The sequence below is a fragment of the Coregonus lavaretus genome, assembly GCF_964263955.1.
Source record: "Coregonus lavaretus genome assembly, chromosome: 12".
Taxonomy (NCBI): domain Eukaryota; kingdom Metazoa; phylum Chordata; class Actinopteri; order Salmoniformes; family Salmonidae; genus Coregonus; species Coregonus lavaretus.
Genome location: NC_139999.1, coordinates 877,637 through 949,725, shown reverse-complemented (window position 1 = coordinate 949,725; position 72,089 = coordinate 877,637). Strand labels below are relative to the sequence as shown.

The window sequence follows — 72,089 nt, the reverse complement described above, 5'->3', positions numbered from 1 at the left end:
TTTAATATAAAGGGACGTCCTATCCCCACTATGTGAGGGTCTTTAATATAAAGGGTAGTCCTATCCCCACTATGTGAGGGTCTTTAATATAAAGGGAAGTCCTATCCCCACTATGTGAGGGTCTTTAATATAAAGGGTTGTCCTATCCCCACTATGTGAGGGTCTTTAATATAAAGGGTAGTCCTATCCCCACTATGTGAGGGTCTTTAATATAAAGGGTTGTCCTATCCCCACTATGTGAGGGTCTTTAATATAAAGGGTAGTCCTATCCCCACTATGTGAGGGGTCTTTAATATAAAGGGTTGTCCTATCCCCACTATGTGAGGGTCTTTAATATAAAGGGTAGTCCTATCCCCACTATACCTACTACCCTCCTGACCTACAGTATTTAGTAACTGTCTCGTTAAATAATTCATTGACTTGAAGTTAGTTTTATACAGTCTATGGTTACAACAGCCCCCCGTGTAGCTCAGTTGGTAGAGCATGGCGCTTGCAACGCCAGGGTTGTGGGTTCGATTCCCACGGAGGGCCAGTACGAAAATGTATGCACTCACTAACTGTAAGTCACTCTGGATAAGAGCGTCTGCTAAATGACTAAAAATGTAAAAACAGCCATTAGTTTTATAGAGGGTGTGGTACATTTTAATGAAGAGAGAGACAGAGCTCCAACATCCCAACACGTTAATAAAGAGAGAGACAGAGCTCCAACATCCTAACACTTTAATAAAGAGAGACAGAGCTCCAACATCCTAACACTTTAATAAAGAGAGACAGAGCTCCAACATCCTAATACTTTAATAAAGAGAGACAGAGCTCCAACATCCTAACACTTTAATAAAGAGAGACAGAGCTCCAACATCCTAACACTTTAATAAAGAGAGAGACAGAGCTCCAACATCCTAACACTTTAATAAAGAGAGAGACAGAGCTCCAACATCCTAACACTTTAATAAAGAGAGACAGAGCTCCAACATCCTAACACTTTAATAAAGAGAGAGACAGAGCTCCAACATCCTAACACTTTAATAAAGAGAGACAGAGCTCCAACATCCTAACACTTTAATAAAGAGAGAGACAGAGCTCCAACATCCTAACACTTTAATAAAGAGAGACAGAACTCCAACATCCTAACACTTTAATAAAGAGAGACAGAGCTCCAACATCTTAACACTTTAATAAAGAGAGACAGAACTCCAACATCCTAACACTTTAATAAAGAGAGAGACAGAGCTCCAACATCCTAACACTTTAATAAAGAGAGACAGAGCTCCAACATCCTAACACTTTAATAAAGAGAGACAGAACTCCAACATCCTAACACTTTAATAAAGAGAGACAGAACTCCAACATCCCAACACTTTAATAAAGAGAGACAGAGCTCCAACACCTAAGGTGAGCCTCCTGAACCTGTAGTGTTGTAATGCTAGTCTTCTTCTTCAGCACTCTAATCAACAAGTCATTTAACTAGTTAATGAAAACCAGAAACACTTCTCTTTTGGTTCCACTGTTTCACAACTGATGGATTTTATTGTTTTTAATATATAGCAATTACAATGAAGTAGCTTCTAACAATAACAATCAAGTTCTGTTCTTACCTTACCCCAAAAGTCTTCTAACTTTTAATGCATCAATCAGATCCTGATCTGTCTTCTCCAGAATCTCCTCTCCTTTCACTATATTTTACATTGGGTTTTATACTACTTAATTTCCCAGCCCATGCCTCCTTTGACTACAGCCACACAAGACATCCTCCCCCTTACACGTGACATCTAAGTTCAATAACACATTGTCTCATTTACACGTGATGTCTACACAGTCAGGTAACACATTGGTTTCTTCATAGGTGACAGCAATCCTGTCACGGTTCAGACAGACGACCAGAGGACCACAATTGCGTCACACCAGAAAGTTTATTAAAACTTAAGGGAAAAGGGAAGTAGGGAGTGAGTGAAGGCTCCAGGGGTAACAGGGATCCCGTCCAATGTGCTGGGTCTGTGCCCCCCCCCAGTGGCAGCGATGCGTCCTATGAAGCCGGTGGTGGGTGGTCCAGAAGTCCGGGATCGAAGAGTAGTCAGGAGTCGTTATGGCAAAAAGCAGGTCTGGATCTCCTGGGGCAGAAGAGTATCCAAACATCAGGCAGGTCCGGGAACACAAAACCAGGGTGAGCCAGAAGCGCGAGCAAACAGGTTCCGGGTGTGAGCTTTGCAGACGATCTGACAAAGGAGAGCTGAAAGACAGGGCTTTAAATACTGGGAGAGGTAGTGGGTAATGCAGCGCAGCTGGCAGAGTAATTAGAGCAGAGCAGAGCAGGGACAGGTGGAGCTAGTTAGGCTGAGTAGAGAGAGTGGTGAGCAGAGTGGAAGAAAATTAAGGTGGTAACCCGGTGGAGTGAGAGGCTCATGACAGAACCCCCCCCCCAAGGGACGGCCCCAGAAGTCCCAAGAGCAACACCACGCCGGGCGGGAGGAGGGGAGCCGGAGGAGGGCTAGAACTCCTCCGAACGGTCCGAGTGAACGTCCTCATCCTCGGAGGAAGCCGGAGGGCCGTGGTCGGGAGATGGGACAGGTCCCGAGACAGGATCAGGCACAGGACAGGAAGCCGAGCGGGCAGGACGGTTAGGGACCCCTCTGGGGCGGCCCCTACGGATTGCAGGTTGATCAGGATGCCGTTGGTGGAAGGCGGTGATGAGAGTCCTATCCACAATCCGACTAGCTGGCACCCAGGTCCTTTCCTCAGGTCCATAGCCCTCCCAGTCAATGAGGTACTGGAGACCCCTACCCCTCCGTCTGGACCGAAGCAGGCGGCGGACGGTGTAAACCAGACCACCATCGACGAGCCGTGGAGGAGGAGGACAAGGCGCAGCAGGGACCAGCGGACTCTCATGAATGGGCTTAATCTTAGACACATGGAAAGTGGGGTGCACCCTCAGGGAATTAGGCAGTTGGAGCCGGACAGCAGTTGGGCTAATCACTCTTATGATAGGGAATGGGCCAATGAACCGAGGTGCCAGCTTCTGCGACTCCACCCTGAGTGGCAGGTTCTTCGATGACAACCACACCCTTTGACCAACATGGTAGGTGGGAGCAGGAATTCTCCGACGGTTGGCCCCGGTAGTGTAGCTGGCAACGGATCTGAGGAGTGTGGCTCGGGCTTGTGACCAGGTGCGGCGACATCGACGGGCAAAAGCAAGTGCAGATGGGCAAGTAACCTCCTCTTCCTGGCTGGCAAATAGAGGAGGCTGGTATCCATAAACACATTGGAAAGGGGACATACCGATGGCAGAGCAGGTCAGAGAATTGTGTGCGTACTCCACCCATGTCAATTGCTGCGACCAGGAGTGGGGGTTGCGTGAAGTCATGCATCGCAGTGCCTTCTCGAGCTCCTGATTTGCCCGCTCTGACTGCCCATTGGATTGGGGATGGAATCCGGAAGTCAGACTGACTGTGGCTCCCAGCAGGTGACAGAACTCCTTCCAAAAAGCGGAGGAGAATTGTGGACCACGGTCAGAAACTACATCCTTTGGCAGTCCGTGGATCCGGAAGACGTGTTCCAGGACCACCTGGGCGGTCTCCTTGGCGGTTGGGAGCTTGGGGAGGGGAATGAAGTGTGCCATCTTGCTGAATCGGTCAACTATGGTGAGAATGACGGTCATGCCACTTGAAGGGGGCAGCCCCGTGACAAAGTCAAGGGCGATGTGAGACCAGGGACGTCTGGGCACAGGCAGGGGCTGCAGCAATCCGGCTGGGGGCTGGCAGGACGACTTGTGTTGGTTGCAGATGGGGCAGGCTTGGACGAATTCCCGTACATCCTTTCTCAGAGAGGGCCACCAGAACCTCTGGGCGAGCAGGTTGTAAGTGCGGGTGGAGCCAGGGTGACAAGCTAGGCGGGAGTCATGTCCCCACTGAACGACCTGGGACCTCAGGTTTTCGGGGACAAAAAGGCGGTCAGCTGGGCAAGTGCTGGGACCTGGCTGGTTACGGAGAGCTTCCAGCACCTGTTCCTCAACAGCCCAGGTCAGAGCTGCTACGATGCAGGGACTTGGCAGAATCGACACAGGGTCCTTGGAGGGGGTGTCATCCTTCTGGAATTGACGGGAGAGGGCGTCTGGCTTGGTGTTGCGTGATCCAGGCCGGTATGACAGAGTGAAATTAAACCTGGTGAAGAACAGGGCCCAGCGGGACTGCCTGGGGTTCAACCGTTTGGCCGTGCGGATGTACTCCAAGTTCTTATGATCGGTCCAAACGAGAAATGGAATGGTGGACCCCTCCAGCCAGTGACGCCACTCCTCCAAGGCAAGCTTCACAGCCAACAGCTCACGGTTCCCTATGTCGTAATTGCACTCAGAGGGGGACAACCGACGTGAGAAAAAGGCACAGGGATGGAGCTTCCTATCCTCCGCAGCCCACTGAGAAATCACAGCACCAACTCCCACATCCGAGGCGTCCACCTCCACAATGAATTGCCGGTCCACATCAGGCATCTGGAGGATGGGAGCGGAGGTGAACCTCACCTTGAGGGTACTGAAGGCCTTGTCGGCTGCTGGGGTCCAGGTGAAGGGTTGCTTGGTGCTGGTTAGAGCAGTGAGAGGGGCAGCAACGGTACTGTAGTTCCGGATAAACTTTCTATAGAAGTTAGCAAACCCCAGAAACTGTTGCAGCTTCTTTCTGTTCTCCGGAACTGGCCATGAAGTGACTGCTGATACTTTGGCAGGATCCATTTGGATACTTCCCTCTGCCACTATGTACCCCAGGAAGGCCACTGTCTTGACGTGAAACTCACATTTCTCTGCCTTGGCGTAGAGGGAATTCTCCAGAAGACGGTGAAGGACTTGCTGGACATGGCGGGTGTGTTCAGACAGGTTTCTGGAGTAGATTAAGATGTCATCCAGGTAAACGAAGACAAACTTGTTTAACATGTCCCGCAGTACATCATTCACTAGAGCCTGGAACACAGCAGGAGCATTGGTGAGTCCAAAAGGCATAACCAGATACTCGTAGTGGCCTGTTGGTGTATTGAATGCGGTTTTCCATTCATCTCCCTCCCGGATCCGCACTAGGTGGTAAGCGTTTCTGAGATCCAACTTGGTAAAAACAGTGGCTCCCTGGAGCAACTCAAAAGCAGAGGTGAGCAGAGGCAGAGGGTAACGGTTTTTCACTGTGATGTCGTTGAGTCCCCTGTAGTCGATGCAGGGGCGAAGAGATCCGTCCCTCTTCCCCACAAAGAAGAAGCCAGCACCAGCAGGAGATGAAGATGAACGGATTAATCCTGCGGACAGAGAGCCATTGATGTAGTCCTCCATGGACTTTCTTTCAGGAGCAGACAACGAATAAAGACGGCCCTTTGGAGGGGCTGTTCCAGGGAGGAGGTCGATGGCACAGTCGTACGGTCGGTGAGGGGGCAGAGATGTGGCTCTTGCTTTGTTAAACACTTCTCTGAGACCATGGTAGCATTCTGGGACATTGGAGAGGTCAGGAGCGGAGTTAGTAGGTACTGGCCGAGGGGGTAGTGCGGCAGCAAGCAGGCAGGTTCGGTGGCAGTCCTCTCCCCACTCCCTGATCACCCCGGTCACCCAGTCGAGCTGAGGGTTGTGCCGGCGGAGCCATGGGTAACCCAGGATGAGGGGTTGGCCTGGAGAGGGGAGCAGGTGAAACTGGATAGTTTCTTGATGGTTTCCGGACAGACCCATCGAGACCGGGGCCGTGACATGAGTGACCGATCCGAGTAAGTGTCCGTCCAGTGCCCGGGCAGGAATAGGAGGTGTCAAACGGAGGTTCTCCAGTCCCAGTTGGCGTGCCAGCTTGACGTCCATTATGTTGGCTTCGGCGCCAGAATCCACCAGAGCAGCCAGGGTGTGAGTTGAGTCAGAGAGGCGGAGGTGAACTTGCAGCAGGGGTTTGCGGTCGGAGGACTGGATGGTCATTGAACTCAACCGGACTCCCCCTATGCCCGGTGAGCTTCGGCCCTTTAAAGGGCAGGTTACCACACGATGTCCATCACCTCCACAATAGAGGCAGAGGTTTGAGGTGAAGCGGCGCTGGCGCTCTGCAGGAGTGAGAGAGGCTCGCCCAATCTCCATAGGCTCAGACTGATCAAGCTGACCTGGGTGAGTGGCAGTAGATGACAGGAGCCCAGTCGGATCTCTCCGAATGCCGGTAGTAGGTGGACCTTGGCGCCCCCTCTCACGACGACGGGTCTGTATCCTTCTGTCGATCCTGACAGTCAGTGCGATGGCTTCATCAAGAGTGGAAGGCAGTTCATGGGAGACCAACTCGTCCTTGATATAGTCAGCCAAACTATGGAAGAACGCGTCCACCAACGATGGTGTGTTCCAAGAACTTCGTCTAGCCAGGGTTCGGAAGTCGATGGAATGGTCTGCGACTGTACGTCTGCCTTGTCGAATACTGAACAGTTCACGAGACGCCTCTGCGGTTGGTGAATCCAGGTCAAACACCTTCAGCATCTCCTCAGCAAACAGGTCGAAGGTTGCACATGCGGGGGTTTGACGTTCGAACTCTGCTGTTCCCCAGAGTCGAGCTCGGCCCGTCAGGTGAGTGATGGCATACCCAACTTTAGCCCCCTCCGTGGCGAAGGTCCTTGGCTGCAAGGAGAACTGAAGTCGGCAGCTAGTCAGGAATGGCCGGACCTGGGTTGAATCGCCGTTGAACCGCTCGGGGTTTCCAATCTTGGGTTCCGGAGCAGCGGCTGCAATGACCGGGGCAGGTAACTCGGGGGCAGGGCAGGTGGGCAGACTGGCTGGGGTAAGGTTGGTGAGGAGTTGAATGATCATGGCGAGTTGTTGTTGCTGCTGCTGGAACTGCTGCTCATGCTCGTCGGTTTCCATGTCGGGGGAAGTGTGCGCTGAGTCCATAATGGTCAGATCGTACTGTCACGGTTCAGACAGACGACCAGAGGACCACAATTGCGTCACACCAGAAAGTTTATTAAAACTTAAGGGAAAAGGGAAGTAGGGAGTGAGTGAAGGCTCCAGGGGTAACAGGGATCCCGTCCAATGTGCTGGGTCTGTGCCCCCCCCCAGTGGCAGCGATGCGTCCTATGAAGCCGGTGGTGGGTGGTCCAGAAGTCCGGGATCGAAGAGTAGTCAGGAGTCGTTATGGCAAAAAGCAGGTCTGGATCTCCTGGGGCAGAAGAGTATCCAAACATCAGGCAGGTCCGGGAACACAAAACCAGGGTGAGCCAGAAGCGCGAGCAAACAGGTTCCGGGTGTGAGCTTTGCAGACGATCTGACAAAGGAGAGCTGAAAGACAGGGCTTTAAATACTGGGAGAGGTAGTGGGTAATGCAGCGCAGCTGGCAGAGTAATTAGAGCAGAGCAGAGCAGGGACAGGTGGAGCTAGTTAGGCTGAGTAGAGAGAGTGGTGAGCAGAGTGGAAGAAAATTAAGGTGGTAACCCGGTGGAGTGAGAGGCTCATGACAAATCCGTGGTGTCATCTGCTTCATGGCCAACATGCTATTAGGCAACTCTACCAACTCCATCCCAGGGCCGAGATCTGACGGGGGTGTCGCCATATAAGATGAACGTCTGCCCTCCAACAGAGGATCATCTACATACAGTCTACCTTCACCCTCCATCAGAGGATCATCTGCATACAGTCTACCTTCACCCTCCAGAGGATCATCTACATACAGTCTACCTTCACCCTCCATCAGAGGATCATCTACATACAGTCTACCTTCACCCTCCAGAGGATCATCTGCATATAGTCTACCTTCACCCTCCAGAGGATCATCTGCATACAGTTCACCTTCACCCTCCAGAGGATCATCTACATACAGTCTACCTTCACCCTCCAGAGGCTCATCTGCATACAGTCTACCTCCACCCTCCATCAGAGGATCATCTGCATGCAGTCTACCTTCACCCTCCATCAGATGATCATCTGCATACAGTCTACCTTCACCCTCCAGAGGATCATCTGCATACAGTCTATCTTCACCCTCCATCAGAGGATCATCTGCATACAGTCTACCTTCACCCTCCATCAGAGGATCATCTGCATACAGTCTACCTTCACCCTCCAGAGGATCATCTGCATACAGTCTATCTTCACCCTCCATCAGAGGATCATCTGCATACAGTCTACCTTCACCCTCCATCAGAGGATCATCTACATACAGTCTATCTTCAACCTCCATCAGAGGATCATCTGCATATAGTCTACCTTCACAATCCATCAGAGGATTATCTGCATACAGTCCACCTTCACCCTCCAAAGGCTCATCTGCATACAGTCTATCTTCACCCTCCAGAGGATCATCTGCATACAGTCCACCTTCACCCTCCATCAGAGGTTCATCTGCATACAGTCTACCTTCACCCTCCATCAGAGGATAATCTGCATAGTCTACCTTCACCCTCCATCAGAGGATCATCTGCATACAGTCTACCTTCACCCTCCATCAGAGGATCATTTGCATACAGTCTACCTTCACCCTCCATCAGAGGATCATCTGCATACAGTCCACCTTCACCCTCCATCAGAGGATAATCTACATACAGTCTACCTTCACCCTCCATCAGAGGACCATCTGCATACAGTCTACCTTCACCCTCCATCAAAGGATCACCTGCATACAGTCTACCTTCACCCTCCATCAGAGGATCATTTGCATACAGTCTACCTTCACCCTCCATCAGAGGATCATCTGCATACAGTCTAACTTCACCCTCCATCAGAGGATCATCTACATACAGTCTACCTTCACCCTCCATCAGAGGATCACCTGCATACAGTCTATCTTCACCCTCCATCAGAGGATCATTTGCATACAGTCTACCTTCACCCTCCATCAGAGGATCATCTGCATACAGTCTAACTTCACCCCCCATCAGAGGATCATCTACATACAGTCTACCTTCAACCTCCATCAGAGGATCATCTGCATACAGTCTACCTTCACCCTCCATCAGAGGATCACCTGCATACAGTCTACCTTCACCCTCCATCAGAGGATCATTTGCATACAGTCTACCTTCACCCTCCATCAGAGGATCATCTACATACAGTCTATCTTCAACCTCCATCAGAGGATCATCTGCATACAGTCTACCTTCACCCTCCATCAGAGGATCATTTGCATACAGTCTATCTTCACCCTCCAGAGGATCATCTGCATACAGTCTATCTTCACCCTCCATCAGAGGATCATCTGCATACAGTCTACCTTCACCCTCCATCAGAGGATCATCTACATACAGTCTATTTTCAACCTCCATCAGAGGATCATCTGCATATAGTCTACCTTCACCCTCCATCAGAGGATTATCTGCATACAGTCTACCTTCACCCTCCAGAGGCTCATCTGCATACAGTCTACCTTCACCCTCCAGAGGATCATCTGCATAAGGTCCACCTTCACCCTCCATCAGAGGTTCATCTGCATACAGTCTACCTTCACCCTCCAGAGGATCATCTGCATACAGTCTACCTTCACCCTACATCAAAGGATCATCTGCATACAGTCTACCTTCACCCTCCATCAGAGGATCATCTACATACAGTCTACCTTCACCCTCCATCAGAGGATCATCTACATACAGTCTACTTTCACCCTCCAGAGGATCATCTGCATACAGTCTACCTTCACCCTCCATCAGAGGATCATCTGCTTAGTCTACCTTCACCCTCCATCAGAGGATCATCTGCATACAGTCTACCTTCACCCTCCATCAGAGGATCATTTGCATACAGTCTACCTTCACCCTCCATCAGAGGATCATCTGCATACAGTCTACCTTCACCCTCCATCAGAGGATCATCTACATACAGTCTACCTTCACCCTCCATCAGAGGATCATCTGCATACAGTCTACCTTCACCCTCCATCAGAGGATCACCTGCATAGTCTACCTTCACCCTCCATCAGAGGATCATTTGCATACAGTCTACCTTCACCCTCCATCAGAGGATCATCTGCATACAGTCTACCTTCAACCTCCATCAGAGGATCATCTGCATAGTCTACCTTCACCCTCCATCAGAGGATCACCTGCATACAGTCTACCTTCACCCTCCATCAGAGGATCATTTGAAAACAGTCTACCTTCACCCTCCATCAGAGGATCATCTACATACAGTCTATCTTCACCCTCCATCAGAGGATCATCTGCATACAGTCTACCTTCACCCTCCATCAGAGGATCATTTGCATACAGTCTATCTTCACCCTCCATCAGAGGATCATTTGCATACAGTCTACTTTCACCCTCCAGAGGATCATCTGCATACAGTCTACCTTCACCCTCCATCAGAGGATCATCTGCATAGTCTACCTTCACCCTCCATCAGAGGATCATCTACATACAGTCTACTTTCACCCTCCAGAGGATCATCTGCATACAGTCTACCTTCACCCTCCATCAGAGGATCATCTGCATAGTCTACCTTCACCCTCCATCAGAGGATCATCTACATACAGTCTATCTTCACCCTCCAGAGGATCATCTGCATACAATCTACCTTCACCCTCCATCAGAGGATCATCTGCATACAGCCTACCTTCATCCTCCATCAGTGGATCATCTACATACAGTCTACCTTCACCCTCCATCAGAGGATCATCTACATACAGTCTATCTTCACCCTCCATCAGAGGATCATCTGCATACAGTCACCCTTCACCCTCCATCAGAGGATCATTTGCATATAGTCTACCTTCACCCTCCAGAGGATCATCTGCATACAGTCTACCTTCACCCTCCATCAGAGGATCATCTGCATACAGTCTACCTTCACCCTCCATCAGAGGATTATCTGCATACAGTCTACCTTCACCCTCCAGAGGCTCATCTGCATACACTCCACCTTCACCCTCCAGAGGATCATCTGCATAGGGTCCACCTTCACCCTCCATCAGAGGTTCATCTGCATACAGTCTACCTTCACCCTCCAGAGGATCATCTGCATACAGTCTACCTTCACCCTACATCAAAGGATCATCTGCATACAGTCTACCTTCACCCTCTATCAGAGGATCATCTACATACAGTCTACCTTCACCCTCCATCAGAGGATCATCTACATACAGTCTACTTTCACCCTCCAGAGGATCATCTGCATACAGTCTACCTTCACCCTCCATCAGAGGATAATCTGCTTAGTCTACCTTCACCCTCCATCAGAGGATCATCTGCATACAGTCTACCTTCACCCTCCATCAGAGGATCATTTGCATACAGTCTACCTTCACCCTCCATCAGAGGATCATCTGCATACAGTCTACCTTCACCCTCCATCAGAGGATCATCTACATACAGTCTACCTTCACCCTCCATCAGAGGATCATCTGCATACAGTCTACCTTCACCCTCCATCAGAGGATCACCTGCATACAGTCTACCTTCACCCTCCATCAGAGGATCATTTGCATACAGTCTACCTTCACCCTCCATCAGAGGATCATCTGCATACAGTCTACCTTCACCCTCCATCAGAGGATCATCTGCATACAGTCTACCTTCAACCTCCATCAGAGGATCATCTGCATAGTCTACCTTCACCCTCCATCAGAGGATCACCTGCATACAGTCTACCTTCACCCTCCATCAGAGGATCATTTGTAAACAGTCTACCTTCACCCTCCATCAGAGGATCATCTACATACAGTCTATCTTCACCCTCCATCAGAGGATCATCTGCATACAGTCTACCTTCACCCTCCATCAGAGGATCATTTGCATACAGTCTATCTTCACCCTCCATCAGAGGATCATTTGCATACAGTCTACTTTCACCCTCCAGAGGATCATCTGCATACAGTCTACCTTCACCCTCCATCAGAGGATCATCTGCATAGTCTACCTTCACCCTCCATCAGAGGATCATCTACATACAGTCTACTTTCACCCTCCAGAGGATCATCTGCATACAGTCTACCTTCACCCTCCATCAGAGGATCATCTGCATAGTCTACCTTCACCCTCCATCAGAGGATCATCTACATACAGTCTACTTTCACCCTCCAGAGGATCATCTGCATACAATCTACCTTCACCCTCCATCAGAGGATCATCTGCATACAGCCTACCTTCATCCTCCATCAGAGGATCATCTACATACAGTCTACCTTCACCCTCCATCAGAGGATCATCTACATACAGTCTATCTTCACCCTCCATCAGAGGATCATCTGCATATAGTCAACCTTCACCCTCCATCAGAGGATCATTTGCATACAGTCTACTTTCACCCTCCATCAGAGGATCATCTACATATAGTCTACCTTCACCCTCCAGAGGATCATCTGCATACAGTCTACCTTCACCCTCCATCAGAGGATCATCTGCATACAGTCTACCTTCACCCTCCATCAGAGGATTATCTGCATACAGTCTACCTTCACCCTCCAGAGGCTCATCTGCATACACTCCACCTTCACCCTCCATCAGAGGTTCATCTGCATACAGTCTACCTTCACCCTCCAGAGGATCATATGCATACAGTCTATCTTCACCCTCCATCAGAGGATCATCTGCATACAGTCTACCTTCACCCTCCAGAGGATCATCAGCATACAGTCTATCTTCACCCTCCATCAGAGGATCATCTACATACAGTCTATCTTCAACCTCCATCAGATGATCATCGGCATACAGTCTACCTTCACCCTCCATCAGAGGATCATCTGCATACAGTCTACCTTCACCCTCCATCAGATGATCATTTGCATACAGCCTACCTTCACCCTCCATCAGAGGATAATCTACATATAGTCTACCTTCACCCTCCAGAGGATCATCTGCAAACAGTCTACATTCACCCTACATCAGAGGATCATCTGCATACAGTCTACCTTCACCCTCCAGAGGATCATCTGCATACAGTCTACCTTCACCCTACATCAGAGGATCATCTGCATACAGTCTATTTTCACCCTCCAGAGGATCATCTGCATACAGTCTACCTTCACCCTCCATCAGAGGATCATCTGCATAGTCTACCTTCACCCTCCATCAGAGGATCACCTGCATACAGTCTATCTTCACCCTCCATCAGAGGATCATCTACATATAGTCTACCTTCACCCTCCACAGGATCATCTGCATACAGTCTACCTTCACCCTATATCAAAGGATCATCTGCATACAGTCTACCTTCACCCTCCATCAGAGGATCATCTACATACAGTCTACCTTCACCCTCCATCAGAGGATCATCTACATACAGTCTACTTTCACCCTCCAGAGGATCATCTGCATACAGTCTACCTTCACCCTCCATCAGAGGATCATCTGCATAGTCTATCTTCACCCTCCATCAGAGGATCATCTGCATACAGTCTACCTTCACCCCCCATCAGAGGATCATTTGCATACAGTCTACCTTCACCCTCCATCAGATGATCATCTGCATACAGTCTACCTTCACCCTCCATCAGAGGATCATCTACATACAGTCTACCTTCACCCTCCATCAGATGATCATCTGCATACAGTCTACCTTCACCCTCCATCAGAGGATCACCTGCATACAGTCTACCTTCACCCTCCATCAGAGGATCATTTGCATACAGTCTACCTTCACCCTCCATCAGAGGATCATCTGCATACAGTCTACCTTCACCCTCCATCAGAGGATCATCTACATACAGTCTACCTTCAACCTCCATCAGAGGATCATCTGCATACAGTCTACCTTCACCCTCCTTCAGAGGATCACCTGCATACAGTCTACCTTCACCCTCCATCAGAGGATCATTTGAATACAGTCTACCTTCACCCTCCATCAGAGGATTATCTGCATACAGTCTACCTTCACCCTCCAGAGGCTCATCTGCATACAGTCCACCTTCACCCTCCATCAGAGGTTCATCAGCATACAGTCTACCTTCACCCTCCAGAGAATCATCTGCATACAGTCTATCTTCACCCCCCATCAGAGGATCATTTGCATACAGTCTACCTTCACCCTCCATCAGAGGATCATCTGCATACAGTCTACCTTCACCCTCCATCAGAGGATCATCTACATACAGTCTACCTTCACCCTCCATCAGAGGATCATCTGCATACAGTCTACCTTCACCCTCCATCAGAGCATCACCTGCATACAGTCTACCTTCACCCTCCATCAGAGGATCATTTGCATACAGTCTACCTTCACCCTCCATCAGAGGATCATCTGCATACAGTCTACCTTCACCCTCCATCAGAGGATCATCTGCATACAGTCTACCTTCACCCTCCATCAGAGGATTTTCTGCATACAGTCTACCTTCACCCTCCTTCAGAGGATCACCTGTATACAGTCTACCTTCACCCTCCATCAGAGGATCATTTGAATACAGTCTACCTTCACCCTCCATCAGAGGATCATCTACATACAGTCTATCTTCACCCTCCATCAGAGGATCATCTGCATAAAGTCTACCTTCACCCTCCATCAGAGGATCATTTGCATGCAGTCTACTTTCACCCTCCATCAGAGGATCATCTACATATAGTCTACCTTCACCCTCCAGAGGATCATCTGCATACAGTCTACCTTCACCCTCCATCAGAGGATCATCTGCATACAGTCTACCTTCACCCTCCATCAGAGGATTATCTGCATACAGTCTACCTTCACCCTCCAGAGGCTCATCTGCATACAGTCCACCTTCACCCTCCATCAGAGGTTCATCTGCATACAGTCTACCTTCACCCTCCAGAGGATCATCTGCATACAGTCTATCTTCACCCTTCATCAGAGGATCATCTGCATACAGTCTACCTTCACCCTCCAGAGGATCATCTGCATACAGTCTACCTTCACCCTCCATCAGAGGATCATCTACATATAGTCTATCTTCAACCTCCATCAGATGATGATCGGCATACAGTCTACCTTCACCCTCCATCAGAGGATCATTTGCATACAGTCTACCTTCACCCTCCATCAGAGGATCATCTACATATAGTCTACCTTCACCCTCCAGAGGATCATCTGCGAACAGTCTACCTTCACCCTCCATCAGAGGATCATCTGCATACAGTCTACCTTCACCCTCCAGAGGATCATCTGCATACAGTCTATCTTCACCCTCCATCAGAGGATCATCTACATACAGTCTACTTTCACCCTCCAGAGGATCATCTGCATCCAGTCTACCTTCACCCTCCATCAGAGGATCATCTGCATAGTCTACCTTCACCCTCCATCAGAGGATCACCTGCATACAGTCTTCCTTCACCCTGCAGAGGATCATCTGCATACAGTCTATCTTCACCCTCCATCAGAGGATCATCTACATACAGTCTACTTTCACCCTCCAGAGGATCATATGCATACAGTCTACCTTCACCCTCTATCAGAGGATCATCTGCATAGTCTACCTTCACCCTCCATCAGAGGATCATCTACATACAGTCTATCTTCACCCTCCAGAGGATCATCTACATACAGTCTACCTTCACCCTCCAGAGGATCATCTGCATACAATCTACCTTCACCCTCCATCAGAGGATCATCTGCATACAGCCTACCTTCATCCTCCATCAGAGGATCATCTACATACAGTCTACCTTCACCCTTCATCAGAGGATCATCTACATACAGTCTACCTTCACCCTCCAGAGGATCATCTGCATACAGTCTACCTTCACCCTCCATCAGAGGATCATTTGCATACAGTCTACTTTCACTCTCCAGAGGATCATCTGCATACAGTCTACCTTCACCCTCCATCAGAGGATCATCTGCATAGTCTACCTTCACCCTCCATCAGAGGATCATCTACATACAGTCTACTTTCACCCTCCAGAGGATCATCTGCATACAGTCTACCTTCACCCTCCATCAGAGGATCATCTACATACAGTCTATCTTCAACCTCCATCAGATGATCATCGGCATACAGTCTACCTTCACCCTCCATCAGAGGATCATTTGCATACAGTCTACCTTCACCCTCCATCAGAGGATCATCTACATATAGTCTATCTTCAACCTCCATCAGATGATGATCGGCATACAGTCTACCTTCACCCTCCATCAGAGGATCATTTGCATACAGTCTACCTTCACCCTCCATCAGAGGATCATCTACATATAGTCTACCTTCACCCTCCAGAGGATCATCTGCAAACAGTCTACCTTCACCCTCCATCAGAGGATCATCTGCATACAGTCCACCTTCACCCTCCAGAGGATCATCTGCATACAGTCTATCTTCACCCTCCATCAGAGGATCATCTACATACAGTCTACTTTCACCCTCCAGAGGATCATCTGCATCCAGTCTACCTTCACCCTCCATCAGAGGATCATCTGCATAGTCTACCTTCACCCTCCATCAGAGGATCACCTGCATACAGTCTTCCTTCACCCTGCAGAGGATCATCTGCATACAGTCTATCTTCACCCTCCATCAGAGGATCATCTACATACAGTCTACTTTCACCCTCCAGAGGATCATATGCATACAGTCTACCTTCACCCTCTATCAGAGGATCATCTGCATAGTCTACCTTCACCCTCCATCAGAGGATCATCTACATACAGTCTATCTTCACCCTCCAGAGGATCATCTACATACAGTCTACCTTCACCCTCCAGAGGATCATCTGCATACAATCTACCTTCACCCTCCATCAGAGGATCATCTGCATACAGCCTACCTTCATCCTCCATCAGAGGATCATCTACATACAGTCTACCTTCACCCTTCATCAGAGGATCATCTACATACAGTCTACCTTCACCCTCCAGAGGATCATCTGCATACAGTCTACCTTCACCCTCCATCAGAGGATAATTTGCATACAGTCTACTTTCACCCTCCAGAGGATCATCTGCATACAGTCTACCTTCACCCTCCATCAGAGGATCATCTGCATAGTCTACCTTCACCCTCCATCAGAGGATCATCTACATACAGTCTACTTTCACCCTCCAGAGGATCATCTGCATACAGTCTACCTTCACCCTCCATCAGAGGATCATCTACATACAGTCTATCTTCAACCTCCATCAGATGATCATCGGCATACAGTCTACCTTCACCCTCCATCAGAGGATCATTTGCATACAGTCTACCTTCACCCTCCATCAGAGGATCATCTACATATAGTCTACCTTCACCCTCCAGAGGATCATCTGCAAACAGTCTACCTTCACCCTCTATCAGAGGATCATCTGCATAGTCTATCTTCACCCTCCATCAGAGGATCATCTGCATACAGCCTACCTTCATCCTCCATCAGAGGATCATCTACATACAGTCTACCTTCACCCTTCATCAGAGGATCATCTACATACAGTCTACCTTCACCCTCCAGAGGATCATCTGCATACAGTCTACCTTCACCCTCCATCAGAGGATCATTTGCATACAGTCTACTTTCACCCTCCAGAGGATCATCTGCATACAGTCTACCTTCACCCTCCATCAGAGGATCATCTGCATAGTCTACCTTCACCCTCCATCAGAGGATCATCTACATACAGTCTACTTTCACCCTCCAGAGGATCATCTGCATACAGTCTACCTTCACCCTCCATCAGAGGATCATCTGCATAGTCTACCTTCACCCTCCATCAGAGGATCATCTACATACAGTCTATCTTCACCCTCCAGAGGATCATCTACCTACAGTCTACCTTCACCCTCCAGAGGATCATCTGCTTACAATCTACCTTCACCCTCCATCAGATGATCATCTGCATACAGCCTACCTTCATCCTCCATCAGAGGATCATCTACATACAGTCTACCTTCACCCTCCATCAGAGGATCATCTACATACAGTCTATTTTCACCCTCCATCAGAGGATCATCTGCATACAGTCTACCTTCACCCTCCATCAGAGGATCATTTGCATACAGTCTACTTTCACCCTCCATCAGAGGATCATCTACATATAGTCTACCTTCACCCTCCAGAGGATCATCTGCATACAGTCTACCTTCACCCTCCATCAGAGGATCATCTGCATACAGTCTACCTTCACCCTCCATCAGAGGATTATCTGCATACAGTCTACCTTCACCCTCCAGAGGCTCATCTGCATACAGTCCACCTTCACCCTCCATCAGAGGTTCATCTGCATACAGTCTACCTTCACCCTCCAGAGGATCATCTGCATACAGTCTATCTTCACCCTCCATCAGAGGATCATCTGCATACAGTCTACCTTCACCCTCCATCAGAGGATCATCTACATACAGTCTATCTTCAACCTCCATCAGATGATCATCGGCATACAGTCTACCTTCACCCTCCATCAGAGGATCATCTGCATACAGTCTACCTTCACCCTCCAGAGGATCATCTGCAAACAGTCTACCTTCACCCTCCATCAGAGGATCATCTGCATACAGTCCACCTTCACCCTCCAGAGGATCATCTGCATACAGTCTATCTTCACCCTCCATCAGAGGATCATCTACATACAGTCTACTTTCACCCTCCAGAGGATCATCTGCATCCAGTCTACCTTCACCCTCCATCAGAGGATCATCTGCATAGTCTACCTTCACCCTCCATCAGAGGATCACCTGCATACAGTCTTCCTTCACCCTGCAGAGGATCATCTGCATACAGTCTATCTTCACCCTCCATCAGAGGATCATCTACATACAGTCTACTTTCACCCTCCAGAGGATCATATGCATACAGTCTACCTTCACCCTCTATCAGAGGATCATCTGCATAGTCTACCTTCACCCTCCATCAGAGGATCATCTACATACAGTCTATCTTCACCCTCCAGAGGATCATCTACATACAGTCTACCTTCACCCTCCAGAGGATCATCTGCATACAATCTACCTTCACCCTCCATCAGAGGATCATCTGCATACAGCCTCCTTCATCCTCCATCAGAGGATCATCTACATACAGTCTACCTTCACCCTTCATCAGAGGATCATCTACATACAGTCTACCTTCACCCTCCAGAGGATCATCTGCATACAGTCTACCTTCACCCTCCATCAGAGGATAATTTGCATACAGTCTACTTTCACCCTCCAGAGGATCATCTGCATACAGTCTACCTTCACCCTCCATCAGAGGATCATCTGCATAGTCTACCTTCACCCTCCATCAGAGGATCATCTACATACAGTCTACTTTCACCCTCCAGAGGATCATCTGCATACAGTCTACCTTCACCCTCCATCAGAGGATCATCTACATACAGTCTATCTTCAACCTCCATCAGATGATCATCGGCATACAGTCTACCTTCACCCTCCATCAGAGGATCATTTGCATACAGTCTACCTTCACCCTCCATCAGAGGATCATCTACATATAGTCTACCTTCACCCTCCAGAGGATCATCTGCAAACAGTCTACCTTCACCCTCTATCAGAGGATCATCTGCATAGTCTACCTTCACCCTCCATCAGAGGATCATCTGCATACAGCCTACCTTCATCCTCCATCAGAGGATCATCTACATACAGTCTACCTTCACCCTTCATCAGAGGATCATCTACATACAGTCTACCTTCACCCTCCAGAGGATCATCTGCATACAGTCTACCTTCACCCTCCATCAGAGGATCATTTGCATACAGTCTACTTTCACCCTCCAGAGGATCATCTGCATACAGTCTACCTTCACCCTCCATCAGAGGATCATCTGCATAGTCTACCTTCACCCTCCATCAGAGGATCATCTACATACAGTCTACTTTCACCCTCCAGAGGATCATCTGCATACAGTCTACCTTCACCCTCCATCAGAGGATCATCTGCATAGTCTACCTTCACCCTCCATCAGAGGATCATCTACATACAGTCTATCTTCACCCTCCAGAGGATCATCTACCTACAGTCTACCTTCACCCTCCAGAGGATCATCTGCTTACAATCTACCTTCACCCTCCATCAGATGATCATCTGCATACAGCCTACCTTCATCCTCCATCAGAGGATCATCTACATACAGTCTACCTTCACCCTCCATCAGAGGATCATCTACATACAGTCTATTTTCACCCTCCATCAGAGGATCATCTGCATACAGTCTACCTTCACCCTCCATCAGAGGATCATTTGCATACAGTCTACTTTCACCCTCCATCAGAGGATCATCTACATATAGTCTACCTTCACCCTCCAGAGGATCATCTGCATACAGTCTACCTTCACCCTCCATCAGAGGATCATCTGCATACAGTCTACCTTCACCCTCCATCAGAGGATTATCTGCATACAGTCTACCTTCACCCTCCAGAGGCTCATCTGCATACAGTCCACCTTCACCCTCCATCAGAGGTTCATCTGCATACAGTCTACCTTCACCCTCCAGAGGATCATCTGCATACAGTCTATCTTCACCCTCCATCAGAGGATCATCTGCATACAGTCTACCTTCACCCTCCATCAGAGGATCATCTACATACAGTCTATCTTCAACCTCCATCAGATGATCATCGGCATACAGTCTACCTTCACCCTCCATCAGAGGATCATCTGCATACAGTCTACCTTAACACTCCATCAGAGGATCATTTGCATACAGTCTAGTTTCACCCTCCATCAGAGGATCATCTACATATAGTCTACCTTCACCCTCCAGAGGATCATCTGCATACAGTCTACCTTCACCCTCCATCAGAGGATCATCTGCATACAGTCTACCTTCACCCTCCATCAGAGGATTATCTGCATACAGTCTACCTTCACCCTCCAGAGGCTCATCTGCATACAGTCCACCTTCACCCTCCATCAGAGGTTCATCTGCATACAGTCTACCTTCACCCTCCAGAGGATCATCTGCATACAGTCTATCTTCACCCTCCATCAGAGGATCATCTGCATACAGTCTACCTTCACCCTCCATCAGAGGATCATCTACATACAGTCTATCTTCAACCTCCATCAGATGATCATCGGCATACAGTCTACCTTCACCCTCCATCAGAGGATCATCTGCATACAGTCTACCTTAACACTCCATCAGAGGATCATTTGCATACAGTCTACCTTCACACTCCATCAGAGGATCATCTACATATAGTCTACCTTCACCCTCCAGAGGATCATCTGCAAACAGTCTACCTTCACCCTCCATCAGAGGATCATCTGCATACAGTCCACCTTCACCCTCCAGAGGATCATCTGCATACAGTCTATCTTCACCCTCCATCAGAGGATCATCTACATACAGTCTACTTTCACCCTCCAGAGGATCATCTGCATCCAGTCTACCTTCACCCTCCATCAGAGGATCATCTGCATAGTCTACCTTCACCCTCCATCAGAGGATCACCTGCATACAGTCTTCCTTCACCCTGCAGAGGATCATCTGCATACAGTCTATCTTCACCCTCCATCAGAGGATCATCTACATACAGTCTACTTTCACCCTCCAGAGGATCATATGCATACAGTCTACCTTCACCCTCTATCAGAGGATCATCTGCATAGTCTACCTTCACCCTCCATCAGAGGATCATCTACATACAGTCTATCTTCACCCTCCAGAGGATCATCTACATACAGTCTACCTTCACCCTCCAGAGGATCATCTGCATACAATCTACCTTCACCCTCCATCAGAGGATCATCTGCATACAGCCTACCTTCATCCTCCATCAGAGGATCATCTACATACAGTCTACCTTCACCCTTCATCAGAGGATCATCTACATACAGTCTACCTTCACCCTCCAGAGGATCATCTGCATACAGTCTACCTTCACCCTCCATCAGAGGATAATTTGCATACAGTCTACTTTCACCCTCCAGAGGATCATCTGCATACAGTCTACCTTCACCCTCCATCAGAGGATCATCTGCATAGTCTACCTTCACCCTCCATCAGAGGATCATCTGCATACAGCCTACCTTCATCCTCCATCAGAGGATCATCTACATACAGTCTACCTTCACCCTTCATCAGAGGATCATCTACATACAGTCTACCTTCACCCTCCAGAGGATCATCTGCATACAGTCTACCTTCACCCTCCATCAGAGGATAATTTGCATACAGTCTACTTTCACCCTCCAGAGGATCATCTGCATACAGTCTACCTTCACCCTCCATCAGAGGATCATCTGCATAGTCTACCTTCACCCTCCATCAGAGGATCATCTACATACAGTCTACTTTCACCCTCCAGAGGATCATCTGCATACAGTCTACCTTCACCCTCCATCAGAGGATCATCTACATACAGTCTATCTTCAACCTCCATCAGATGATCATCGGCATACAGTCTACCTTCACCCTCCATCAGAGGATCATTTGCATACAGTCTACCTTCACCCTCCATCAGAGGATCATCTACATATAGTCTACCTTCACCCTCCAGAGGATCATCTGCAAACAGTCTACCTTCACCCTCTATCAGAGGATCATCTGCATAGTCTACCTTCACCCTCCATCAGAGGATCATCTGCATACAGCCTACCTTCATCCTCCATCAGAGGATCATCTACATACAGTCTACCTTCACCCTTCATCAGAGGATCATCTACATACAGTCTACCTTCACCCTCCAGAGGATCATCTGCATACAGTCTACCTTCACCCTCCATCAGAGGATCATTTGCATACAGTCTACTTTCACCCTCCAGAGGATCATCTGCATACAGTCTACCTTCACCCTCCATCAGAGGATCATCTGCATAGTCTACCTTCACCCTCCATCAGAGGATCATCTACATACAGTCTACTTTCACCCTCCAGAGGATCATCTGCATACAGTCTACCTTCACCCTCCATCAGAGGATCATCTGCATAGTCTACCTTCACCCTCCATCAGAGGATCATCTACATACAGTCTATCTTCACCCTCCAGAGGATCATCTACCTACAGTCTACCTTCACCCTCCAGAGGATCATCTGCTTACAATCTACCTTCACCCTCCATCAGATGATCATCTGCATACAGCCTACCTTCATCCTCCATCAGAGGATCATCTACATACAGTCTACCTTCACCCTCCATCAGAGGATCATCTACATACAGTCTACTTTCACCCTCCAGAGGATCATCTGCATCCAGTCTACCTTCACCCTCCATCAGAGGATCATCTGCATAGTCTACCTTCACCCTCCATCAGAGGATCACCTGCATACAGTCTTCCTTCACCCTGCAGAGGATCATCTGCATACAGTCTATCTTCACCCTCCATCAGAGGATCATCTACATACAGTCTACTTTCACCCTCCAGAGGATCATATGCATACAGTCTACCTTCACCCTCTATCAGAGGATCATCTGCATAGTCTACCTTCACCCTCCATCAGAGGATCATCTACATACAGTCTATCTTCACCCTCCAGAGGATCATCTACATACAGTCTACCTTCACCCTCCAGAGGATCATCTGCATACAATCTACCTTCACCCTCCATCAGAGGATCATCTGCATACAGCCTACCTTCATCCTCCATCAGAGGATCATCTACATACAGTCTACCTTCACCCTTCATCAGAGGATCATCTACATACAGTCTACCTTCACCCTCCAGAGGATCATCTGCATACAGTCTACCTTCACCCTCCATCAGAGGATAATTTGCATACAGTCTACTTTCACCCTCCAGAGGATCATCTGCATACAGTCTACCTTCACCCTCCATCAGAGGATCATCTGCATAGTCTACCTTCACCCTCCATCAGAGGATCATCTACATACAGTCTACTTTCACCCTCCAGAGGATCATCTGCATACAGTCTACCTTCACCCTCCATCAGAGGATCATCTACATACAGTCTATCTTCAACCTCCATCAGATGATCATCGGCATACAGTCTACCTTCACCCTCCATCAGAGGATCATTTGCATACAGTCTACCTTCACCCTCCATCAGAGGATCATCTACATATAGTCTACCTTCACCCTCCAGAGGATCATCTGCAAACAGTCTACCTTCACCCTCTATCAGAGGATCATCTGCATAGTCTACCTTCACCCTCCATCAGAGGATCATCTGCATACAGCCTACCTTCATCCTCCATCAGAGGATCATCTACATACAGTCTACCTCCACCCTTCATCAGAGGATCATCTACATACAGTCTACCTTCACCCTCCAGAGGATCATCTGCATACAGTCTACCTTCACCCTCCATCAGAGGATCATTTGCATACAGTCTACTTTCACCCTCCAGAGGATCATCTGCATACAGTCTACCTTCACCCTCCATCAGAGGATCATCTGCATAGTCTACCTTCACCCTCCATCAGAGGATCATCTACATACAGTCTACTTTCACCCTCCAGAGGATCATCTGCATACAGTCTACCTTCACCCTCCATCAGAGGATCATCTGCATAGTCTACCTTCACCCTCCATCAGAGGATCATCTACATACAGTCTATCTTCACCCTCCAGAGGATCATCTACCTACAGTCTACCTTCACCCTCCAGAGGATCATCTGCTTACAATCTACCTTCACCCTCCATCAGATGATCATCTGCATACAGCCTACCTTCATCCTCCATCAGAGGATCATCTACATACAGTCTACCTTCACCCTCCATCAGAGGATCATCTACATACAGTCTATTTTCACCCTCCATCAGAGGATCATCTGCATACAGTCTACCTTCACCCTCCATCAGAGGATCATTTGCATACAGTCTACTTTCACCCTCCATCAGAGGATCATCTACATATAGTCTACCTTCACCCTCCAGAGGATCATCTGCATACAGTCTACCTTCACCCTCCATCAGAGGATCATCTGCATACAGTCTACCTTCACCCTCCATCAGAGGATTATCTGCATACAGTCTACCTTCACCCTCCAGAGGCTCATCTGCATACAGTCCACCTTCACCCTCCATCAGAGGTTCATCTGCATACAGTCTACCTTCACCCTCCAGAGGATCATCTGCATACAGTCTATCTTCACCCTCCATCAGAGGATCATCTGCATACAGTCTACCTTCACCCTCCATCAGAGGATCATCTACATACAGTCTATCTTCAACCTCCATCAGATGATCATCGGCATACAGTCTACCTTCACCCTCCATCAGAGGATCATCTGCATACAGTCTACCTTAACACTCCATCAGAGGATCATTTGCATACAGTCTACCTTCACCCTCCATCAGAGGATCATCTACATATAGTCTACCTTCACCCTCCAGAGGATCATCTGCAAACAGTCTACCTTCACCCTCCATCAGAGGATCATCTGCATACAGTCTAACTTCACCCTCCAGAGGATCATCTGCATACAGTCTATCTTCACCCTCCATCAGAGGATCATCTACATACAGTCTACTTTCACCCTCCAGAGGATCATCTGCATCCAGTCTACCTTCACCCTCCATCAGAGGATCATCTGCATAGTCTTCTTCACCCTCCATCAGAGGATCACCTGCATACAGTCTACCTTCACCCTCCAGAGGATCATCTGCATACAGTCTATCTTCACCCTCCATCAGAGGATCATCTACATACAGTCTACTTTCACCCTCCAGAGGATCATCTGCCTACAGTCTACCTTCACCCTCCATCAGAGGATCATCTGCATAGTCTACCTTCACCCTCCATCAGAGGATCATCTACATACAGTCTATCTTCACCCTCCAGAGGATCATCTACATACAGTCTACCTTCACCCTCCAGAGGATCATCTGCATACAATCTACCTTCACCCTCCATCAGAGGATCATCTGCATACAGCCTACCTTCATCCTCCATCAGAGGATCATCTACATACAGTCTACCTTCACCCTTCATCAGAGGATCATCTACATACAGTCTACCTTCACCCTCCAGAGGATCATCTGCATACAGTCTACCTTCACCCTCCAGAGGATCATCTGCATACAGTCTACCTTCACCCTCCATCAGAGGATCATCTACATACAGTCTACCTTCACCCTCCAGAGGATCATCTGAATACAGTCTACTTTCACCCTCCACAGGATCATCAACATACAGTCTACCTTCACCCGTCATTTCCTCTCTGCTGTTGTCTTGGTTTTGCTGCTCCCCAGCTGCCTGTGGTTGAGGCCACATCCTGTCCTTCTTCTTCTCCATCTTCCTTGTCTCAGTGTTACCATAGCTCTGACTGGAGACTGGAGGAGTCACCAGGTCATCTACCTTGTCTCAGTGTTACCATAGCTCTGACTGGAGACTGGGGGAGTCACCAGGTCATCTACCTTGTCTCAGTGTTACCATAGCTCTGACTGGAGACTGGGGGAGTCACCAGGTCATCTACCTTGTCTCAGTGTTACCATAGCTCTGACTGGAGGAGTCACCAGGTCATACTGACTAGACTGCTTCGTCTTCCTTGTCTCAATCCTAACCCTTCATCCCCAATTCCTAAGCATTCTAATAGACTCCAGTGGTGAGGTGTGGACTGCCAGGTTACTACTGTCAGAGGTTATTAGTCTGGTCAGGATATGACCTCTGGTCAGGGTAGGGTCCTGTATTGGTCAGGGTAGGACCTCTGTTCAGGGTAGGGTCCTGTATTGGTCAGGATAGGACCTCTGGTCAGGGTAGGGTCCTGTATTGGTCTGGTCAGGATAGGACCTCTGGTCAGGGTAGGGTCCTGTATTGGTCAGGATGGGACCTCTGTTCAGGGTAGGGTCCTGTATTGGTCAGGATAGGACCTCTGGTCAGGGTAGGGTCCTGTATTGGTCAGGATGGGACCTCTGGTCAGGGTAGGGTCCTGTATTGGTCTGGTCAGGATGGGACCTCTGTTCAGGGTAGGGTCCTGTATTGGTCTGGTCAGGATAGGACCTCTGGACAGGGTAGGGTCCTGTATTGGTCTGGTCAGGATAGGACCTCTGGTCAGGGTAGGGTCCTGTATTGGTCAGGATAGGACCTCTGGTCAGGGTAGGGTCCTGTATTGGTCTGGTCAGGATAGGACCTCTGGTCAGGGTAGGGTCCTGTATTGGTCAGGATAGGACCTCTGGTCAGGGTAGGGTCCTGTATTGGTCAGGATAGGACCTCTGGTCAGGGTAGGGTCCTGTATTGGTCAGGATGGGACCTCTGGTCAGGGTAGGGTCCTGTATTGGTCAGGATGGGACCTCTGGTCAGGGTAGGGTCCTGTATTGGTCTGGTCAGGATAGGACCTCTGGTCAGGGTAGGGTCCTGTATTGGTCAGGATAGGACCTCTGGTCAGGGTAGGGTCCTGTATTGGTCTGGTCAGGATAGGACCTCTGGTCAGGGTAGGGTCCTGTATTGGTCAGGATAGGACCTCTGGTCAGGGTAGGGTCCTGTATTGGTCAGGATAGGACCTCTGTTCAGGGTAGGTTCCTGTATTGGTCAGGATGGGACCTCTGGTCAGGGTAGGGTCCTGTATTGGTCAGGATAGGACCTCTGGTCAGGGTAGGGTCCTGTATTGGTCTGGTCAGGATAGGACCTCTGTTCAGGGTAGGGTCCTGTATTGGTCAGGATAGGACCTCTGGTCAGGGTAGGGTCCTGTATTGGTCAGGATAGGACCTCTGTTCAGGGTAGGGTCCTGTATTGGTCAGGATGGGACCTCTGGTCAGGGTAGGGTCCTGTATTGGTCAGGATAGGACCTCTGTTCAGGGTAGGTTCTGTATTGGCCAGGATAGGACCTCTGGTCAGGGTAGGGTCCTGTATTGGTCAGGATAGGACCTCTGGTCAGGGTAGGGTCCTGTATTGGTCAGGATAGGACCTCTGGTCAGGGTAGGGTCCTGTATTGGTCTGGTCAGGATAGGACCTCTGGTCAGGGTAGGGTCCTGTATTGGTCTGGTCAGGATAGGACCTCTGGTCAGGGTAGGGTCCTGTATTGGTCAGGATGGGACCTCTGTTCAGGGTAGGGTCCTGTATTGGTCTGGTCAGGATAGGACCTCTGGTCAGGGTAGGGTCCTGTATTGGTCAGGATGGGACCTCTGGTCAGGGTAGGGTCCTGTATTGGTCAGGATAGGACCTCTGTTCAGGGTAGGGTCCTGTATTGGTCAGGATAGTACCTCTGGTCAGGGTAGGATCCTGTATTGGTCAGGATAGGACCTCTGTTCAGGGTAGGGTCCTGTATTAGGGTCCTTTCAGCTCACAGAGCTGATGCTGAATCGATCTCTCTGTTGTTGGGGACCATCTTCAGTTGGATCCGAGTTCCCTGAAGGATGTCATTTTATCCGAGCAAACAACACCTGGGGAAAGACAAGTAGTGCTACACATCTGCACTAATCAGTGTGAGGATAGAGAATAAACTGCATTCCCAAAAAACATACAGCTGCAATTCAGTGTTCTTTCTGTTCCGCAACCTTCAGAAGTCACAAAATTAGTTAAATAATGTCCACCTGTGTGTCACGTGATCTCAGTATATATACACCTGTTCTGAAAGGCCCCAAGAGTCTGCAACGCCACTAAGCAAGCAGCACCATGAAAACCAAGGAGCTCTCCAAACAGGTCAGGGACAAAGTTATGGAGAAGTACAGATCAGGGTTGGGTTATAAAAACATATCCGAAACTTTGAACATCATTAAAGCACCATTAAATCCATTATTAAAAAATGGAAAGAATATGGCACCACAACAAATCTGCCAAGAGAGGGCCGCCCACCAAAACTCACAGACCAGGCAAGGAGGGCATTAATCAGAAGCAACAAAGAGACCAAAGATAACCCTGAAGGAGCTGCAAAGCTCCACAGCGGAGATTGGAGTATCTGTCCATTGGACCACTTTAAGCCGTACACTCCACAGAGCTGGGCTTTACTGAAGGGTGGCCAGAAAAAAGCCACTGCTTAAAGAAGAAAATAAGCAAACACGTTTGGTGTTCGCCAAAAGGCATGTGGGAGACTCCCCAAACATATGGAAGAAAGTACTCTGGTCAGATGAGACTAAAATTGAGCTTTTTGGGCATCAAGGAAAACGTTATGTCTGGTACAAACCCAACACCTCTCATCACCCCGAGAACACCATCCCCACAGTGAAGCATGGTGGTGGGAGCATCATGCTGTGGGGATGTTTTTCATCGGCAGGGACTGGGGAAACTGGTCAGAATTGAAGGAATGATGGATGGCGCTAAATACAGGGAAATTCTTCAGGGAAACCTGTTTCAGTCTTCCAGAGATTTGAGACTGGGACGGAGGTTCACCTTCCAGCAGGACAATGACCCTAAGCATACTGCTAAAGCAACACTTGAGTGGTTTAAGGGGAAACATTTAAATGTCTTGGAATGGCCTAGTCAAAGCCCAGACCTCAATCCAATTGAGAATCTGTGGTATGACTTAAAGATTGCTGTACACCAGCGGAACCCATCCAACTTGAAGGAGCTGGAGCAGTTTTGCCTTGAAGAATGGGCATACTCTTTTCCCTGATTACATTGTATTTTCCCTGATTACATTGTCTTTTCCCTGATTACATTGTCTTTTCTCTTCAATGGAATTATGTAGTTACTCCTTTGTTATTGTGGCCCCGTGTAGCTCAGTTGGTAGAGCAGGGCTCAGTTGGTAGAGCATGGTTCAGTTGGTAGAGCAGGGCTCAGTTGGTAGAGCAGGGCTCAGTTGGTAGAGCAGGGCTCAGTTGGTAGAGCATGGTTCAGTTGGTAGAGCAGGGCTCAGTTGGTAGAGCAGGGTTCAGTTGGTAGAGCAGGGCTCAGTTGGTAGAGAAGGGCTCAGTTGGTAGAGCAGGGCCCTTGCAACGCCAGGGTTGTGGGTTCGATTCCCACGGGGGGCCAGTATGAAAAATGTATGCACTCACTAACTGTAAGTCGCTGTGGATAAGAGCGTCTGCTAAATGACTAAAATGTAAAATTACTGTCAAATAAATGTATGTACATAGCCTTGATTTACATATTGTACACCTAGTAATTAAAAGTCTTATAAGAGAAAGGTGGGAGATTTGGAATGTGATTTCTATGTGTTCTGTGTCAAGGGATATCCCAGCGTGTAAAGTCTGTTTAATAACTGGCTTTAGTTACACTGGTAACATCACTTAGTGGTGCTGAAACTGATCCAGAGTTCCAGACGACAGGACTAGAATTACAACAGTCTCTGTTCATTCTGCACGGGAGGGAGGGCGGGCGGGCAACCCTTTTCTTCAACCCTCTACACTCTCTTAGACTCAAAAGGTCTAACCCTCATTTAACTAGATACAGCTCACCAACTTTTAAAAGGGCTCAGACACACCAATATCATTTGCTGGCTGAGTACTTGGCGAACGTAATTTGTGAACAGAGTGCGCACCAATTTGACATGTACAATCGCGTGAAAAATGTACTGAACGATCGGCAGACGAACGCTAGATGGCGCCCTAACCCTCGTTTAGCTATAATAGATCAAAACTCACTTAACCAACTCAAAGTTCTTCACACATGTAGAATGGGTCATCAATACTCCATGAGACAGTTTGAGAAAAATACTTTATGTACTTGTAGTTTGTAAATATGTCAATCAGTGGAGGCTGCTGAGGGATGTGGTGTCAATATACGTCAATGTGAAGAAAGAGAATGCATCAGCAATTAACGCTTTGAAGATATGAACTCGGAAAAGAATGTTCAGTCTAATTCCCCTTCCTTTATTCAGGTTAAAATGACATTAGACATTTTAATGTTCTAGGACTTAAGTTGCACTTCCTTTCCACATAAAAACGGAGTACAAGCAAATTATATTTTTTACAGTAGTCCAAGTGATATATTGTACAAAAATAACATTGAGTTATGCGAAAACATTCTCATCTTAAAATTCTGTTTTCAGATTTTCTTATCTTCTCGTTCCTTGTTGAAGTTTCATCTTTCTCCATGGTGATAATACATCAACTTACTGCAATCATGGGATCAAAACTCTGATTCTGATGTGATCTCAGCTGGACCTACAGCAGCTGACACTGTACAAAGACATGCACCTTTTATGAATTCATAATCATTGTATTTTATTTTGTGAATTTGCTGTGACTGTCTGTATTCATACACAATGTTGGGGCGGGTTATCTCCCGGTCTCTGCAAGCTACCGTCCGTCTGTCTGCAAGCTACCGTCTGTCTGTCTGCAAGCTACCGTCTGTCTGTCTGCATGCTGCCGTCTGTCTGCAAGCTACCGTCTGTCTGTCTGTCTGTCAGCTGCCGTCTGTCTGTCTGCATGCTGCCGTCTGTCTGTCTGCATGCTGCCGTCTGTCTGTCTGCATGCTGCCGTCTGTCTGTCTGCATGCTGCCGTCTGTCTGTCTGCATGCTGCCGTCTGTCTGCAAGCTACCGTCTGTCTGTCTGTCTGTCAGCTGCCGTCTGTCTGTCTGCATGCTGCCGTCTGTCTGTCTGCATGCTGCCGTCTGTCTGTCTGCATGCTGCCGTCTGTCTGTCTGCATGCTGCCGTCTGTCTGTCTGTAAGCTGCCGTCTGTCTGCAAGCTACCGTCCGTCCGTCCGTCCGTCCGCCCGTCTGTCTGTCTGTCTGCCTGCATGCTGCTGTCGGACTGAACCGTAACCATAACGACCACTGGCCGGGGCTGCTGTCTCACATCAGTCACTCTCTCGCAGGTCGACTCCGTTTTTTGTTCCAGAAAACTAAAACAAAGTCAATCTTTATGGGAAGCTCTGACAGAGACTTCCTACCCACTCACTCTCACTAAGGGCTGGTTTCCCGGACCTGGTAGGGAGGGCATCCACTCATCATTCATCCCTGGTCACCAGTGGCATGGAAAGGGGGTTCTTTAACAAAGCATTATACATTAACCTCTACCAAACTAAACAAACATGTTGGATTAAATGTAGAAAGTGGATGTTTCAACCCGTCCTCCTTTTCCAGCGGACTGGTGTGGGACGAGCCTCCGTAGCCTGCCGCGGGCCAGAGGGGAGGATTCAGACAAAATTATACAACCATCCATGTGAAAAAGGAGGGGCGTATGAAGGTAACCGAGCGCTAGGCCGTGGCCTCGATGGTACATTCTTTAGCCAGGTGACCAGACTTGCCGCAGTTGTAGCAGTTGACTTCGCTGGCCTTGCTGCACTGGACGGCAACATGGCCGATCTCACCACACCTGGTGGGAGACAGAGAGGAGAGAGATGAGGTTTAGGGAAGACAAGGGAGTGTTATTCGGGACAACGTTTTATGTCCTGATATTTAAAAGAATACTATAGAGGTCTCATCTTTTGGTATCAACCTTTCCAACTGATTTGTACCTGACACACACACTAGTGATACCTGGCCTTCCATCATGGCTGCCCCAACTCAAACATATCACAGGGAAGCAGCTTAACGATACACTGGCCAGTTTACCTTGTAAAAAAGATGTGCTCACCTTCTCACAGCCCTTCTGGATGAGTCCTAGTAATGGTATGTTTTAACTCACCTGTAACACTTGACCTTGTCACAGCCCTTCTGGATATGGCCGAAGCCTCCACAGGAGTAACACTTCTGCTCGTTGGCATGGTCACAGTCCCGGGCCACATGGCCGGCCTTGCCACAGTTATAACAGACCTGTATAACGACATAATATTGTAACATCATAGCATTATAACATGATAACAGTAACACAATAAGTTAAATAAACTTATTAAATAAATAAAATTAGGCTATAACATTATAATATAACAATTAAGAACATAAATCACCGGCCACAGTTATAACACACCTGCATTATATTAAAATCATCACTGTGGAAAACGTGGACGGAATCCAGACATAACAACAAAATTCTAAAATATTCAAATATGTATTGAATTTAGTAGGAAATCAACTAAATGTATTGAACGCGGAACGAGGTTTGTTTGTTGTATTGGAAAGTTTCTATCTAGCTACCTAGCTAGCATCAGTTGCTGGGACCGCTACTATCTGTCCAGTGATCCCGCTGACCAAAGCCTGGTCTGAGGAGCTATTTGGCATAGCAACTAGCCTAGCTGCTAGCTAGCTGCCTATCAAGCCAGCGGGGGTTTCTTGAGGGCTTGAACGCAGCCCGTGACGCGGTTAGCCATTGTGGCTGGGACCGTGGATTGTCCCAGACTTGTGGCTGTCTAGATCCCTGCTGTTTGTTGTTGTTGTTGTTGTTTTCAATCTTCCCTGTGACCTGTCCTGTCTGGAACTGAGAGACCTGTCCTGTCTGGAACTGAGAGACTCTTATCTCCCTCACTAACTTTAAGCATCAGTTGTCAGAGCAGCTTACCGATCACTGCACCTGTACACAGCCCATCTGAAATTAGCCCACCCAACTACCTCATCCCCATATTGTTATTTATTTTGCTCATTTGCACCCCAGTATCTCTATTTGCACATCATCTTCTGCACATCTATCATTCCAGTGTTAATACTAAATTGTAATTATTTTGCACTATAGCCTATTTATTGCCTTACCTCCATAACTTGCTACATTTGCACACACTGTATATAGATTTTCTATTGTGTTATTGACTGTACGTTTTGTTTATTCCATATGTAACTCTGTGTTGTTGTTTTTATCGCACTGCTTTGCTTTATCTTGGCCAGGTCGCAGATGTAAATGAGAACTTGTTCTCAACTGGCTTACCTGGTTAAATAAAGGTTAAATAAATAAAATAAAAGTAACCTGTAATCTGGTTCAGGTTATTAATCAACCTATCAGGGTGTTTAGAAACACTACAGGAACAAGATCATCCACATGTACTGATCACATATTTTATTAATCCTGTAGAACTTTGTTCTAAAGCTGTATCCGTACCCATTGGATGCAGTGATCACAATATAGTGGCTATATCCAGGAAAGACAAAGTTCCAACAGCTGGGCCTAAAATAGTGTATAAGAGATCATACAAATGATTTTGCTGTGACTCTTATGTGGATGATGTAAAAAATATTTGGTGGTCTGATGTGATTAATAAGGAGCATCCAGACGCTGTACTTGATGAATTTATGAAATTGCTTCTTCCAATGATTGATAAACATGCACCTGTTAGTAAACTGACTGTTAGAACTGTTAAGGCTCCATGAATTGATGAGGAATTGAAAAACTGTCTGGTTGAAAGAGACGGGGCAAAAGGAGTGGCTAATAGGTCTGGCTGCACATCTGACTGGCTGACTTACTGCAAATAGAGAAATTATGTGACTAAACTCAACAAAAAGAAGAAGAAACTGTATTATGAAGCCAAGATCAATGATATAAAGAATGATGGAAATAACTACTTTGGAGTACTTTAAATGAAATTATGGGCAGAAAGACAAATTCAACTCCAGCTTTCATCAAATCAGATGGCTTATTCATCACAAAACCATTTGATGTTGCCAATTATTTGAATGATTACTTCATTGGAAAAGTGGGCAAATTTAGGCAGGAAATGCCAACAACGAACAGTGAGCCATCGAATTCATGCATTAAAAAACAAGTTAGAAAAGTTAGTGACAAATGACAAACCTCCTGGCATTGACAACTTAGATGGAAAGCTACTGAGGATGGTAGCTGACTCTATAGCCACTCCTATCTGTCATATCTTTAATCTGAGCCTAGAGGAAAGTCTTTGTCCTCAGGCCTGGAGGGAAGCCAAAGTCATTCCGCTACCCAAGAGAGGTAAAGCTGCCTTTACTGGTTCCAACAGCTCTTAGCAAAATGTTTGAAAAAATAGTGTTTGACCAAATACAATGCTATTTCTCTGTAAACAAATTAACAACAGACTTTCAGCATGCTTATATAGAAGTGCACTCAACATGTACTGCACTGACACAAATGACTGATGATTGGATGAAATAAATTGATAATTAGAAGATTGTGGGAGCTGAACTGTTAGATTTCAGTGCAGCCTTTGATATTATTGACCTTTAGCACTCATGTCCAAGAACACCAAGGGTAGGTAACAACACATCTGCCACGCTGATCCTCAACACGGGGGCCCCTCAGGGGTGCGTGCTCAGTCCCCTCCTGTACACCCTGTTCACCCATGACTGCATGGCCAGGCATGACTCCAACACCATCATTAAGTCTGCCGACAACACAACAGTGGTAGGCCTGATCACCGACAACGATGAGACAGCCTATAGGGAGGAGGTCAGAGACCTGGCCGTGTGGTGCCAGGATAACAACCTCTCCCTCAATGTGATCAAGACAAAGGAGATGATTGTGGACTACAGGAAAAAAAAAGAGGACCGAGCACGCCCCCATTCTCATCGACGGGTCTGTAGTGGAACAGGTTGAGAGCTTCAAGTTCTTCTGTGTCCACATCACTAAGGACCTATCATGGTCCAAACACACCAAGACAGTCGTGAAGAGGGCATAACAAAGCCTATTCCCCCTCAGGAGACTGAAAGGATTTGGCATGGGTCCTCAGATCCTCAAAAAGGTTCTACAGCTGCACCATCGAGAGCATTCTGACTGGCTGCATCACCGCCTGGTATGGCAATTGCTCGGCTTCCGACCGCAAGGCACTACAGAGGGTAGTGCGTACGGCCCAGTACATCACTGGGGCCAAGCTTTCTGCCATCCAGCACCTCTATACCAGGCGGTGTCAGAGGAAGGCCCTAAAAACTGTCAAAGACTCCAGCCACCCTAGTCATAGACTGTTCTCTCTACTACCGCACGGCAAGCGGTACCGGAGCGCCAAGGCTAGGTCCAAAAGGCTTCTCAACAGCTTCTATCCCCAAGCCATAAGACTCCTGAACAGCTAATCATGGCTACCCAGACTATTTGCACCCCCACCCCGTCCCCCTCTTTTATGCTGCTGCTACTCTGTTAATTATTTATGCATAGTCACTTTAACTCTACCCACATGTACATATTACCTCAACTACCTCGACTAGCTGGTGCCCCCGCACATTGACTGTGTACCGGTACACCCCTGTATATAGCCTCCATACTGTTATTTTATTTTACTGCTGCTCTTTAGTTATTTGCTTAAAAAAAAAAAACTTTTTTTATTTTACTTTTTTCTTTAAAAACTGCATTGTTGGTTAAGGGCTTGAAAGTAAGCATTTCACTAATGTCTACACCTGTTGTATTCGGCGCATGTGGCAAATAAAATTGGATTTCATATTGTTCAGTTGTGTGGTCGAGTGCTGCAAGGAAAGACCTAGTTAAGCTGCAGCTGGCCCAGAACAGAGCGGCAGGTCTTGCTCTTCATTGTAATCAGAGGACTGATATAAATAATATGCATGCCAGTCTCTCTTGGCTAAGAGTTGAGGAGAGACTGACTGCATCAGTTCTTTTTATAAGAAAGATTAATGTGTTGAAAATCCCAAATTGTTTACATAGTCAACTTACACACAGCTCTGACCCCCCCAGACATGCCACCAGGGGGCTTTTCACAGTCCCCAAATCCAGAACAAATTCAAGAAGCGTACTGTATTATATAGAGCCATTATTTACATTTAAGTCATTTAGCAGACTCTCTATATTCAGAGCGACTTACAGTAGTGAGTGCATACATTTTTGTACTGGTCCCCCGTGGGAATCGAACCCACAACCCTACCAACTGAGCATGGAACTCCCATCTCATATTGCTCAAATAAACAGCAAACCTGGTTTCAGAAAACAGATAAAGCAACACCTCACGGCACGACGCCTCTCCCCTATTTGACCTAGATAGTTAGTGTGTATGTACTGATATGTAAGCTTACGTGTGCTTTAAAAAAAAAAAGATGTAGTTCTGTCCTTCAGCCGTTCTTGTCTATTAATGTTCTGTATTATGTCATGTTTCTTGTTTTATGTGGATCCCAGGAAGAGTAGCTGCTGCTTTTGGAATAGCTAATGGGGATCCTAATAAAATACCAAAATACCAAATACCAACTTAGAAGGAAATCAACTAAATGTATTGTAAATTATAAAATGCATTCATTTGCCCAAGTTAATCACAAGACATGAACAAAATGCATCAGTGATTTGATCAGTGCCACATTGTGAAAGGGCACAGGAATGCCCCTGTATGTGTGTTGTAGTATTCTGTATGTCTGGTCTACACGCTGTGTAGCTGTTAGCAATAATGCTAATGATAACGGTCTCTGGTAGAAGGAAAGGCTTTCCCAAAAACCTTCTCAATAAAATGTTAAACTACAAAGTCGCCTATGCATACCTGGCAAAATGATAGATTATTTGCACCAATCCAGTGGTCATTTGTTTTGCTAACTCTGCAATCACAGAAGCACTGGCTGGTGAACACTTGCATTACAGGGAACTACACCCCCCCACAAGAAAAACAGAAGCACTGGCTGGTGAACACTTGCATGAAAGGGAACTACACCCCCCCACAAGAAAAACAGAAGCACTGGCTGGTGAACACTTGCATGAAAGGGAACTACACCCCCCCACAAGAAAAACAGAAGCACTGGCTGGTGAACACTTGCATTACAGGGAACTACACCCCCCCACAAGAAAAACAGAAGCACTGGCTGGTGAACACTTGCATGAAAGGGAACTACACCCCCCCACAAGAAAAACAGAAGCACTGGCTGGTGAACACTTGCATTACAGGGAACTACACCCCCCCACAAGAAAAACACAATCAGGCAAAAGAATACGTGGTTTTATAGGGACCAAATAATAACATGATTAACATAGAATATTATTCTGTTAAGCCTTGACAGATATCACACACCTGTTCCCTCTCCTTCTTGGGCTCCTTACAGTCCCTGGAGATGTGTCCTCCACGACCACAGTTATAGCATGCTGCAGAAACAACACACAACATACAGGAACATCTCACTAACCCAACATCAGACTAGTAGTCAAACTCCTAAACTGGTCTGATGTAAACACAAGTGTGGTCATCATTTTTCTAAGATGAGACGTCCTCACCATCCTCAGTCCTCTCACAGTCCCTAGCGACGTGACCAGGCTCTCCACAGCGATAGCAGAACAGATCTGAGGAACAGGAATAACAACATTATTATTGTAAAATCACATTATTGCTTTGCCAGACATGTGACAATAGGTATGAGTTAGCGCACTGTCTCAGTGCTGCCCAGGACCAAGTTAGCACACTGTCTCAGAGCTGCCCAGGGCCAAGTTAGCACACTGTCTCAGAGCTGCCCAGGGAGCTGCCCAGGGCCAAGTTAGCACACTGTCTCAGAGCTGCCCAGGACCAAGTTAGCACACTGTCTCAGAGCTGCCCAGGACCAAGTTAGCACACTGTCTCAGAGCTGCCCAGGGAGCTGCCCAGGGCCAAGTTAGCACACTGTCTCAGTGCTGCCCAGGGAGCTGCCCAGGGCCAAGTTAGCACACTGTCTCAGTGCTGCCCAGGGCCAAGTTAGCACACTGTCTCAGAGCTGCCCAGGGCCAAGTTAGCACACTGTCTCAGTGCTGCCCAGGGCCAAGTTAGCACACTGTCTCAGAGCTGCCCAGGGCCAAGTTAGCCCACTGTCTCAGAGCTGCCCAGGACCAAGATAGCACACTGTCTCAGAGCTGCCCAGGACCAAGTTAGCACACTGTCTCAGAGCTGCCCAGGACCAAGTTAGCACACTGTCTCAGAGCTGCCCAGGGAGCTGCCCAGGGCCAAGTTAGCACACTGTCTCAGTGCTGCCCAGGGCCAAGTTAGCACACTGTCTCAGTGCTGCCCAGGACCAAGTTAGCACACTGTCTCAGTGCTGCCCAGGGAGCTGCCCAGGGCCAAGTTAGCACACTGTCTCAGAGCTGCCCAGGGCCAAGTTAGCACACTGTCTCAGTGCTGCCCAGGGCCAAGTTAGCACACTGTCTCAGAGCTGCCCAGGACCAAGTTAGCACACTGTCTCAGTGCTGCCCAGGGAGCTGCCCAGGACCAAGTTAGCACACTGTCTCAGTGCTGCCCAGGACCAAGTTAGCACACTGTCTCAGTGCTGCCCAGGGCCATGCTCTGGAACACAAAACAGGAGAAAACTTTTTGAAACTGAGTTCCATGGGAAGGTTGAATACTACCTAAACCTTCATCTTCAGTTTCCCTGTAATGTAGTCAGTACCTTACCTTTCCCCTGTCTATTGATCACTACCCTGTAATGTAGTCAGTACCTTACCTTTCCCCTGTCTATTGATCACTCCCCTGTAATGTAGTCAGTACCTTACCTTTCCCTGTCTATTGATCACTACCCTGTAATGTAGTCAGTACCTTACCTTTCCCCTGTCTATTGATCACTACCCTGTAATGTAGTCAGTACCTTACCTTTCCCTGTCTATTGATCACTACCCTGTAATGTAGTCAGTACCTTACCTTTCCCCTGTCTATTGATCACTACCCTGTAATGTAGTCAGCACATTACCTTTCCCCTGTCTATTGATCACTACCCTGTAATGTAGTCAGTACCTTACCTTTCCCCTGTCTATTGATCACTCCCCTGTAATGTAGTCAGTACCTTACCTTTCCCTGTCTATTGATCACTACCCTGTAATGTAATCAGTACCTTACCTTTCCCAGTATATATATATAACTACCCTGTAATGTAGTCAGTACCTTACCTTTCCCTGTCTATTGATCACTACCCTGTAATGTAGTCAGTACCTTACCTTTCCCTGTCTATTGATCACTCCCCTGTAATGTAGTCAGTACCTTACCCTGTCTATTGATCACTACCCTGTAATGTAGTCAGTACCTTACCTTTCCCTGTCTATTGATCACTACCCTGTAATGTAGTCAGTACCTTACCTTTCCCTGTCTATTGATCACTACCCTGTAATGTAGTCAGTACCTTACCTTTCCCCTGTCTATTGATCACTACCCTGTAATGTAGTCAGTACCTTACCTTTCCCTGTCTATTGATCACTACCCTGTAATGTAGTCAGCACCTTACCTTTCCCCTGTCTATTGATCACTACCCTGTAATGTAGTCAGTACCTTACCTTTCCCCTGTCTGTCTATATATCACTACCCTGTAATGTAGTCAGTACCTTACCTTTCCCCTGTCTATTGATCACTACCCTGTAATGTAGTCAGTACCTTACCTTTCCCCTGTCTATTGATCACTACCCTGTAATGTAGTCAGTACCTTACCTTTCCCCTGTCTATTGATCACTACCCTGTAATGTAGTCAGCACCTTACCTTTCCCCTGTCTATTGATCACTACCCTGTAATGTAGTCAGTACCTTACCTTTCCCCTGTCTATTGATCACTACCCTGTAATGTAGTCAGTACCTTACCTTTCCCCTGTCTATTGATCACTACCCTGTAATGTAGTCAGCACCTTACCTTTCCCCTGTCTATTGATCACTACCCTGTAATGTAGTCAGCACCTTACCTTTCCCCTGTCTATTGATCACTCCCCTGTAATGTAATCAGTACCTTACCTTTCCCTGTCTATTGATCACTACCCTGTAATGTAATCAGTACCTTACCTTTCCCTGTCTATTGATCACTACCCTGTAATGTAGTCAGTACCTTACCTTTCCCTGTCTATTGATCACTACCCTGTAATGTAGTCAGTACCTTACCTTTCCCTGTCTATTGATCACTACCCTGTAATGTAGTCAGTACCTTACCTTTCCCTGTCTATTGATCACTACCCTGTAATGTAGTCAGTACCTTACCTTTCCCTGTCTATTGATCACTACCCTGTAATGTAGTCAGTACCTTACCTTTCCCTGTCTATTGATCACTACCCTGTAATGTAGTCAGTACCTTACCTTTCCCCTGTCTATTGATCACTACCCTGTAATGTAATCAGTACCTTACCTTTCCCAGTATATATATATAACTACCCTGTAATGCAGTCAGAACCTTACCTTTCCCTGTCTATTGATCACTCCCCTGTAATGTAGTCAGTACCTTACCTTTCCCTGTCTATTGATCACTACCCTGTAATGTAATCAGTACCTTACCTTTCCCTGTCTATTGATCACTACCCTGTAATGTAGTCAGTACCTTACCTTTCCCTGTCTATTGATCACTACCCTGTAATGTAGTCAGTACCTTACCTTTCCCTGTCTATTGATCACTACCCTGTAATGTAGTCAGTACCTTACCTTTCCCTGTCTATTGATCACTACCCTGTAATGTAGTCAGTACCTTACCTTTCCCTGTCTATTGATCACTACCCTGTAATGTAGTCAGTACCTTACCTTTCCCTGTCTATTGATCACTACCCTGTAATGTAGTCAGTACCTTACCTTTCCCCTGTCTATTGATCACTACCCTGTAATGTAATCAGTACCTTACCTTTCCCAGTATATATATATAACTACCCTGTAATGCAGTCAGAACCTTACCTTTCCCTGTCTATTGATCACTCCCCTGTAATGTAGTCAGTACCTTACCTTTCCCTGTCTATTGATCACTACCCTGTAATGTAGTCAGTACCTTACCTTTCCCTGTCTATTGATTACTACCCTGTAATGTAATCAGTACCTTACCCCTGTCTATTGATCACTACCCTGTAATGTAATCAGTACCTTACCTTTCCCCTGTCTATTGATCACTCCCCTGTAATGTAGTCAGTACCTTACCTTTCCCTGTCTATTGATCACTACCCTGTAATGTAGTCCGTAATGATCAACAACTCCAGTGGAACGTCACTTCCTGTTGAACGCTGAACGAGGGAGAGCTCGGTTTGTTGTTTTGGAAAAGTTTGTTGTTTTAAAAGTGTATTGAAACATTTTAGTAGCTTGTTAACTTTATAGTTTGGATCCCGTGATGCAGTTGGCATCAGTTGCTGGGACTGCTACTCTCTGTGAGGAGCTATTTGGCGTAGCTGCTAGCTAGCTGCCTATCAAGCTAGCTGGGCTTCTTGAGGGCTTGAACGCATCCCGCGACGTGGTTAGCCATTGTGGCTGGGACCGAGGATTGTCCCGGGTTTGTGGCTGCATACATTTTACATTTTAGGCTTTTAGCAGACGCTCTTATCCAGAGCAACTTACAGTTAGTGAGTGCATACATTTTTCATACTGGCCCCCCGTGGGAATCGAACCCACAACCCTGGCGTTGCAAACGCCATGCTCTACCAACTGAGCTACACAGGACTAGATCCCTGCTGTTTTAAAATCTTCCCTGTGACCTGTCCTGTCTGGAACTGAGAGGAGTAACAGCGTAACCTACGTCGCTACCAAGACAAAGACCAAAGCCGGTGGGAGTACCGTTGAGGACAGTGGTGTCTATCACAGGTGAAGGATCTTTTAAACGAACAAAAAGAGTTCTACAAGCAGTTGATACAACAACAAGAAAATGCTTTGAGTGTTTTGTCCAAATACTGGTTGATTCAACTAATAAAAGAATGGACAACCTGACCAGAGAGGTCCAGGACCTGAAGAACAGTTTGCAGTTCTCCCAGGGTCAGCTCGAGGAGTTTAAACAGGAGAACGGCAAGATGACAGCAATCTGTAAGTCATTCAGAGAGGACATCAGTTCTGTGTGTGAATCCATGACAACAATGATGGATAAATCAGATTCTCAAAGGACAATCAAGGCGGAATAACATGGTTGTGGACAGAATTGCAGAATCTCCACGTGACCTGGACGGAGTCGGATGACAAAGTGAGGGAAATGATCTGTGAGAAATTGAAGATGGACCACAAGAAGATTGAGGTGGAGCGCGCCCACAGGACAGGAAAACCCACCACCGGCCCAGGTGACAGGCCCAGGCTGATAGTGGTCAAGTTCCTGAGGTTCAAGAACAAGGTAGCTGTTCTGGAAAGAGCCAAGAACTTGAGAGGAACGTACATCTTCCTCAACGAGGACTATCCTGAATTGTACCTGGCGCCGACGAGGATGGCGGCCTCGCAACTAGCTCTTAGGAAACATCGCGATATTTTGTTTTTTTATGTATTATTTTTTACATTATTAGCTCAGAAAGTGTTTTGTATCATTACATACAGCCGGAAAAAACTGTTGAATATCAGAGCGGCGGTAACTCACCAACATTACGACCAGGAATACGACTTTCCCGAAGCAGATCCTTTGTTTGCTCTCCCCAGGGCAATTGAACTGATTCCAGCGGCTGACCAAAAACATCGCCGGCGGAGGAGAGGCATTCGGAGCGGCCTGCTGGTTTGAGTTAGGAGACACGCACACCACCCACCGCTTCCAAGTATACTACTCGCTAATGTTCAGTCTCTGGTTAACAAGCTCGACGGGGTCCGGGCAAGGATTTCTTTCCAGAGAGACATCAAGGCCTGTAACATACTTTGTTTCACGGAAACATCGCTCTCTGGGGATATTCTGTAGAAATCGGTCCAGCCAGATGGATCTCAGTTCATCGCGCAGACAGGAATAAATATCTCTCTGGGAAGCAGAAGGGCGCAGGTGTGTGTTTCATGATTAACGACTCATGGTGTAATTGTAGTAACATACGGGAACTCAAGTCTTTCTGTTCACCCGACCTAGAATACCTCACAATCAAATGCCGACCGTATTATCTCCCAAGAGAATTCTCTTTGGTTATAGTCACGGCCGTGTATATCCCCCCTCAAGTCGATACCACGGCAGCCATCAAATAACTTCACTGGACTTTATGCAAACTGGAAACCACATTTGTAGCTGGGGATTTTAACAAAGCAAATTTGAGGACCAGGCTGCCGAAGTTCTATCAACATAACGACTGTTGTACTCGCGCCGCTAAAATCCTCGACCATTGCTATTCGAACTTCCGGGATGGTTATAAGGCCCTCCCCTGCCCTCCTTTCAGCAAATCTGACCATGACTCCATTTTGCTCCTCCCTTCCTATAGGCAGAAACTCAAACAGGAAGTACCCGTGCTAAGGACTATTCAACGCTGGTCTGACCAATCGGAATCCACACTTCAAGATTGTTTTGATCACGTGGAACTGGGATATGTTCCAGGTAGCTTGCGAAAATAATTTAGACGAATACACTGAAACGGTGACTGAGTTTATCAGGAAGTGTATAGGCGATGTTGTGCCAACTGTGACCATTAAAACCTACCCTAACCGGAAACCGTGGATAGATGGCAGCATTCACGCAAAACTGAACACGCGAACCACCGCATTTAACCATGGCAAGGTGACTGGGAATATGGCAGAATACAAACAGTGTAGCTACTCACTCCGCAAGGCAATTAAACTGGCAAAACATCAGTATAGAGACAAAGTGGAGTCGGAATTCAACGGCTCAGACACGAGACATATGTGGCAGGGTCTACAGACAATCACGGACTACAAAAGGAAAACCAGCCACGTCGCCGACACCGTCGTCTCGCTTCCAGACAAGCTAAACACCTTCGCCCGCTTTGAGGATAACACAGTGCCACCGACGAGGCCCACTACCAAGGACTGTGGTCTCTCCTTCTCCGTGGCTGATGTGAGTAAGACATTTAAGCATGTTAACCCTCGCAAGGCTGCCGCCAAGACGGCATTCCTAGCCGCGTCCTCAGAGCATGCGCAGACCAGCTGGCTGGTGTGTTTACGGACATATTCAATCTCTCCCTTTCCCAGTCTGCTGTTACCACATGCTTCAAGATGGCCACCATTGTTCCTGTACCCAAGAAAGCAAAGGTAACTGAACTAAATGACTATCGCCCCGTAGCACTCACCACTGTCATCATGAAGTGCTTTGACAGACTAGTCAAGGATCCTATCACCTCTACCTTACCTGTCACCCTAGACCCACTTCAATTTGCTTACCGCCCCAATAGATCCACAGACGATGCAATCGCCATCACACTGCCCTATCCCATCTGGACAAGAGGAATACCTATGTAAGAATGCTGTTCATTGACTATAGCTCAGCATTCAACACCATAGTACCCTCCAAGCTCATCATTAAGCTTGAGACCCTGGGTCTGAACCCCACCCTGTGAAACTGGGTCCTGGACTTCCTGACGGGCCGCCGCCAGGTGGTGAAGGTAGGAAACAACATCTCCACTTCGCTGATCCTCAACACTGGGGCCCCACAAGGGTGCATGCTCAGCCCCCTCCTGTACTCCCTGTTCACCCATGACTTCGTGGCCAAGCACGCCTCCAACTCAATCATCAAGTTTGCAGACGACACAACAGTAGTAGGCTTGATTACCAACAACGACGAGACAGCCTACAGGGAGGAGGTGAGGGCTCTGGGAGTGTGGTGCCAGGAAAATAACGTCGCACTCCACGTCAACAAAACAAAGGAGATGATCGTGGACTTCAGGAAACAGCAGAGGGTGCACCCCCCTATCCACATCGACGGGACCACAGTGGAGAAGGTGGAAAGCTTCAAGTTCCTTGGCGTACACATCACTGACAAGCTGAAATGGTCCACCCACGCAGACAGTGTGGTGAAGAAGGCGCAACAGAGCCTCTTCAACCTCAGGAGGCTGAAGAAATTTGGCTTGGCACCTAAAACCCTCAATCTTTTACAGGTGCACAATTGAGAGCATCCTGTCGGGCTGTATCACCGCCTGGTACGGCAACTGCACTGCCCGCAACCGCAGGGCTCTCCAGAGGGTGGTGCGGTCTGCCGAACGCATTACCGGGGGCAAACTACCCGCCCTCCAAGACACCTACAGCACGCGATGTCACAGGAAGGCCAAAAAGATCATCAAGGACATCAACCACCCGAGCCACTGCCTGTTCACCCCGCTATCATCCAAAAGGCGAGGTCAGTACAGGTGCATCAAAGCTGGGACCGAGAGAATGAAAAACAGCTTCTATCTCAAGGCCATCAGACTGTTAAATAGCCATCACTAGCACATTAGAGGCTGCTACTGCCTATTGAAATTAATGGCCACTAGTCACTTCAATAATGTTTACATATCTTGCACTACTCATCTCATATGTATATACTGCGTTCTATTCTATTCTACTGTATCTTAGTCCATGACGCTCTGTCATTGCTTGTCCATATATGTATATATTCTTAAATTCCATTCCTTACTTAGATTTGTGTGTATTGGGTATATGTTGTGAAATTGTTAGATATTACTTGTTAGATATTACTGCACTGTCGGAGCTCCCCACTGTATGTATATATATATATATATATATATATATATGTATCTTTGTTTGTTTGCTCTTTTCAATATTATGCCTATCTCCGATAAGCTACCCAGGAAAGGGCTGAAAATAGCACGTGAATATATGTAGCCTTAGAAATAAGGTTCATGAAATCAATAACTTGCTAACATCAGATAACATTTATATATTAGCCATTTCAGAGACTCACTTAGATAATTCATTTGATGATACAGCAGTAGCAATACAAGGACATCTATCTATGAATCTCCCGAGTGGCGCAGTGGTCTAAGGCACTGTATTGCAGTGTTAGCTGTGCCACTAGAGATCCTGGTTTGAATCCAGGCTCTGTCGTAGCTGGCCGTGACCGGGAGACCCATGGGGCGGCGCACAATTGGCCCAGCGTCGTCCAGGATGTAGCTCAGTTGGTTGAGCATGGCGTTTGCAACGCCAGGGTTGTGGGTTCGATTCCCACGGGGGGCCAGTAAAAATATATATATATATATAAAAAAAGAATGATGTATGCACTCCCTAACTGTAAGTCGCTCTGGATAAGAGCATCTGCTAAATGACTAAAATGTAATGTACAAATCTATAGAAGAGACAGGAATGCTTATGGGGGAGGTGTTGCTGTATGTACACACACACACACACACACACACACACACACACACACACACACACTACCGTTCAAAAGTTTGGGGTCATTTAGACATTTCCTTGTTTTCCATGAAAACATACATGAAATGAGTTTGAATAGGAAATATAGCAAAATGCATAGGAAATGTAGTCATTGACAAGGTTAGAAATAATGATTTTTAAATGGAAATAATAATTGTGTCCTTCAAAGTTTGCTTTCGTCAAAGAATCCTCCATTTGCAGCAATTACAGCCTTGCAGACCTTTGGCATTCTAGTTGTCAATTTGTTGAGGTAATCTGAAGAGATTTCACCCCATACTTCCTGAAGCACCTCCCACAAGTTGGATTGGCGTGATGGGCACTTCTTACGTACCATACTGTCAAGCTGCTCCCACAACAGCTCAATAGGGTTGAGATCCGGTGACTGTGCTGGCTACTCCATTATAGACAGAATACCAGCTGACTGCTTCTTCCCTAAATAGTTCTTGCATAGTTTGGAGCTGTGCTTTGTGTCATTGTCCTGTTGTAGGAGGAAATTGGCTCCAATCAAGCGCCGTCCACAGGGTAAGGCATGGCGTTGCAAAATGGAGTGATAGCCTTTCTTCTTCAAGATCCCTTTTACCCTGTACAAATCTCCCACTTTACCGCCACCAAAGCACCCCCAGACCATCACATTGCCTCCACCATGCTTGACAGATGGCATCAAGCACTCATCCAGCATCTTTTCATTTGGTCTGCGTCTCACAAATGTTCTTCTTTGTGATCCGAACACCTCAAAACTTCGATTCGTCTGTCCATAACACTTTTTTCCAATCTTCCTCTGTCCTCTGTCCAGTGTCTGTGTTATTTTGCCCATCTTAATCTTTTCTTTTTATTGGCCAGTCTGAGATATTGCTTTTTCTTTGCAACTCTGGAAGGCCAGCATCCCGGAATCGCCTCTTCACTGTTGACATTGAGACTGGTGTTTTGCAGGTACTATTTCATGAAGCTGCCAGTTGAGGACCTGTGAGGCGTCTGTTTCTCAAACTAGACACTAATGGATTTGTCCTCTTGCTCAGTTATGCACCGGGGCCTCCCACTCCTCTTTCTATTCTGGTTAGAGACAGTTTGTGCTGTTCTGTGAAGGGAGTAGTACACAGCATTGTACCAGATCTTCAGTTTCTTGACAAATCTCGCATGGAATTGGCTATGTTGCAGGGAGACCCATGGGCGGCGCACAATTGGTCCAGCGGAGGGTTTGGCCGGCAGGGATGTGGGTTCGTTTCCCACGGGGAGCCAGTATGAAAAAAAACAAAAAAAAAACATGTATGCATTCACTAACTGTAAGTCGCTCTGGATAAGAGCGTCTGCCAAATGACAAAAATGTAAATGTAAATGAATAGCCTTCATTTCTCAGAACAAGAATAGACTGACGTGTTTCAGAAGAACGTTTTTTGTTACTCAACTAGTCTCAAGAAGGCCAGTTTTATTGCTTCTTTAAATCAGCACAACAGTTTTCAGCTGTGCTAACATAATTGCAAAAGGGTTTTCTAATGATCAATTAGCCTTTTAAAATGATAAAATTGGATTAGCAAACACAACGTGCCATTGGAACACAGGACTGATGGTTGCTGATAATGGGCCTCTGTACGCCTATGTAGATATTCCATTAAAAATCAGCCGTTTCAGCTACAATAGCCATTTACAACATTAATGTCTACACTGTATTTCTGATCAACTTGATGTTATTTTAATGGACCAAAAAATTGCTTTTCTTTCGAAAACAAGGACATTTCTAAGTGACCCCAAACGTTTGAACGGTAGTGTATATTCAGAGCCATATCCCTATAATGCTTAGAGAAGATCTTATGTCAAGTGTTATTGAAGTGTTGTGGTTGCAGGTTCACTTGGCACATCTAAAGCCTTTTCTTTTGGGGTGTTGCTATTGGCCACCAAGTGCCAACAGTCAGTATCTAAATAATGTGTGAAATGCTTGATAGTGTATAACCGATCTACAGTGAGGGGAAAAAGTATTGTCTGTATATATGACTCCTTACTGTATGTGTGACTCCATCCTGTATATACAGAGAGGGAAAAAAGTATTTGATCCCCTGCTGATTTTGTACGTTTGCCCACTGACAAAGAAATGATCAGTCTATAATTTTAATGGTAGGTTTATTTGAACAGTGAGAGACAGAATAACAACAAAAAAATCCAGAAAAACGCATGTAAAAAATGTTATAAATTGATTTCAATTTTAATGAGGGAAATAAGTATTTGACCCCCTCTCAATCAGAAAGATTTATGGCTCCCAGGTGTCTTTTATACAGGTAAAGAGCTGAGATTAGGAGCACACTCTTAAAGGGAGTGCTCCTAATCTCACCTTGTTACCTGTATAAAAGACACCTGTCCACAGAAGCAATCAATCAGATTCCAAACTCTCGACCATGGCCAAGACCAAAGAGCTCTCCAAGGATGTCAGGGACAAGATTGTAGACCTACACAAGGCTGGAATGGGCTACAAGACCATCGCCAAGCAGCTTGGTGAGAAGGTGACAACAGTTGGTGCGATTATTCGCAAATGGAAGAAACACAAAATAACTGTCAATCTCCCTCGGCCTGGGGCTCCATGCAAGATCTCACCTCGTGGAGTTGCAATGATCATGAGAACGGTGAGGAATCAGCCCAGAACTACACGGGAGGATCTTGTCAATGATCTCAAGGCAGCTGGGACCATAGTCACCAAGAAAACAATTGGTAACACACTACGCTGTGAAGGACTGAAATCCTGCAGCGCCCGCAAGGTCCCCCTGCTCAAGAAAGCACATACAGTGGGGAGAACAAGTATTTGATACACTGCCAATTTTGCAGGTTTTCCTACTTACAAAGCATGTAGAGGTCTGTAATTTTTATCATAGGTACACTTCAACTGTGAGAGACGGAATCTAAAACAAAAATCCAGAAAATCACATTGTATGATTTTTAAGTAATTAATTTGCATTTTATTGCATGACATAAGTATTTGATACATCAGAAAAGCACAACTTTATATTTGGTACAGAAACCTTTGTTTGCAATTACAGAGACCATACGTTTCCTGTAGGTCTTGACCAGGTTTGCACACACTGCAGCAGGGATTTTGGCCCACTCCTCCATTCAGACCTTCTCCAGATCCTTCAGGTTTCGGGGCTGTCGCTGGGCAATACGGACTTTCAGCTCCCTCCAAAGATTTTCTATTGGGTTCAGGTCTGGAGACTGGCTAGGCCACTCCCGGACCTTGAGATGCTTCTTACGGAGCCACTCCTTAGTTGCCCTGGCTGTGTGTTTCGGGTCGTTGTCATGCTGGAAGACCCAGCCACGACCCATCTTACTGAGGGAAGGAGGTTGTTGGCCAAAATCTTGCGATACATGGCCCCATACATCCTTCCTTCAATACGGTGCAGTCGTCCTGTCCCCTTTGCAGAAAATCATCCCCAAAGAATGATGTTTCCACCTCCATGCTTCACGGTTGGGATGGTGTTCTTGGGGTTGTACTCATCCTTCTTCCTCCAAACACAGCGAGTGGAGTTCAGACCAAAAAGCTCTATTTTTGTCTCATCAGACCACATGACCTTCTCCCATTCCTCCTCTGGATCATCCATATGGTCATTGGCAAACTTCAGACGGGCCTGGACATGCGCTGGCTTGAGCAGGGGGACCTTGCGTGCGCTGCAGGATTTTAATCCATGACGGCGTAGTGTGTTACTAATGGTTTTCTTTGAGACTGTGGTCCCAGCTCTCTTCAGGTCATTGACCAGGTCCTGCCATGTAGTTCTGGGCTGATCCCTCACCTTCCTCATGATCATTGATGCCCCACGAGGTGAGATCTTGCATGGAGCCCCAGACCGAGGGTGATTGACCGTCATCTTGAACTTCTTCCATTTTCTAATAGTTGCGCCAACAGTTGTTGCCTTCTCACCAAGCTGCTTGCCTATTGTCCTGTAGCCCATCCCAGCCTTGTGCAGGTCTACAATTTTATCCCTGATGTCCTTACACAGCTCTCTGGTCTTGGCCATTGTGGAGAGGTTGGAGTCTGTTTGATTGAGTGTGTGGACAGGTGTCTTTTATACAGGTAACGAGTTCAAACAGGTGCAGTTCATACAGGTAATGAGTGGAGAACAGGAGGGCTTCTTAAAGAAAAACAGGTCTGTGAGAGCCGGAATTCTTACTGGTTGGTAGGTGATCAAATACTTATGTCATGCAATAAAATGCAAATTAATTACTTAAAAATCATACAATGTGATTTTCTGGATTCTTGTTTTAGATCCGGATCTCACAGTTGAAGTGTACCTATGATAAAAAATTACAGACCTCTACATGCTTTCTAAGTAGGAAAACCTGCAAAATTGGCAGTGTATCAAATACTTGTTCTCCCCACTGTATACAGGCCCGTCTGAAGTTTGCCAATGAACATCTGAATGATTCAGAGGAGAACTGGGTGAAAGTGTTGTGGTCAGATGAGACCAAAAACAACTCAACTCGCCGTGTTTGGAGGAGGAGGAATGCTGCCTATGACCCCAAGAACACCATCCCCACCGTCAAAAATGGTGGTGGAAACATTATGCTTTGGGGGTGTTTTTCTGCTAAGGGGACAGGACAACTTCACCGCATCAAAGGGACGATGGACGGGGCCATGTACCATCAAATCTTGGGTGAGAACCTCCTTCCCTCAGCCAGGGCATTGAAAATGGGTCGTGGATGGGTATTCCAGCATGACAATGACCCAAAACACACGGCCAAGGCAACAAAGGAGTGGCTCAAGAAGAAGCACATTAAGGTCCTGGAGTGGCCTAGCCAGTCTCCAGACCTTAATCCCATAGAAAATCTGTGGAGGGAGCTGAAGGTTCGAGTTGCCAAACGTCAGCGTCGAAACCTTAATGACTTGGAGAAAATCTGCAAAGAGGCGTGGGACAAAATCCCTCCTGAGATGTGTGCAAATCTGGTGGCCAACTACAAGAAACGTCTGACCTCTGTGATTGGCAAAACCCTTGTTGGCACCAAGTACTAAGTCATGTTTTGCAGAGGGGTCAAATACTTACTTCCCTCATTAAAATGCAAATCAATTTATAAAATTTTTGACATGCGTTTTTCTGGATTTTTTTGTTGTTATTCTGTCTCTCACTGTTCAAATAAACCTACCAATAAAATTATAGACTGATCATGTCTTTGTCAGTGGGCAAATTTACAAAATCAGCAGGGGATCAAATACTTTTTTCCCTCACTGTATGTATGTGATTTAAACAGAGAGGTCTACTTTCTTGGGGACCTGAATATTGACCGGTTTTCATCAAGCTGTCCGCTCAAGAGGAAGCTTCTCACTGTAACCAGTGCCTGTAATCTGGTTCAGGTTATTAATCAACCTACCAGGGTGTTTACAAACACTACAGGAACAATATCATCCACATGTATTGATCACATTTTTACCAATACTGTAGAACTTTGTTCTAATGCTGTATCCGTACCCATTGGATGCAGTGATCACAATATAGTGGCTATATCCAGGAAGGCAAAGTTCCAAAAGCTAAAATAGTGCATAAGAGATGATACAAAAGATTTTGCTGTGACTCTTTATGTGGATGATGTTAAAAATGTGTTGGTCTGATGTGTTTAATAAGGAGCATCCAGACGCTGTACTTGATGAATTTATGAAATTGCTTCTTCCAATTATTGATAAACATGTACAGTTGAAGTCGGAAGTTTACATACACCTTAGCCAAATACATTTAAACTCAGTTTTTCACAATTCCTGACATTTAATCCTAGTAAAAATTCCCTGTTTTAGGTCAGTTAGGATCACCACTTTATTTTAAGAATGTGAAATGTCAGAATAATAGTAGAGAGAATGATTTATTCCAGCTTTTATTTCTTTCATCACATTCCCAGTGGGTCAGAAGTGTACATACACTCAATTAGTATTTTGTAGCATTGTCTTTCAATTGTTTAACTTGGGTCAAACGTTTCGGGGAGCCTTCCACAAGCTTCCCAGAATAAGTTGGGTGAATTTTGGCCCATTCCTCCTGACAGAGCTGATGTAACTGAGTCAGGTTTGTAGGCCTCCTTGCTCGCACACGCCTTTTCAGTTCTGCCCACAAATGTTCTATAGGATTGAGGTCAGGGCTTTGTGATGGCCACTCCAATACCTTGACTTTGTTGTCCTTAAGCCATTTTTCTACAACTTTGGAAGTACGCTTGGGGTCATTGTCCGTGCTTCACGGATGGTGTTCTTCGGCTTGCAAGAACCCCCCTTTTCCTCCAAACATAACAATGGTCATTATGGCCAAACAGTTATATTTTTGTTTCATCAGACCAGAGGACATTTTTCCAAAAAGTATGATCTTTGTCCCCATGTGCAGTTGCAAACCGTAGTCTGGCTTTTTTATGGCGGTTTTGGAGCAGTGGCTTCTTCCTTGCTGAGCGGCTTTTCAGGTTATGTCGATATAGGACACGTTTTACTGTGGATATATACCCTTTTGTACCTGTTTCCTCCAGCATCTTCACAAGGTCCTTTGCTGTTGTTCTGGGATTGATTTGCACTTTTCGCACCAAAGTACGCTCATCTCTAGGAGACAGAACGCGTCTCCTTCCTGAGCGGTATGACGGCTGCGTGGTCCCATGGTGTTTATACTTGCATACGATTGTTTGTACAGATGAACGTGGTACCTTCAGGTGTTTGGAAATTGCTCTCAAGGATGAACCAGACTTGTGGAGGTCTACAATTTTTTTTCTGAGGTCTTGGCTGATTTCTTTTGATTTTCCCATGATGTCAAGCAAAGAGGCACTGAGTTTGAAGGTAGGCCTTGAAATACATCCACAGGTACACCTCCAATTGACTCAAATTATGTAAATTAGCCTATCAGAAGCTTCTAAAGCCATGACATCATTTTCTGGAATTTTCAAAGCTGTTTAAAAGGCACAGTCAACTTAGTATATGTAATCTTCTGATCCACTGGAATTGTGATACAGTAAATTATAAGTGAAATAATCTGTCTGTAAACAATTGTTGGAAAAATTACTTGTGTCATGCAAAAAGTAGATGTCCTAACCGACTTGCCAAAACTATAGTTTGTTAACAAGAAATTCTGGAGTGGTTGAAAAACGAGTTTTAATGACTCCAACATAAGTGTATGTAAACTTCCGACTTCTACTGTACCTGTTAAGAAACTGACTGTTAGACCTGTTAAGGCTCCATGGATTGATGAGGAATTGAAAAACTGTCTGGTTGAAAGAGACGGGGAAAAAGGAGTGGCTAATAAGTCTGGCTGCACATCTGACTGGTTGTTGACTGTTTATTGATCACTACCCTGTAATGTAGTCAGTACCTTACCTTTCCCTGTCTATTGATCACTACCCTGTAATGTAGTCAGTACCTTACCTTTCCCCTGTCTATTGATCACTACCCTGTAATGTAGTCAGTACCTTACCTTTCCCCTGTCTATTGATCACTACCCTGTAATGTAGTCAGTACCTTACCTTTCCCTGTCTATTGATCACTACCCTGTAATGTAGTCAGTACCTTACCTTTCCCTGTCTATTGATCACTACCCTGTAATGTAGTCAGTACCTTACCTTTCCCTGTCTATTGATCACTACCCTGTAATGTAGTCAGTACCTTACCTTTCCCTGTCTATTGATCACTACCCTGTACTGTAGTCAGTACCTTACCTTTCCCCTGTCTATTGATCACTACCCTGTAATGTAGTCAGTACCTTACCTTTCCCTGTCTATTGATCACTACCCTGTAATGTAGTCAGTACCTTACCTTTCCCTGTCTATTGATCACTACCCTGTAATGTAGTCAGTACCTTACCTTTCCCCTGTCTATTGATCACTACCCTGTAATGTAGTCAGTACCTTACCTTTCCCCTGTCTATTGATCACTACCCTGTAATGTAGTCAGTACCTTACCTTTCCCGGTCTATTGATCACTACCCTGTAATGTAGTCAGTACCTTACCTTTCCCCCTCCCGCGGCCCTTGCCTCGTCCCCGCCCGGCATTCGGACAGTTCTTGATCCAGTGGCCGGTACGTCCGCATCCATAACACTCATTACTATTCATCTCCACTAGTTCCTACAACCTGAGGAAACAGACACATACAGTCAGCCCTAATACAGCCAGACACATACAGTCTAGGGCTGTCCCCGATTAAACAAAATCTTGGTCGACCGAAAGTCGTCTGTTGTTTTGACCAATCGATTGCTCTAAATATTTAAAAGGTGTATTTTTTGCCAAATATAGACACACCCTATGTGTTTTAATAAAATCAACTATATGCATTGTGTTAAGCTTACGGTTTGATGCCTCAAGAGGGAGCGAGAGATCTAGATAACCAGAAGAAAAAACCTTAACCTGACCCAACTATTCTCCTCCCTCTTTTATTTTATTTTTTTATTTCACCTTTATTTAACCAGGTAAGCCAGTTGAGAACAGGTTCTCATTTACAACTGCGACCTGGCCAAGATAAAGCAAAGTAGTGCAATACTGTGCATCCTGCTGGCTTTCGCAGAATGTGGCATTACTTTCCTGAAGTTGCCAGTAATAGGATACACAAGGAATAGGCAACCTTTCTGCCAATTTATCTTACCATTTCTACCGATCTGCGTGCCAGTTATGGTTTTCATATGCAGATTTGTGAAAGTTTAATTTATAATAACGTCTTCATATCTCATAATGTGGTTAATCAAAATTATTTCCAAATAATATAAACCTGAAAAGTAAATTCTATTGCCATTGCCAACTATGTAAAAATAGCCTACATAAAAGGCACAAAAAAAATAATTGCAGCCTGCAGGTAGACAATATCTTGATAAAAATAAATATCCTATAAATCACATGGCCTGTCTGCAATTAACTTGAAACATTGCATAAAATATTCTGGGCCCTCAGAGTTTCCTGCGCCAGTGAGCTCGGGACAGACACAGCTGTTGGCTTGAGCTCCTGTTCCTCTTATAGAATATCAGCTCAACAGTATTGTGGAGCTCCTGCACCTAAATATAAAACAGTACCAGCACTCAAAATGAGAACCGGAACCTATTTCAGTCCAAGTCAAACACTGATAAGAAGCCTATTTTATGACGTTTCCACTGGATCTGAGCATTACATTTTCCCCTTTCACACTGAGTGGTTATCGAAAGGGAGAGAGCTGGAAAGATTTTTCAAATACATTGAGGAACTATTGTAATTCTCAATGGATATAAAAACCGAGTTTGTTTGCTTGCTGTTTGAGGTGAAGAAAACATTGCTTTGAGAAGCTCCACAGGTCATTAGTAGTGGTGCGTTAAGCCAATCAAAAATACTATCAGATCCCCAAATGGACACATTTATAAGTCTACATTTGAGCGCAGGCCAGGTAGGAAACCTATTTTATAGGACTACTTCTATGCGTAATCAGGTGCGCGTCCTTACTCAACATTGACAGGAGCGTTCCAAACAAAAGACAATGACTAAATTGACAAAACTCATACATATAATTAAATAAAGCAAAACTTGTTTATCACAAGTGTAGCATAGGTTTTGCACTCTGCAAACAATGTGTCCACTCCGACAATGAGAACGGGAAGACTGGAATAATAATATTGAATGCATTAAAATAAAATGAACATAACCTTGTAGATTAGAAATTATAGGAATTAACGGTAAATGTACTATTGGTGATGTAATGGGGAATAGATATACACTATAACATGCAAATCAAATCACATTTTATTTGCCACATGCGCCGAATACAACAGGTGTAGACCTTCCAGTGAAATGCTTACTTACAAGCCCTTAACCAACAACGTAGTTAAGAAAAATAAGTGTTAAGAAAGTATTTACTAAATAAACTGAAGTAAAAAAGTCAATGTGTGGGGGTACAGGTTAGTCCAGGTAATAATGAGGCTATATACAGGGAGTACAGAGTCAATGTGTGGGGGTACAGGTTAGTCCAGGTAATAATGAGGCTATATACAGGGAGTACAGAGTCAATGTGTGGGGGTACAGGTTAGTCCAGGTAATAATGAGGCTATATACAGGGAGTACAGAGTCAATGTGCGGGGGTACAGGTTAGTCATGGTAATAATGAGGCTATATGGGGGGGTACCGGTACAGAGTCAATGTGTGGGGGTACAGGTTAGTCCAGGTAGTAATGAGGCTATATGGGGGGTACAGGTTAGTCCAGGTAGTAATGAGGCTATATACAGGGGGTACTGGTACCGAGTCAATGTGTGGGGGTACAGGTTAGTCCAGGTAATAACGAGGCTATATACAGGGAGTGCCGGTACAGAGTCAATGTGTGGGGGTACAGGTTAGTCCAGGTAATAATGAGGCTATATGGGGGGGTACAGGTTAGTCCAGGTAATAACGAGGCTATATACAGGGAGTGCCGGTACAGAGTCAATGTGTGGGGGTACAGGTTAGTCCAGGTAATAATGAGGCTATATGGGGGGGTACAGGTTAGTCCAGGTAATAATGAGGCTATATGGGGGGGTACAGGTTAGTCCAGGTAGTAATGAGGCTATATGGGGGGGTACAGGTTAGTCCAGGTAGTAATGAGGCTATATGGGGGGGTACAGGTTAGTCCAGGTAGTAATGAGGCTATATGGGGGGGTACAGGTTAGTCCAGGTAGTAATGAGGCTATATACAGGGGGTACTGGTACCGAGTCAATGTGTGGGGGTACAGGTTAGTCCAGGTAATAACGAGGCTATATACAGGGAGTGCCGGTACAGAGTCAATGTGTGGGGGTACAGGTTAGTCCAGGTAATAACGAGGCTATATACAGGGAGTGCCGGTACAGAGTCAATGTGTGGGGGTACAGGTTAGTCCAGGTAATAACGAGGCTATATACAGGGGGTACAGGTTAGTCCAGGTAATAATGAGGCTATATACAGGGGGTACAGGTTAGTCCAGGTAATAATGAGGCTATATACAGGGGGTACAGGTTAGTCCAGGTAATAACGAGGCTATATACAGGGGGTACAGGTTAGTCCAGGTAATAATGAGGCTATATACAGGGGGTACAGGTTAGTCCAGGTAATAATGAGGCTATATGGGGGGGGTACAGGTTAGTCCAGGTAATAATGAGGCTATATACAGGGGGTACAGGTTAGTCCAGGTAATAATGAGGCTATATACAGGGGGTACAGGTTAGTCCAGGTAATAACGAGGCTATATACAGGGGGTACTGGTACCGAGTCAATGTGTGGGGGTACAGGTTAGTCCAGGTAATAACGAGGCTATATACAGGGAGTGCCGGTACAGAGTCAATGTGTGGGGGTACAGGTTAGTCCAGGTAATAACGAGGCTATATACAGGGGGTACAGGTTAGTCCAGGTAATAATGAGGCTATATACAGGGGGTACAGGTTAGTCCAGGTAGTAATGAGGCTATATGGGGGGTACAGGTTAGTCCAGGTAGTAATGAGGCTATATACAGGGGGTACAGGTTAGTCCAGGTAAAAACGAGGCTATATACAGGGGGTACAGGTTAGTCCAGGTAGTAACGAGGCTATATACAGGGGGTACAGGTTAGTCCAGGTAATAACGCGGCTATATACAGGGGGTACAGGTTAGTCCAGGTAATAACGAGGCTATATACAGGGGGTACAGGTTAGTCCAGGTAATAACGAGGCTATATACAGGGGGTACAGGTTAGTCCAGGTAATAATGAGGCTATATACAGGGGGTACAGGTTAGTCCAGGTAATAACGAGGCTATATACAGGGGGGGTACAGGTTAGTCCAGGTAATAACGAGGCTATATACAGGGGGTACAGGTTAGTCCAGGTAATAACGAGGCTATATACAGGGGGTACAGGTTAGTCCAGGTAATAACGAGGCTATACACAGGGGGGGTACAGGTTAGTCCAGGTAATAACGAGGCTATATACAGGGGGTACAGGTTAGTCCAGGTAATAACGAGGCTATATACAGGGGGTACAGGTTAGTCCAGGTAATAACGAGGCTATATACAGGGGGGGTACAGGTTAGTCCAGGTAATAACGAGGCTATATACAGGGGGTACAGGTTAGTCCAGGTAATAACGAGGCTATATACAGGGGGTACAGGTTAGTCCAGGTAATAACGAGGCTATATACAGGGGGTACAGGTTAGTCCAGGTAATAACGAGGCTATATACAGGGGGGGTACAGGTTAGTCCAGGTAATAACGAGGCTATATACAGGGGGGGTACAGGTTAGTCCAGGTAATAACGAGGCTATATACAGGGGGGGTACAGGTTAGTCCAGGTAATAACGAGGCTATATACAGGGGGTACAGGTTAGTCCAGGTAATAACGAGGCTATATACAGGGGGTACAGGTTAGTCCAGGTAATAACGAGGCTATATACAGGGGGTAAAGGTTAGTCCAGGTAATAACGAGGCTATATACAGGGGGTACAGGTTAGTCCAGGTAATAACGAGGCTATATACAGGGGGTACAGGTTAGTCCAGGTAATAACGAGGCTATATACAGGGGGTACAGGTTAGTCCAGGTAATAACGAGGCTATATACAGGGGGTACAGGTTAGTCCAGGTAATAACGAGGCTATATACAGGGGGTACAGGTTAGTCCAGGTAATAACGAGGCTATATACAGGGGGTACAGGTTAGTCCAGGTAATAACGAGGCTATATACAGGGGGTACAGGTTAGTCCAGGTAATAACGAGGCTATATACAGGGGGTACAGGTTAGTCCAGGTAATAACGAGGCTATATACAGGGGGTACAGGTTAGTCCAGGTAATAACGAGGCTATATACAGGGGGTACAGGTTAGTCCAGGTAGTAATCAGGCTATATACAGGGGGGGGTACAGGTTAGTCCAGGTAATAACGAGGCTATATACAGGGGGGGTACAGGTTAGTCCAGGTAATAACGAGGCTATATACAGGGGGGGGGTACAGGTTAGTCCAGGTAATAACGAGGCTATATACAGGGGGTACAGGTTAGTCCAGGTAGTAATGAGGCTATATACAGGGGGTTACAGGTTAGTCCAGGTAATAACGAGGCTATATACAGGGGGTACAGGTTAGTCCAGGTAGTAACGTGGCTATATACAGGGGGCACAGGTTAGTCCAGGTAATAACGAGGCTATATACAGGGGGTACAGGTTAGTCCAGGTAATAACGAGGCTATATACAGGGGGGGTACAGGTTAGTCCAGGTAATAACGAGGCTATATACAGGGGGTACAGGTTAGTCCAGGTAATAACGAGGCTATATACAGGGGGGGGTACAGGTTAGTCCAGGTAATAACGAGGCTATATACAGGGGGTACAGGTTAGTCCAGGTAATAGAGGTAAAGATAATAAACAGCAGCGGGAAAACATTTGTAGAATCCAAATAGCCATTTCATTAATACAGTATATACATATGAGATGAAGTCCGGGTAGCCATGATTAGCTGTTCAGGAGTCTTCTGGCTTGGGGGTAGAAGCTGTTAAGAAGCCTTTTGGAACTAGACTTTGCGCTTCGGTACCACTTGCCATGTGGTAGTAGAGATAAGTCTATCACCAGGGTGGCTGGAGTCTTAGACAAAATTGTTCCACCTCTTGTCCAGGTGGAAAAGGGCAGTGTGGCGTGCAATAGAGATTGCATTATGCAAACTGGAGTGGGTCTAGGGTTTCTGGGATAATGGTGTTGATGTGAGCCATGACCAGCCTTTCAAAGCACTTCATGGCTACAGACGTGAGTGCTACGGGTCAGTAGTCATTTAGGCAGGTTACATGTTGGTATTACAGACAGTCAGGGACAGGTTGAAAATGTCAGTGAAGACACTTGCCAGTTGGTCAACGCATGCTCGGAGTACACGTCCTGGCCTTGTGAATGTTGACCTGTTTAAAGGTCTTACTCACAGCTGCTACGGAGAGCGTGATCACAGTCGTCCGGAACAGCTGGTGCTCTCATGCATGCTTCAGTGTTGCTTGCCTCGAAGCACGCATAGAAGTCATTTGGCTCATCTGGTAGGCTCGTGTCACTGGGCAGCTCGCAGCTGTGCTTCCCTTTCTAGTCTGTAATAGTTTGCAAGCCCTGCCACATCCGACAAGCATCAGAGCCAGTGTAATAGGATTCAATCTTAGTCCTGTATTGATGCTTTGCCTGTTTGATGGTTCGTCTGAGGGCATAGCGGGATTTCTTATAAGCGTCCAGGTTAGAGTCCCGCTCCTTGAAAGCGGCAGCTCTACCCTTTAGCTCAGTGCGGATGTTGCCTGTGAATTCATCGCTTCTGGTTGGGGTATGTACGTACGGTCACTGTGGGGACACGATCACTGTGGGGACGACGTCATCAATGCACTTATTGATGAAGCCAGTGACTGATGTGGTGTACTCCTCAATGCCATTGGAAGAATCCCGGAACATATTCCAGTCTGTGCTAGCAAAACAGTCCTGTAGCTTAGCATCTGCGTCATCTGACCACATCCGTATTGAGCGAGTCACTGGTGCTTCCTGCTTTAGTTTTTGCTTGAAAGCAGGAATCAGGAGGATAGAGTTATGGTCAGATTTGCCAAATGGAGGGCGAGGGAGAGCTTTGTAAGGGTCTCTGTGTGTGGAGTAAAGGTGGTCTAGAGTTTATTTTCCTCTGGTTGCACATATAAAATGCTGGTAGAAATTTGGTAAAACTGATTTAAGTTTCCCTGCATTAAAGTCCACGGCCACTAGGAGCGCCTCTGGATGAGCGTTTTCCTGTTTGCTTGTGGCCATATACAGCTCATTGAGTGCGGTCTTAGTGCCAGCATCGGTTTGTGGTGGTAAATAGACAGCTACGAAAAATATAGATGAAAACTCTCTTGGTAAATAGTGTGGTCTACAGCTTATCATTAGATATTCTACCTCAGGCGAGCAAAACCTTGAGACTTCCTTAATATTAAGTTATGAAACAATGAATGTGCACAAATTGGCGGGAGGGAGAAGTGCATTGTGCATCTGGGCGCATGGTCAATCCGACATCTGCATCGGCCATGCAGCATTTATGGTGATATGGCCTCAGCAGAAGTCAGGGCATTCATACTTCTTGCGCTTTGCAGTGCAGAGCTGTTGTTGTCAAGGAAGTGAGTTTGTGTTTATACAGGATGTACCGCTCCCACCTACCGTCAACGCGGCGCTATACAGAGCCCTCCGCATTGTTACAAAATTTGGGAGGCACATGGCGATGCAGAGCTCGATTTGGCCTCTGCATGCCTCTGGAGGCTCCGCAATTGCGTCACACCCTCCACATGGAGCCTCCGACCACATTTTCGAATCAAGCATAAATTGGCTTTTAGTCTAGGCCTCCGCAATGGATTAGTTCACTGAGATGGGCGCAAATATAAAACAAAATGGAAAAAAAGCACACAGTATTCATACCCCTTCTCCACCTTTTGTTACAGCCTTATTCTAAAATTGATTCAATAAAATAATTTTCCCTCAATCTACACACAATACCCCATAATGAAAAAGTGAAAAACAGGTTTTTTGAACTTTTGCAAATGTAAAAAACAGAAATACCTTATTTACATAAGTATTCAGACCCTTTGCTATTAGACTCGAAATTGAGCTCAGGTGCATCCTGTTTCCATTGATCATCCTTGAGATGTTTCTACAACTTGATTGGAGTCCACCTGTGGTAAATTCAATTGATTGGACATGATTTGGAAAGGCACACACCTGTCTATTTAAGGTCCCACAGTTGACAGTGCATGTCAGAGCAAAAACCAAGCCATGAGATCGAAGGAATGGTCCGTAGAGCTCCGAGGCAGGATTGTGTGGAGGCACAGATCTAGGGAAGGGTACCAAAACATTTCACAGTGGCCTCCATCATTCTTAAATGGAAAAAGTTTGGAACCACCAAGACTCTTCCTAGAGCTCGCAGCACGGCCAAACTTAGCAATTGGGGGAGAAGGGCCTTGGTCAGGGAGGTGACCAATAATCTGATGGTCATTCTGACAGAGCTCTAGAGTTCCTCTGTGGAGATGGGAGAACGTTCCAGAAGAACAACCATCTCTGCAGCACTCCACCAAATCAGGCCTTTACGGTAGAGTGGCCAGACGTAAGCCACTCCTCAGTAAAAGGCACAATCGTACTACACTGGCTCTGACTCTCGTCGGATGTGGCAGGGCTTGCAAACTATTACGGACCCAGCCGCGAGCTGCCCATTGATGCGAGCCTACCGGACGAGCTAAATGCCTTTTATGCTCGCGTCTGTCAGGAATGCTGTAGGTGGGTGTAGTGGTGGAATCAAGCGCAGGACACCGAAGTATAGTCCAAAAGACTTTAGTTCAAATTCCAACAAGGAAAATACGAACAAAACTTGCCCGAAGGCGAAACTACGCACGAAGGCGACACAAACAAAAGGCGCACTAAACATGTGCGTAAACGCTCCAACACAGTGGAGTGAAGCTCAACCGAGCGAAAATACAAGCACAACACACGACAGAAAATAATCACACACAAACACAGACACACCCAACGAGACTTAAATAGAACACTAATGAGGACTAACTAGACACAGGTGTACAACATCAAGACCAAACCAAACGAACATGAAACATAGATCGGTGGCAGCTAGTACTCCGGGGACGACGACCGCCGATGCCTTCCCGAACCAGGAGGAGGAGCAGCCTCGGCCGAAACCGTGACAGCGTCGAGGCAAACAACACTGAAGCATGCATGAGAGCACCAGCCGTTCCGGATGACTGTGTGATCACGCTCTCCGTAGCCGATGTGAGCAAGACCTTTAAACAGGTCAACATTCAAAAGGCCGCGGGGCCAGACGGATTACCAGAACGTGTACTCAGAGCATGCGTGGACCAACTGGCAAGTGTCTTCACTGACATTTTCAACCTCTCCCTGACAGAGTCTGTAATACCCACATTTTTCAAGCAGACCACCATAGTCCCTGTAACCAAAAATGCAAAGGTAACCTGCCTAAATGACTACCGCCCCGTAGCACTCACGTTGGTAGCTATGAAGTGCTTTGAAAGGCTGGTCATGGCTCACATCAACACCACCATCCCGGAAACCCTAGACCCACTCCAATTCGCATACCGCCCCAACAGATGACGCAACCTCAATCACACTCCACACTGCCCTTTCCCACCTGGAGAAAAGGAACACCTATGTGAGAATGCTATTAATTGACTACAGCTCAGCGTTCAATGCCATAGTGCACACAATGCTCATCACTAAGCTAAGGACCCTGGGACTAAACACCTCCTTCTGCAACTGGATCCTGGACTTCCTGACGGGCCACCCCCAGGTGGTAAGGGTAGGCAACAACATCTGAAACGCTGATCCTCAACACCAGGGCCACTCAGGGGTGCGTGCTTAGTCCCCTCCTATACTCCCTGTTCACGCACGACTGCGTGGCCAAGCACGACTCCAACACCATCATTAAGTTTGCTCACGACGGTAGGCCTGATCACCGACAACGATGAGACAGCCTGGTTGTAGTGGAGCAGGTTGAGAGCTTCAAGTTCCTTGGTGTCCATATCACCAACAAACTATCATGGTCCAAACACACTAAAACAGTCGTGAAGAGGGCACAAAGCCTATTTCCCCTCAGGAGACTGAAAATATTTGGCATGGGTCCCCAGATCCTCAAAACGTTATACAGCTGCACCATCGAGAGCATCCTGACCGGTTTCATCACTGCCTGGTATGGCAACTGCTCGGCATCCGACTGTAAGGCGCTACAGAGGGTAGTGCGTACGGCCCAGTACATCACTGGGGCCAAGCTTCCTGCCATCCAGGACCTCTATACCAGGCGGTGTTAGAGGAAGGCCCTCAAAAATTGTCAAAGACTCCAGCCACCCTAGTCATAGACTGTTCTCTCTGCTACCGCACGGCAAGCGGTACCGGAGCGCCAAGTCTAGGTCCAAAAGGCTCCTTAACAGCTTCTACACCCAAGCTATAAGACTGCTGAACAATTAAACAAATGGCCACCCGGACTATTTACATTGAAAATAGCTATGCTGCGACGCTCCTCATCTAGGCTGACAGATCTTGAGTGGATCTGCAGAGAAGAATGGGAGAAACTCCCTAAATACAGGTGTGCCAAGCTTGTAGCGTCATACTCAAGACGAGTCGAGGCTGTAATCGCTACAAAAGGTGCTTCAAAGTACTGAGTAAAGGGTCTGAATAGTTATGTAAATGTGACATTTCTGTATATAATTTTTTATAAAATTAGCTAAAATGTCTAAAAACCTGTTTTTACTTTGTCATTATGGGGTGTTGTGTGTAGATTGATGAGGGGAAAACACAATTTAATCCATTTTAGATTAAGGCTGTAACGTAACAAAATCAGGAAAAAGTCAAGGGGTCTGGGGGTCGCGGGAGGATTTTAAGGGGTCGCAGGACTTGTGCAAGAACATATAAAAAAATGATATTATTATTTTGAAAGGTAACCGCCGCACCTAAACTTACACTTCTAAAGGATAGTTGCTGACTTTACCCAACGTTACCGCTACCCACAGGCATGCACCGCTTATTGTTCCTGACTTTACCCAACGTTACCGCTACCCACAGGCATGCACCGCTTATTGTTCCTGACTTTACCCAACGTTACCGCTACCCACAGGCATGCACCGCTTATTGTTCCTGACTTTACCCAACGTTACCGCTACCCACAGGCATGCACCGCTTATTGTTCCTGACTTTACCCAACGTTACCGCTACCCACAGGCATGCACCGCTTATTGTTCCTGAATTTACCCAATGTTACCGCTACCCACAGGCATGCACCGCTTATTGTTCCTGACTTTACCCAACGTTACCGCTACCCACAGGCATGCACCGCTTATTGTTCCTGACTTTACCCAATGTTACCGCTACCCACAGGCATGCACCGCTTATTGTTCCTGAATTTACCCAATGTTACCGCTACCCACAGGCATGCACCGCTTATTGTTGCGGACTTTACCCAACGTTACCGCTACCCACAGGCGTGCACCGCTTATTGTTGCTGACTTTACCCAACGTTACCGCTACACACAGGCGTGCACCGCTTATTGTTGCGGACTTTACCCAACGTTACCGCTACACACAGGCGTGCACCGCTTACTGTTGCTGACTTTACCCAACGTTACCGCTACACACAGGCGTGCACCGCTTATTGTTCCTGACTTTACCCAACGTTACCGCTACACACAGGCGTGCACTGCTTATTGTTCCTGACTTTACCCAACGTTACCGCTACACACAGGCGTGCACCGCTTATTGTTGCTGACTTTACCCAACGTTACCGCTACACACAGGCGTGCACCGCTTATTGTTGCTGACTTTACCCAACGTTACCGCTACCCACAGGCGTGCACCGCTTATTGTTGCTGACTTTACCCAACGTTAGGCGTTAGGCTTATTGCTGCTGACACGTGCGGTAGTTTGCCCCCGGTAATGCGTTCGGCAGACCGCACCACCCTCTGGAGAGCCCTGCGGTTGCGGGCGGTGCAATTGCCGTACCAGGCGGTGATCCAGCCCGACAGGACACTCTCAATTGTGCATCTGTAAATGTTTGTGAGGGTTTTAGGTGCCAAGACAAATTTCTTCAGCCTCCTGAGGTCGAAGAGGCTCTGTTGCGCCTTCTTCACCACACTGTCTGTGTGGGTGGACTATTTCAGTTTGTCAGTGATGTGTACGCCAAGGAACTTGAATCTTTCCACCTTCACTGTGGTCCTGTCGATGTGGATAGGGGGGGGTGCACCTTCTGCTGTTTCCTGAAGTCCACGATCATCTCCTTTGTTCTGTTGACGTTGAGTGAGAGGTTATTTTCCTGGCACCACACTCCCAGAGCCCTCACCTCCTCCCTGTAGGCCGTCTCGTCATTGTTGGTAATCAAGCCTACTACTGTTGTGTCGTCTGCAAACTTGATGATTGAGTTGGAGGCGTGCTTGGCCACGCAGTCATGGGTGAACAGGGAGCCTGAGCCCTCACCTCCACGCAGTCAATGTGTCAAAGAAAGGGACTGGGGCACAATGTGTCAAAGAAAGGGACCGGGGCACAATGTGTCAAAGAAAGGGACCGGGGCACAATGTGTCAAAGAAAGGGACCGGGGCACAATTGATTTGAACAGAGGGACAAAGAGGATACCTTCAAGATGAAGCTTACCGTTTGGCCAAATCAACCTCCTCCCTGTAGGCTGTCTCGTCATTGTCAATGTGTCAAAGAAAGGGACCGGGGCCAAAGCTTACCGTTTGGCCAAATCATGTTTCTAACGGGAGGATTGACATATTTTCCCAATGCTGATTTCGAGATTCAGAATCTGATCAACAAAGCGCACGGCGACACACTGAAAAAAAAACGTTAAGCAACATCTTATTAAGCTGCAGGGGAAGTTTTGCGACCACTTCCCAGAGGAGAACAGGAGACAAGACGACTGGATACCGGACCCCTTTCGAGTGGAGATGGGAAGCGACACGTTGCCAAGCAACGAAGAGGATCAACTGGTGGAGCTGTCATGTGATCGCAGACTGAGCATGCACTTCCCGGAAATGACACTGCCAAAGTTCTGGTGCAGCGTAGTGGGAGAGTATCCTGCTCTCACCTGTCACCCAATCAGAATCATGCTACCGTTCAGCACTACCTATCTGTGTGGAAGTGGCTTCTCTGCTATGGCCGTGCTTAAAATTAAAAGCAGAAACAAACTGGACAGCCAGCATGACCTCTGAGATGCCCTGTCAACCATCACCCCAGACTTCAATAAACTGATCAAACTGAAGAAACACCCCGTTTTCCCACTGATAGGCCACACACAATAAATAAAACAGGTAAATGAGTTATTGTTCAGTATGTTAATTAATTCGGACTTTTATTTGACATTTTATTGAACTGGTTAGAAACGTACACCTTTAAAAAAAACTAAGGTTGTGAAACTATTCACATGGTAATGGCTGATTACGAAATCCTAATGATTGTTGTGTTTTCTATTTTAAACACTGGTATGTGTTACTGTTCATTAACATTATTGGACTGGTTTTGATGTCATGTTCTGAGTCTGATCATTTATTACGCCCCACTCCTGAACTGGTCGCCTAATTAAATGGCTTATTCTCTTGAATTGATAATATATGTTCTCAGTTAATATGGTTGTGTAATGACTTTCTTTAATACCATAATAGTAGCCCATTGAGTCTATTTTGCAAGTGAAGCCTGCCCAAGAAGGCAGCTGCAATACATTTTACATTTACATTTTTAGTCATTTACATTTTTCATACCTTTTTCATACTGGCCCCCCGTGGGAAACGAACCCACAACCCTGGCGTTGCAAGCGCCATGCTCTACCAACTGAACTACAAAATGTAATCAACAGTCCATAATATTGGGTCGCAGGCAACAGTCCATAACATTGGCTCGAATCTAGGTTGTGCCTTTAGATTTGGGGAAAATTAACTAAGGAATAATTGTTCACTTCTCAAACCCCAGCCTGGTCTACTTGGCAAGCGTTCCCGGAAGTCTCGCGATGTTTCATGGTGTTTAGAAACTGTACTGTCTTTGATACCACTGAATCTATCTACGCTAGCTAACAAGCTATCGCGATGTTTCATGGTGTTTAGACACTACTGTCTTTGATACCTCTGAATCTATCTACGCTAGCTAACAAGCTAACTAGGTAAGCAACACCAAAACAAAGACGATATGCGTTTTATAAAATCATTTCAAATTGCGAGGTCAATACATTTGCAGATATCTTTCGAGACAAAGTCTGGATCTGGCAAATAAATAATTAAATCCTGCGACTTTCCCGCGCAGCCTGACGCAGTAGACCAAAGTGCGTTGTCAGAAAATGTGTTTAGCTAGCTAGCCAAGGAACCACATCAGCTCATCTTGCATTTATTTACATTTCGGTCGTACTTTAGACAGACTGCGACTCCTTACGACACATGTGAACTATTTAAACATGTCTTCCACAGTTTAATTGTTTATATTTGTGTCCGTTATTACAGCCACTCACCTCAATTACGTGACTGCGCCTGGTTGTTGTCGGTCTCGCCTCTGCGCCACACGCGGTTTGCACACGGTCCTCTACTCCCGTCCTGTCCTGCCCTCCTCTCCTCCTCCTCCTCTTCCTCCCCATGGACGCTGCCGTTGCACACGGCTCTGCTCTGGTTCTCAAACAGACCATAACATTAAGTCGGCTCCACATACTAGGCCTATGTGTCTCTACTGCATGTATCTGTTGGAAGGAACAGAGGAAGGTTAGAAAAGGGATGAAACAATCAGTGGAGTGAGGAGAAAATGAGGTGCTCTGAAAGAGTACAGAGAGCAGGTAGAGTCAGGACATGGACCCAGAGAGTAGGTGGAGTCAGGACATTTACCCAGAGAGTAGGTGGAGTCAGGACATGGACCCAGAGAGTAGGTGGAGTCAGGACATTTACCCAGAGAGCAGGTGGAGTCAGGACATGGACCCAGAGAGTAGGTGGAGTCAGGACATTTACCCAGAGAGCAGGTGGAGTCAGGACATGGACCCAGAGAGCAGGTGGAGTCAGGACATGGACCCAGAGAGCAGGTAGAGTCAGGACATGTACCCAGAGAGCAGGTAGAGTCAGGACATGGACCCAGAGAGCAGGTGGATTCAGGACATGTACCCAGAGAGCAGGTGGAGTCAGGACATGGACCCAGAGAGCAGGTGGAGTCAGGACATGTACCCAGAGAGCAGGTGGAGTCAGGACATGTACCCAGAGAGCAGGTGGAGTCAGGACATGTACCCAGAGAGCAGGTAGAGTCAGGACATGTACCCAGAGAGCAGGTGGAGTCAGGACATGGACCCAGAGAGCAGGTGGAGTCAGGACATGTACCCAGAGAGCAGGTGGAGTCAGGACATGGACCCAGAGAGTAGGTGGAGTCAGGACATGGACCCAGATGCCGGGAGCTGGCATGCTTCTGGTAAAAATAGCTTCCTCCCTGCAATTAGGGTTAAGTGCCTTGCTCAAGGGCATCATCAACAGATGTTTCACCTAGTCAGCCCGGGGATTTGAACCAGCAACCTTTCAGTTACTGGCCCAACGCTCTTAAAATCGCTAGGCTACCTGCCACCTGATGAGAAACCTCAAATCCTCCTGCTGGACTGACACAGCAGCCACGTCATGTCCTCCCCTCCGCTACACACCACCCAGACCAGCAGCCACGTCATGTCCTCCCCTCCGCTACACACCACCCAGACCAGCAGCCACGTCATGTCCTCCCCTCCGCTACACACCACCCAGACCAGCAGCCACGTCATGTCCTCCCCTCCGCTACACACCACCCAGACCAGCAGCCACGTCATGTCCTCCCCTCCGCTACACACCACCCAGACCAGCAGCCACGTCATGTCCTCCCCTCCGCTACACACCACCCAGACCAGCAGCCACGTCATGTCCTCCCCTCCGCTACACACCACCCAGACCAGCAGCCACGTCATGTCCTCCCCTCCGCTACACACCACCCAGACCAGCAGCCACGTCATGTCCTCCCCTCCGCTACACACCACCCAGACCACCCACAGGGCTGTCTTCAGGAAACTGCCGCAACGCACTTTCTCTAATTAAAGTAGCAGATTGTCAAATACATTTGATACAACAGAAAACTAAAATCAGCTAGCAATAGGAATATGCAGCGGTCCTGTACAGTCTACCTGAGCCTGCATGACATAAGCTGTCCTCGCGTTCTCTCCTAGCATGGATAGAAAGCTGTTAGCTGAACAGGGCTTGTTTCATTATGCAGTGTACTATCTATAGCTATACACTGAGTATGCCAAACATTAAGAACACCTTCCTAATATTGAGTTGCACCACCACCCCTTTTTGCCTTCAGAACAGCCTCAATTCGTCAGGGTATGGACTCTACAAGATGTCGAAAGCGTTCCTCAGTGATGCTGGCCCATGTTGACTGCAATGCTTCCCACAGTTGTAATAATAATATAATATAATAATAATAATAATATTCCATTTAGCAGACGCTTTTATCCAAAGCGACTTACAGTCATGCGTGCATACATTTTTTGTGTATGGGTGGTCCCGGGGATCGAACCCACTACCTTGGCGTTACAACCGCCGTGCTCTACCACAAGAGCTACAGAGGTTGTCAAGTTTGGACGTCCTAATGGGTGGTGGATTCTTGATACACACGGGAAACTGTTGAGCGTGAAAAACCCAGCAGCGTTGCAGTTCTTGACACAAACTGGTGCACCTGGCACCTACTGCCATAGATCGTTCAAAGGCACTTTCATTTTTTGTCTTGTACATTCACCCTCTGAATAGCACACATACACAATCCATGTCTCATGGCTTAAAAATCCTTCTTTAACTTGTCTCCTCCCCTTCATCTACAGTGATTGAAGTGGATTTAACAAGTGTCATCAATAAGGGATCATAAATTATAAATAAATTGGTCATTTAGCAGACGCTCTTATCCAGAGCGACTTACAGGAGCAATTAGGGTTAAGTGCCTTGCTCAAGGGCACATCGACAGGTTTTTCACCTAGTCGGCTCGGGGATTAGAACCAGCGACCTTTCGGTTACTGGCACAACGCTCTTAACCACTAAGCTACCTGCTGGATTCACCTGGTCGGTCTGTCATGGAAAGAGCAGATGTTTTTTTTTAACACATCAATTAGCCTAACAATGTGGAAAGAAGTAGTCGGCTTGAGGATAAATTCAACCACTATTTATTGTTGAACTCAGTGGGTTTTGTCTGACTAATAGCCTACAAATGGGCTGCAATATTCAAGGTAAATTAAATGAACCCTAAATCTCCTGAAGTCCTCCTTTTTTGTGTGCAAATGTTTTCACCATGGCCTGTAGGTCCAGGTTGCGGGCCCAACAGTTTTCTATACAGATTCCCGCCAACCCAAATATTCTTTCCTGAGACGTTGTGCATTTGTGCAGCCCAGTTGTGTAGGCTATTAGCCAGATAAAACCCACTGAGTTCAACAATAAATAGTGGTTGAATTTATCCTCAAGCCGACTACTTCTTTCCTCATTGTTAGGCTAATTGATGTGGTTTTTTTAAATAAAACTATTATAAATAGCAGCTAAAGATGGTATACACTGAGTATACAAAACATTAGGAACACCTGCTCTTTCCATGACAGACTGACCAGGTGTCCATTGCGCTGCCACAATTTAAAGGAGTTAAGGAGAATGAGAGGCTGAATTAAAGATGTTGCAGAACTGCTGTACAGTGATCCCTCGCCACTTCGCGGTTCACTTATCGCGGATTCGCTATTTCGCGGATTTTCATAATGCATTTTTTTTTTTTTTTTGGTGCATTGTGCTCTGCATTCTGATTCGCTAAAAACTCACTCCCGCTTCTTGTATCAAAACATGCTACGAATTGTGCTATCATTTTGTCGTCTCGTGCAGTTATGTGTACGTACATAAAACAGCTTGGCAAATTTACATTAAGTTGGCCAAATTATCTTGTAATTTCGAACATCTTCTAAACCCATAATGTCGACGAAACGGCCTACACGTGAGTCACTGTATTTGTATACATGTAATAGTTGCTAATTGTAAAAAAAAAAAAGTTTTCTATTTCGCGGATTTCACTTATCGCGGGTCATTTTCGGAACGTAACCCCCGCGATAAACGAGGGATTACTGTATTTACATTTACATTTACATTTTAGTCATTTAGCAGACGCTCTTATCCAGAGCGACTTACAGGAGCAATTAGGGTTAAGTGCCTTGCTCAAGGGCACATTAACGTCATTTAGCAGACGCTCTTAGCCAGAGCGACTCACAAATTGGTGCGTTCACCCTATAGCCAGTGGGATAACCACTTTACAATTTGGGGGGGGGGGGGGGTTAGAAGGATTACTTTATCCTATCCCAGGTATTCCTTAAAGAGGTGGGGTTTCAAATGTCTCCGGAAGGTGGTGAGTG

The 72,089-nt window shown here is 46.6% G+C and overlaps 1 protein-coding gene and 1 long non-coding RNA gene across 2 annotated transcripts; both read right to left on the bottom strand.

Annotated features, from left to right (window-relative positions):
* Positions 1-30,401: 30,401 nt before the first annotated feature.
* LOC311139044 (CCHC-type zinc finger nucleic acid binding protein-like) lies at positions 30,402-68,266 on the bottom strand. Its single transcript, XM_084173892.1, has 6 exons — positions 68,178-68,266; positions 54,236-54,357; positions 37,582-37,647; positions 37,382-37,452; positions 32,185-32,312; positions 30,402-31,872 (listed from the first exon to the last, which is right to left on the bottom strand). The coding sequence occupies exons 2-6, from the start codon at positions 54,336-54,338 to the stop codon at positions 31,755-31,757; spliced, it is 486 nt and encodes a 161-aa protein (XP_084030018.1). The 5' UTR covers positions 54,339-54,357; positions 68,178-68,266; the 3' UTR covers positions 30,402-31,754.
* Positions 37,661-40,082, bottom strand: LOC311139045. The gene is made up of 3 exons (XR_014614075.1): positions 40,037-40,082; positions 39,543-39,889; positions 37,661-39,494 (listed from the first exon to the last, which is right to left on the bottom strand). It is a non-coding gene; the product is annotated as an uncharacterized lncRNA (long non-coding RNA).
* Positions 68,267-72,089: the final 3,823 nt, after the last annotated feature.

What these genes read in the sequence shown, in the direction of transcription:
- LOC311139044 (XM_084173892.1), bottom strand. Translation starts at nt 54,338, where the DNA reads ATGAATAGTAATGAGTGTTATGGATGCGGACGTACCGGCCACTGGATC. An exon ending in GGGCCGCGGGAGGGGGAAAG is followed by an intron (nt 37,648 to 54,235) that starts GTAAGGTACTGA and finishes CCTGTTCCTCAG; the next exon opens with ATCTGTTCTGCTATCGCTGT. An exon ending in CTGTGAGAGGACTGAGGATG is followed by an intron (nt 37,453 to 37,581) that starts GTGAGGACGTCT and finishes TTGTTTCTGCAG; the next exon opens with CATGCTATAACTGTGGTCGT.